Raw genomic sequence first — 72,089 nt, forward strand, 5'->3', positions numbered from 1 at the left:
ATAAGGGTGCATTACAGTACTCTGGCCTCAAGGCAAGGATCTATATGGCCACCTCAGCTGAGTCAAGGCAGGAAGCCACCTTCAGGGCTCCAAGAAACAGGTCGAATGCCCTTTTTCAGTTGCATCAACTTGCCGCTCCAGTAATAGTGCTGGAACCAGTATAACCCCTCAGATCTTATCTGAGCCAGCAAGCATCAACTGGACCCCATCAGTGATGGGGAGCACAACATCCACCAAGATCTTCCTCTTTCCCAATCAGTATTACCTCCATCTCATCAGGATGCAGCTTCAACTTGCTTACCTGGTTCAGGATCAGTACAGCATTGACCACTGGGAACTCTTCTAACACAGCAACTCTTTGTTCTTTACTGAGTGGTGGTGGTGGAGAGTGCCCTCAAGTCATAACTGACTTATGGTGACCCCCCCCTCCCCTTGGTGGGGTTTTCATGGCAAAAGACTAACAGAGGTGATTTGTCATTGCCTGCTTCTGCACCCCTGGTCTTTGTTGGAGGTCTCCCATCCAATTACTAACCAAGTCCAACCCTGTTTAGCTTCTGAGATCTGACGAGATCAGGCTCGCTGGACTATCCATGACAGGCCTCTTTACTAAGTATCCAGGGTCAAATTAGACAAGACTTTCTGTTATCCTGTTTCTTTACATTTATTTTAATACCAGCCAGATGTCTAGGTGAAGAATTGTATTTTGGTAGTGGGGTACAGAAAGCGTACAAGCCCTGCTTTATAGAAAATAACTACTAAAAATCATAACTTCAGGCAGTGTCATACTGAATGGAAGAGAGCTGCTCTCCGGATAGCACTGCAGCACCAAAATCATTTTAACTGGCTGTACTGCATTACAGCACATTCTTTTCCAGTGTGGTCTGTTATGTTTTAGCATTGGAAGACAAATGATACTGTTGCTAGTTTAAATAGGTTGCAGACAGCAGCTTACTGCATTATGTGCAAATTCCAGAAAAGCTGAAAAGCTAACCAGCTACAAAAGCACAAAAGGCACCACATATAGACCAAGGTCCTTCTCAGTTTGATCTTCCAACCTAGATATTAAAAGCCGCCTTTATGGATGTTTACATTGGTTGAACTCTCTGACATAGCCCTAGCAGGAACCATAGGATTCTCTGGAGCTTTCCCCCAAAATATAGACATATAAACAGTAATTTACCAGGCGGAATCTCAGGAAAATGTCTAGTGACCTCATTGTTTTTCACACTCCTTTGGTTTTAGACAAGCCTAGGCGGGATGCTGAAATGAACAAGCCGGTTATTTTCCCCCACCGAGTTAGCAAAACACTGTTGGCCTATCGCTTGCACTCTTTTCAGAATGAAACAGACCTTAGCCTGCTATTTAAAGGCCATGCAGAGTCCCACCCATACTCTAGAACTTCTCTTCGCTGACTGGTGCTGCAACATGTGCTTGTGCATGGCTCCATCACTTTGGAACATGTAACTAAAGCAACCAGGCGAACACTAAATATTCCAGCACAAGGACATTTATTCTACCATACTCACAAACACCCCACACATTAATGCTAAGATTTTGAAGTTGATCTTATGTACTATGCTACCAGAATATCAGATTGTAGGGGGAAGTGATTTATACCAATGATGTTCTGCATTTCTGGGCCCTGGGCCCATCTTTCACTTGAGAACATGACTGCAGAGAAATTTTTTTTTCTTAATCTCTATCTGATTCCGGGTTTATTGAGCAAGCAGGGGTATTTCAAGATGACGGCTTGGGAAAAAACTGCTGAGTCATCTGATGGCTAAAAGGAATGCAGAACAGTTGCTTTTGTGGGAATTACGCATATCATGACACCCTGGGCCAAGTTCCTTCTGAGTGCTACTGCCTTGGAGGTAACAGATAGAGATGTCAATGAACTACTGTATTTATTTAAAAAGGAAGATGATTTTGCATGTAAGATGATGACCCCCTTAAAAATGCTATACACTCACACAAATTGGACATTCCTGCAACTTGTATGCAGGAAACTAATCTTGCATTTGAGTAAATACTGTAGCTAGTTTACAGAGATAATCTCACCGCTATCTCCATTAACACAGAGCAAAACCAAATGATACATACTAAACCAGTTGGGTCACGGTTCCCAACTTACATGTGTGTACTTGCTCTCAAAGAACTAGCATTAGAGATGGCCACAAAATGGAACACGAACCAAAAAGAACCATGAACAGGCCCAGTTCGTGGTTTGCAAACCAGTAGTTCGTGGAAGCTCGTTTCTACGAACTTCCAAACTGGTCTGCTGGTTCGTTTGGTTTGTTTTAAAAAGCAATGCCCCTTTCAGTGGCATGGAAAGGGGCATTTAAACCCCATGAACTATGAACCACGAACTGGTTTGCGAACTTGCCCCAGTTCATGGAAGTTTGTGGTTCATGGTTCGTGAAAACACATGAACCATGAACCACACTGTTTGGGTTTTTTGCGGTTCGTGCCCACCTCTGTTTCTGAGCATAATTCTTAAGCAATCCCATGTCAGCAATGCCCCTCCACCCTCTACACTGGACAAACTGGCCAGTCCCTTCGGCAAAGAATTAATGGACATCAGAAATTCTGTCTGACATCAGAAACCAAAACATTCCAAAACCAGTGGGGGGACATTTTAACCTTCCAGGGCATTTAGTTGTTGACCTAAAAGTAGCAGTTATCCTGCAGAGGAATTTCAAAGAGAGATTAAAAAGAGAGATGTTGAATTGCAACTGATAACTAAGCTCAAGACAATGCATCCACCTGGACTGAATCAAGACATAGGTTTCCTGTCTCATTACCAATGCTGATTTCTTCACACCTACTACCCCTCTGCTTACCCCACCCTATTCAATCACGCCTGCCATTGTCATTCACTGGCTGTTATCATTTGGTTTCTGTCATCACTCCACTCTCCAAGATACTAGGACAGATGGAATCACATTCCAACTGTATCTGAAGGGAGCTGTGGCTCACAAAAGTTCATACCCTACCACAAATTTTGTTAATATAAATAAACTGACAGCCATAAAATTAATAAAACAAAGTTTAAAAAACAGTCCTAATGTGAACAAAGCAAGTTTAAAATACAATTTAGGACTGCCAACAAACATAAAACAAAGTTAAATGAAAAAAACAGTCCTAAATAAAACCATCTTCAGCTACCTCCAGAACATTGGCAGTAAGGGGGCTAGGTGCCACCAAAAAGGCCCTCTCTTGTATACCCACCAGAGGAGCTTCCTTAGCTTATATAAATGAAATAACTGCTACTTATGCTAGCAGTGTAATAATTTCGTCTGTTATCTCCCACCATTTGATGTGCTGATTCTTGTCTTAAACAACTTAGGTCTAAAGTACCTGTGACTGCCCAGGTGTGAAGGGACTGTGGTTCAATGGCAGACATCTGCTTTGTATGTAGAACATTCCAGGGTCAATCCCCAACATTTCTAGTTCAAAGGATCAGGCAGTAGATGATGTGAAAAGGCCTCTCTTTGAGTGTTGAAACAGAGGCAACTCAGCAGGACTTGACACTCGGGGTCGCTATTTTTCCCTTTCCTCTAGAACCAGACTGTGCATATATGAAGCCTCCCATGGTCTGAGCTTGAAGCTTCTCTCTGACTCCTCCTCTTCCTGTGTTTTTGTTCTTTCTCACTCTCTCTCCTTGTGATTTTGCAAGAAGCAAGACACTTTTGCAGAGCTGTTCTGTGCAAGCACGCCCGGAACATACATTCACACTGACATGCAGCTGGATTAGCTGGCCACTTATAACAGAGAATAGTATTATGTAGATTAACTTTTGGCTTCTTCTACTACTATAAAAATGCAAGTGAGTGTGAAGCAGCTGCAATAAAAGTACATTTTACCTGTTGCAATATACTGACTTGGACAGTGTTTCACCACACGTGATTCCACACTTTGCTGACTGTGCAATTTGCGGCATTAATTAACAAATATCACCAATACTACAACCATCAAGCCAGAGTAAACAAGACTGACCTTGATAGACGAATAATCTGACTAATTGTAAGGCAACTTGGTGTTTTTCACTCCTGCTTGCATGGCGCTTTGATCACCAATAAAGATCTACTTCTCAAGACCTGTTCTGTGTGCCATTGTAGGGATCCGAGGTCCCCCAGTGGGGCAGGGGATCCCCTCACTCCCACCCTCTGCACCCTGCAATGACTCACCTGGCCACTGGGGGGGGAAGCAAGGGAATAGGCCTCCCAGGCATGCCCCCAGAGCAGTGTGATATCACTCCCGGGAGTGATGTCATCATGCTGGGGCCAGGAGCGTCTGCATGCTGTCCCTTGATGATATACCAGGCACCTAATCTCTTTCCTTTTGGTACTAGGTAAAGACAATTTTATTCAACCAGGCTTTTGATTAAGTTTTATGCTATCTATCAATTTGTACTGATTTTTATTTATGGATTTTACCTGACATGTTGTTTTTATCTGTTGCAATTTTATTGAACTCCTTCATTTGTTACAGTGTTTTGTGCTGGGTTTTACTGCTTTGAGCTTGCATTACATGATACTATGTATGTTTTTATCATCCTATGCTTTTATTGGTTAATTGCTGTTGGTCAAATGTGTTTTTAATACTTTGTTGTTCTATTGTAGTTTAGCTGTTTTGTGATTATTATGATTATTATCCTTGTTCTGTTAATTATAATTACTCCCCACTTTTGATGGAGTTCTTCTGACCTTGCAGACTCAGTTAAGAGCCTAGGAGTTACACTGTATCCAGTGGTACTACTAGAAAAACAAGTTAAGGTAGCCATAAAAAATGCTTCTTGCAACCTCATTTTAGCCTGGAAATGGCTTCTTATCTTGACACAGCCGACCTGACCGCCTGGATCCATGCTATGGTAACATCAAGGCTTGACTATTGTAATGCACTATACATAGATCTCCTATCTAAATTAACTAGGAGACTCGAATTGGTGCAAAATGCTGCAGCTTGACTATTATAAGGAGCGAGTAGAACATCACTCCCATCCTACAGTCACTCCATTGGCTACCTATTAGTTACCGAACTCAGTTCATGGTATTGGTTATTACATACAAAGCTTTTCACGGCCTTGGTCTGGCTTACCTACAGGACCGCCTCCCTCCCTATGTTCCTTCACAGCAGCTTCGCTCATCTGATCAGTGTCTCCTGTAGGTGACACAACAGCAGCTCGTACATGGGCTTTCTCTGTGGTGGCCCCTACCCTGTGGAATGGTCTGCCTAAGGAACTCAGCAGAGCCCCCACTCTCCTGGCTTTCTGCAAATGATGCAAAACTGAATTATTCAAATAGGCTTTTTACTCAGATAGGAGTGCTGTATTGTAGGGATGAAGTCTCAGATGCTTCTCTAATGAGTTAGGGACCATAGACTTCACCATGTTGCCTTACTTATTATCTGCTGCTTTAAATGTGTTGTCTGTCAGCCCTAGAATTGCTTATGTTCTGTTTCAGCATTTCCTCTACTCTGTATTGGATCTTCGCTAATGGTATGTCTTTGTAAAGTTGTTTATATTAACCCTATGGCATTGTTTAGGGAAATGTCCTTGACACTGTATGGAAATGTAGTTGATATACTGTATGGAAATGTACTTGATACTGATTGTACTAAGCTCATACTGTGTAATCCACCTTGAGTCTCAGTGAGAAAGGCGGACTATAAATGACATAAATAAATAAATCTATTGTTTGTTTTGTGCTGTCACGAGCACAGTTTTCTGGAGAGGTGAACACAAACTGAAATACTCAAATAAGGCCCTTTTCACACTACTTACCTGCTCCAGGAACGTTACGAAACATCACGCAAAAAACGCGGAAGATAGTGTCTTCTCACGAGAGTTTTGTGCGATGTTGCACAAAACTCTTGCGAGAAGACGCTATCTTCCGCGTTTTTTGCACGATGTTTCGCAACGTTCCGGGAGCAGGTAAGTAGTGTGAAAAGGGCCCAGATGTATAAGCTTCCCATATTTCGCCCAGCATCAACTTTATTATTGCATTCTCATGATAAGAAGGGTTTATTTTAGATAGTTGAGTTCTGTTGGATATTTCACACCATTTGGGGTTAGCTAAAAGTGAAGGGGAGGAATAATGTGTGTTGCAAGAATTTGAGGAGAGGTTTGAAATGATTGTAAAGAGAACTGGTTTCTGTATGAAGCATTAAGGCAAGAACTCATGCTAGACCTAAGTGGACAAAAGACTCACATGCTTTTCCTGGTTTGTGGTCAAGGGATAATGGCAGTTACTCAACCTCGCACAAAGAGACCATGTAGGGTTATGTTTTAGTCAGTACACAAAGAGACCATGTAGGGTTATGTTTTAGTCAATACAATTTCAGTGCAGGTTGGCCTGCAAAGTGTTCCTGGTTTACTATTAATTTGCTGTATTTACCAGTCACCGTTCCAGAAAATGCTCCGAGCAACTTACCAAAAAAAGTAAATTCAACAACATAAAAGCAAAAATAAAACCACATTAAAAGCCATGGTTAAGAGTTTGCACCAATTGTAAAATGGCTCTCACATCATTTAAAAATCATTTCCCAATAAAACTGCCAACAACGGAGACTGGTGGAACTCTCTTGGATTGTGCACCACACTGGGCCTGCTCTACTTCTTATCTGATACTGGTGCAGAAGCAAGAATATCACTAAGCGTGATATTGTATCGGGGGAAGGCCTTGGCCCTTTGTCCTATTTGTTAGTCTTCTGGGGGAATTTGTTGCGTACTGAAGCTAGGCTAGGTGGACCACTGTTCCGATCCAGCAGAGCATGTTTTATGTATCTTCTTGTGGATGCTTCCGCACAGGATTTTTTCCTATGCAAATAACAGGATGCCCTTGCTGTTCTGGCTTCTGCATGACATCGTGCCCAATTCAGGCATATCTTGTGTGGCTCCCCCAGTTTCCGAAAACTTTCTTAAATCGAACTCACTGAGGAAACTGTAGAGTGTACAGTGTAGTGTGAGGGTAGAGCATTTGGGAGGGGAGGGGATCAGTGGTAGAGCATTGCTTGGCATGCAGAAGACCTGAGGTTCAATCCCAGCATCTCCAGTTAAGACCAGCTAATAGGGAATGTGAAAGAACTCTGCCTGCAATCCTGGGAAGCTGTTGCCAGTCTGATGGACCAAACATCTGATTCAGTATAAGGCAGCTTTATGTGTCCATTCCTGTGGACACTGCTTGCAGCTAAGCCAAGAAGGGAAGGGAAGGGAAGGGAAGGGAAGCTAAGATCCATCTGGCAGAGCTAAATTCTGCAGTTCCTCCTTCCTTTCTTTTTACCACTTTAATGGGCTTCCTTTCTTTAACATCTGAGCCACAGTGTGGCTTTACAATATGGATTAACATGGAATCATGATGGGAAGAAGAGGGGTAGCAATGTGACTGAGAAAGAGTGGCGGAGGGGGCAGCAGTAGGTGGCACAAGGGTGAAGCATGCAGACGTTATCCACATCACTCACTGATGCTTCTGCCACAGGGGCACCTTTACCTGCTTCTGTAGGGACGTGGTCTATGTTAAAAGTGGCGGGACTCTAATCTGGAAAACCGGGTTTGATTCCCCACTCCTCCGCTTGAAGCCAGCTGGGTGACCTCGGGTCAGTCACAGCTCTTCCAGAGCACTCTCAGCCCCATCCACCTCACAGGGTGATTGTTGTGAGGATAATAATGACATACTTTGTAAACCACTCTGAGTGGGAGTTAAGTTGTTCTGAAGGGCAGTATATAAATCTAATGTTATTATCGAATGTTATTATTATTAGACTCTTTTGAGCCAGAGATGTTTCTTCTAGGGCATTTCAACAATGCAGTGAAAAAAAGATAATAAAGAGCTTGAATTAACCACTGCACGTATGTTAGTTGCAAAACACTAAAAGAAGCAGAAGTTGCCACCTAAGAGTGAATGGATAAGGAAGCTGTGGCCAAGTTGGCCAGTGACAAATGTTGTGCTATATAAAGGACTCTGGAGAAAGATAAGAAATAGAAACTCATAATTTTTGGAATAAGCATTCAAGTTTATTATTCATTTTAAAATCACAGCATTTGAGAAAGGTAAACAGTATTGGCTGTTCTTTTCCATTTTCTTCTTTCCTTGTATTTTTTTAAATACAATATTTTTTAAAAAATGGCAGTAGCAGATATCCACTGATTCCGAGTGGCAGTAGAAGGGGCTACGCTGAATTCCTCCCTCTCTGCTAAAAAGCTGACTGATGCTTTTCTAATCTGACTGTGTAAATACAGCCCTAGCAGCTGCAGAAGCAGATCATTGGGTCATCCTTATTACAGTAAACAAATCAGAACTTAAAACAGCACCAGCAAATGCACAATTATACCATTAACTTCTGACTTCAGTCTTTAAATATGACCTTCAATGATTCAAGTTGGTTCCCCAACCAGGTTAATTAACCAAACCTTGAGCTGATTAATTGACTAAACTTCTCACAGCTTTGATGCCTAATTAACCTCCACTTATATTCAGCCTGTTGATTTGCCCTTAAAAATTTCTTGCAATTGGATATCTATACACATGGAACTAAGCAGAAAGCATTCTGACATTCAGGGCTAAGAGCAAAAGGAGATGGGATTCGGGGACAAACCGTGCAGGAAAGCGGGGAGGGGTTATGCTAAAACAACTGTGAGGGCCTGTGATTCTGACAAGAAGTCCTTTTCCTCTGCATCATTTCAAAGATGCAGTCACTCTCCAGAGATGCAATTTGTTCTCCAATGGAAAGCATACAGCGAGCATACAGGCATTTGTCCATTATTTTTCTGTGGGGCAAATAGCAACTGGATGCATATAGAATGCATTAAATACATCAAAGATGTTGATGCTCTTGAGAGACAATCATGTGTCGTGTGATATACAGAGTAGGCAAACCCTCCCTAATGTTGCATTTGTAAAATTTACCATGGCCATTTTCATATGTCTTTAAAATAGTGCAATACTCACTGCTGGCTTCCTCGCACGATTTTTGATGCCATCCATTTACAAAATGCCATGAAACCACCATTATCACTGCCTGCCTCCGTTTTATAAATGGATGGTGTCAAAAATCACATGAGGAAGCCGACAACCTTCCGTGAGTATCCTGCTATTTTAAAGACGTGAAAATGGCCAGCTATTTGGTGTTATCATGCTTAAAGCAGGTTACCATAACACTTCCAGAAATCATGGTGGTAGTGACTAGTGGCATGGAAACCCTCCCTTTAATTTTGTTTTGTTTATTCTTATTTTTTAAATTATTCCTGCACCCATAACAAAATATGATCCTAAAGGTGGTTTATAATTAAAGTCTCATACAGTTCTCTCATATTTTTATCATCCCCTGCTTCCGAGGAGCTCAGGATGATATATGTGGTTCCCCCCTTCCCCCCTCCTCACAAAAGCCCCATGAGGTAAGTTAGTCTGACAGTGACAAACCTAAGGTTACCCTGTGAGATTTATGATTGATGAAAAGAGGCCATCACTTGCTATTATGGTGCAGTGTTCAGTTTTAAAACATATTTTCTTTAGAGGGTGTTTGACAGTTTACATGAAACACCAGGCAGGTCAAAACAGAGTACTGAATCAGTATTTGATTCATTAAATCCTTAGAATACAGCAGCAAGACATCTATTAAAGTGTAGCAGCAGGACATTTACAGCACATTGTACAGGACAGCTGATAAAGTTTTGATATCACATATCTCTGGAGTCTTCAAATCCACAACATCTTGAGTGTAACTATGGGGGTTGGAAAAGCACAGAAACAGAGCACCTGTCTGTCAAAATTTGTTAAAAAGGTCTGATAAACCAAGCTCAAGTGAGGAAAATAAGCAGCAAGCTCAGATTAAAGTGCAATTATATATGTAGCCTTAGATCAGCGATCCTCAATGTGGTGCTCCTGAGCACATTGTGCATACCAAAACCTTTCCTTGGCCATCTCCACACACGTTGAATAATGCACTTTCAATGCACTTTTGCAATCCTTTTGAAGTGGATTTTTTGTTCCACACATGGAAAATCAGTTTCAAATGTTCACTAGTAAAGACTATTGAAAGTGGATTATCCAACGTGTGTGGAAGCAGCCCTGGTGTCTGCCAAGTGTTTTTAGAAAGTGAATGAGGCCAGGTGGGGCTTTTGCAAAGCATGGCTTCTGATTGGCCATTCGAGTATTGATTGAATGTGCAGATTTTTAAAAACATTGCTCTGGTAGAAAATGCTTTCACAGCACAAAGAGCTTCACTGTGTGACTGAAATTAAACTATATGAGCCATTTTCAGCTGGCTCCGCCTCCTGCAGCAACCATTTTGTGGTAGCCATTTTGTTGCTGTGCCCACCACTCTGTATCAGAATTCCAAATGTGTCCACAAGGTCAAGAAGGTTGGGGACTTCTGCCTTAGATGATGTGTAGGACCAATAATACAATATCTTGTAGAAATTCTTGGACTTAGACACAAAAATGAAGGCAAGGCTACACCGAAAAGGGACGGGTCCATACCATGGAGAGAGAAAGTCTGCATAGCAGAGCAGTTTAACAAAGATTATTCAACAAGTCTTCACCAGAAATGTTAATACTTTTCAGAGTCTTTATTGCCCTTTTTAATGGCTTGTTTTTAATATTGACAATTGGTGTTGTTTCCTGGTATCATTTTCACCCACAAGCTGCCTCAAGCAGAACTCTGGAGAGTTGACATAGACATTTTCTGAATAAAGCAATTAATGAATAATTTCCTTCAATATTTCAATATGTGTATACAATGCAGTTGTATTTAAACTGAACTGATGAATTAGTCATATACAATTCTAAATTGGTTGGCTACCCTACTACCAGCATATCAGTTTAATAAAAGGAAGATCTTTTTTTTCTGCATTCTGTGGTTTCAGAAAAGGAGACAAATGAGAAATAACGTAGGCCGCTTCCTATGCTGAACTGACATCAGGAAATACAGACATATTTCTTCATACATTGAGGAAATATAATTATTCAAAAAATGACACAAACTCACAAAAATCACAAAACCACAGCCATTGTGACAGCAAAGTTGACAGTGAGTCAGCACAGGAGCTATTGGTAGTGGTTCCTATATAAATGTGCCTTCTTTTGCTGGTAGACACTGGAGGCCAAAGACCTTCTTCTTTGATATAGACCCTTCAATAAGGACCATCATGAAGTACGTCCTTCTCTGCACTGCTCTTTTTCTGCTTTGCCGTTTTTCCTTCCCGAGCCCCATCCCTGCAGCACAAAGCACGGAGGATCTGAAGTCTATAGAGGTATGTAACATTTAAATTTTATCAGCTGTTCAATCAATGTCTGATAAATGACCTGCTGATACCCTTCAACGGGTGTCTTGCTACTAAATTCTGATGATGCATTTTCATGATGCAGTTTCTGCATGGAGGAAAATTGTTTTAAAAAATTGTGACAGATGATGACTTTCATTTCTGTATGTGATGCAATTGCCACATTAACAAAGCTTAATCAAAAACACATTGAACATGATGGCATCGTAGGCCCAACAAACGATATACTGGCACCAGCCATATGTCTGCCCCATTCATATATGAAGTGGTGGGATGAGCAGTTCATTTTAACATAAAAAGAAGCATGTAGCTGAGGGAAATTAAAACTGCCTTCTTACATGAGGTAATTCCTCAAAAGTGCTTTATTGTGGCAGGGCTAGGAGGAGTAAAAGCCGAAAGAAATGGAGAAGATGGAGTGGGGGAAGATTGAGTTATCCTTACTCATGTACTCCTTTTTGGGTTAAAATTAGGCTCCCCACCATAAATTTGCCTCACAAAGGAAGGAACCATGGCTGCCACTATCGCACCTAGTTTGGTCCTGAATGTATAGCCTCTTCCCCCAAGAAAGCATCACACAAGAAATGATGTATGTAGAGCCTCAAGCATAGTAGGCCAAATTCATCCTTACTCTTGTCAGGCGTTGAATCATTAACAGTCTATATGTCATTACTGTGACTCTTTTTGCACAAACCTTTTTTCATGTGTGACTCCAATAAGATTTCAGCAACCTTAAGGGGTAAATCTTTTCTAGTCCCTTTGTACAGATCAGAAAGCCAGCTTGTCAGGAGGATGCAAAGTGTAGAAAAGACTAGAATTGCCAGAGGAGTGCCAGGCCACTTAGCCAGCTAGCCAGATCTCAAGAGAAAGCACCTGCTGAAAGCCAGATCCATGATCAGAAGAACATGGTGCAGTTCTTGTTTGATTATGTCACTGCAATTCCATATCTTACAAATGGAGAATTAACATATCAGGGGGAAAGATTACAGACTAGCCTGTTCTTTAGCATGTTTGCTTTCTATGGGCAGGCATTTTTTAATGGGGAAAGTGGAAAAACTGATCATGATGATCTTCAGTCAGTAGACATGCAAATATGGGGTTGGTGCTTAGGAGGTACATCTTCCCTGCCTTCTCTCTTCTCCCAGCAACCCTTTAAAAAACCAGTGCTGGGAGCTGGAAGACAATCAGGGCAGAAAAGGCTATGTGACATGAGGGGCAGGGGCCACAGTGAGGAAGGGAAATCATCCCATCCCCTCTTATCTTAGCACAGAGTTGTTTTTGCCTTATTTCCTCTACTGAGCCCCGTGGCGCAGAGTGGTAAGCTGCAGTACTGCAGCCCAAGCTCTCTACTCACGACCTGAGTTCGATCCTGGCGGAAGCCAGGTTCAAGTAGCTGACTCAAGGTTTACTCAGGGCCAAGCTACACATGACGAATGACACTTGAACGGCAAGTGGATTGAGTGGAGGGCAAGTGAACAGGGAGAAATACACTTGCTGTTCAAGTGTCATTCGTCATGTGTAGCTTGGCCCTCAGCCTTCCATCCTTCCAAGGTCAGTAAAATGAGTACCCAGTTTCCTGGGGGTAAAGTGTAGATGACTGGGGAAGGCAATGGCAAACCAGCCCGTAAAAAGTCTACCAAGAAAACGTGATGCGATGTCCTCCATGGGTCAGTGATGACTTGGTGTTTGCACAGGAGACTACCTTTACCTACTTTTACCTCCCCTCCTCTTGCACTTCCTCATGCCACATGGCATTTTATTCACAAGAGTTTCCCAGCACCCACATCAGCCACATGGGGCTAATCAGAAAGGGTAGAAATGGGGAAGATTCCCCACCACAAATACCATGCATAGGCCAATTGCAGGATCCAACCCATACAAAGCCTAGAGTCAAGTATCTTTCAATAGGCATTAGCAGTTCAGTCACTGAATCCAATCACAGATGGAGAGACCTTGTCCTTGGGACCTCTGAAGGCAGTGCTATATTTCTGATCCAGCCAGGAAGCCTGTGAGCAAAATCCTACTTCCACGCTGGATCAAGACAGCTAACTACTGGACTACCGTAGCTCACCAATCTAGACTTGGCTCATAGATTCTTTCTAGTTTTGCAATTCTGTTGTTCCACAACTTACCAACTTACATTCCTGACTCACAACTCCACCACCACTCTTTCAAGGAATCGTACATTCATTAAGATTCTAAAGCAGTCATTTTTTTCTTTGGCCAGGTCTATCTCGACAAGTTCTTCCCATCCATTTACAAATCAGACAGTCGTACGCTAGAAGAACGGATCATGGAAATGCAGAAATTCTTCCATTTGACTGTAACTGGAAAGATGGATGCTGAAACAGGAAAGGTAATGAAACAACCCCGGTGTGGAGTCCCAGATGTGGCACAATATCGAGCAAGCCCACAAGTATGGACCAAGAAAGTGCTGACTTACAGGTTAGTTCTATTTCTTTTTTTTCCTTTGAAATATCAACAGTTCTATTTCCAGAATACCAATATTTTATTTTACTGTGTTCCTCAAAGAATTAATAATTATACACCGGACCTGCCTAAATCCAGAGTGGAACAAATCATAAGACAGGCACTGAATGTGTGGAGCGAAGTGACGCCATTGACATTCCAGAGAACTTACGGACCTGCCGATATTGAAATTAGTTTTGCATATGGTGGTAAGGCTGTTTATGATTATTGACAAGCAAAAAAAAAATTCCCTGTATTCTGAATCAATGAAAGTTTTATACATAGAACCCATTTCCTTTTTCTGAAGCATTATAATACCAGGTATCCAGAACCATCTCTGAACTAAGCATGCAAGGAGAATGGTAGCTGCAGAACTGCAGTGTGGCTGGTGTTAATGCTTCTATTGATCTATCTACACATATTTATCCCACCATTCCTTCAAAGACCCCATTCATAACATTTGTAACAATCATAGAATATAGATTAGGCTGAGAGAGGGTGACTTGGCCAGGGTCACCCTGTGAGCTTTATGGCCAAGTGAAGATATGAAGCCAGGTTTTCCAGGTCCTAGCCTGACACTCTAACTACTATGCCACACTGGTCAAGTTTTCAGTCTTTACATTCTCCCCCCACATACACACAAACACACATACCATGTCCTTCAGCATACCCCAATGTTGCCAAAATACGCCAAACTTTTTTTTAATGCAGTGCCCCATTTTAAGTTATGCACCTCATCCAGATGCTCATTGCCACTACCTGCTATACCACTTCTGACCAAAACCTCCCTTTTCATACACCACATAACATGAACAGTAAAATTGTCAAAGAGTATGTGAGACTATTTGAGCATGCTGAATATTTCAGAATATTGAAACTGTCCCTTACCTAACTGCAGGGATTTTTTTCAGCAGGAACGCTGTGGAACGTAGTTCCGGAACTTCTTGAAAATGGTCACATGGCTGGTGGCCGCGTCCCCTGATCTCCAGACAGAGGGGAGACAGATGCGGAGCGGAGGGCAATCTAAACTCCCCTCTGTCTGGAGATCAGGGGGTGGGGCCACCAGCCACGTGACCATTTTCTCTGAGGGCAACCCACTGAGTTCCACCACCTCTTTTCCCAGAAAAAAAGCCCTGCCTAACTGCCATTTTCTTTATTGACAGCAACTACCTTTTCTCTCAAATTTAGCTCATGGTGACTACAATCCTTTTGATGGAAGAGGGGGAACTTTGGCTCATGCTTATTTTCCTGGAAGAGACATAGGAGGAGATGCCCACTTTGATGAGAGTGAGAGGTGGTCAGAATCCAATAGAGGTAAAGTCGTCCTTTAGGAAATACATAAGTACAGCGTATCTGGTTATTAGACCAACTGTCTATCTTAGCCTGTGCAGTCTCTGGCACCAATATGCATACAATCATAAGCAGAATACATTACCCTATGAGTAATTACTGTTTCTTATTGCTCAGTTCAATTTAAAGTAGATTCTGTCAATAATAACCTTAGCCACAAAGAACAATGTTGTCAAGTATCTCAAGTTCTTTCCATGGGTTCTACATACAAAAATGTGTATGGGTATGTACATACACAGTATAAATATGTGTGCATGAGGGTGTGTCTGTATATTCATATCTTGTTCTATATATATGATTGTGTATGTGTCAAAATGTTTATGTTTGGCAGATTAGTGTTCGCGCATAGGACCAGTTAAATCCAAGTATTATATTTCATCACTATATAGAAGACACCATTTAATTAAAATACTTATGTGCCCCTCTCCCCATAGTGCAAAATGGCTTATGAATCCAAATTTAAGACATACAAAACGCAATAAAATCCCAAATAACTGCCAGCCCTATTATTGCCTATTAAGTATTTAACATGCAACTGCTCCATTTCCCCCCTTTTTCTTCTGCATTTTAGAAGTCAACCTCTTCCTTGTGGCTGCACATGAATTTGGTCATTCCTTGGGACTGGAACATTCAAACGTCCGTGGTGCCTTGATGTTCCCTACTTATTATTATGTGAACCCAAACTCCTTCCGTCTTCCCCTTGATGATAAGCAAAGAATTTGGAGATTATACGGTAACTTCAGTGCAAAGAATGTGTTTCATGTGATGACTTCAGTTTTAAATGCAGTCCTGTCTTTAAAAACGAATGGCTTGTACCTGTAGTCTAAGCTTAAGGCAAGGACCCATAGTCTTAATTTAGCAAAACATGATCCATGCTCTGGCAGTGGATTCTGTATGTAGCTCTGTCCACACACACACACACACACACACACACACACACACACACACACAGAGCTGCACATGAAATAGTATTGTTGGCCCTGGTGGTGCACTGCTGAATGGCTGGTGAAGGGGGAAGTGAATGGGATAATAATCCTGGCCCTCTATTTGTTGAGATTACCCTGACATGTAACAATGGATGCAAGAGATGCAGTAATGGGTACAAAACAAAAAGTCACAATAGTGAGAGCGAGAACCACAGCTGCCTGAACATTTCAGAACTTGGTCATAGGAATTTGATATTGATCCTAGGGCTGACAAGCCTCTGGCAGGGGCAGAGGCTCATCCAGCTCCCGTCTCTTATCGTTACTCTGAGCAGCAACTAGGGAAAAATAAACAAAGGAATGGCTGTAAACCCAACTGTGTGACATCACTTCCAGGCAAAACAGTGAAGTGATTGTAGTCCTCTCTAGGAATTGCTAGTAGTATTCAAAGAGGAAGATCATGTATAAGATGGTGGCAATTTGGATCTTGTTATCAACCAAATATTCTCCAAAAGTATTTGCATGGATATTTCATTTCTCTGAAGATTTCCATGTATCTTATTTTTTTTAAGCAACCTCTTTGTTTTTCTTCATCAGGAAAGAGAAAATAAAACCCTTGAAGAGCTCCATTATGCATCTCAAGAAATGAAGTACATTGCATTTGGTACTGGTCATTGTTGTCTTTGAAAGGTTTTTGTTCCATGAAGTAAAGTGATGTGAATTTAATTTAATTTTGAAATGGCAAAAACAGAAGCAAAAACGCAACTGTCAGATTAAACTCCCTATCATGGCTGTACTGGGCTTGCAGTGGGATAAGGGTGGGATTCTGTCACTTTGTTTGCACATACATAAACATATTATAGCCTTAGCCTGAAACTCGTCTTCACTTAAGTTTGGCCTTTCCCAGACAGTTTTCTCATTCAATTCACGTTGATATGTATGAAAGAGTATCTTTGCTGTGGGTAAGGACAGTGCTGAGCTGCCTTTTCATTGCTGAGGAACTATGAGGACAAATCTTGGCCCAAATGCTAAAGTCAGAAGGCAAAAGACGCACACCTCTTTATGTTTCACCACATATTGTCATCCACTGTTGCTGGATCTGAGAGTTTCCTCCATTTAAAGGCAATTATAATGTTAATACATTCTTTTAATACATTCAAAGTTCTATTAGGAGATCAGCACTCCACAGTTGGGTACATGTTTTAGGCTGATTTCTCCTAAAGGGGCCGGGAAGGCTGCATGGTGTTGCTCGATCTTGTTGGCTCTTGGAAGCTAAGCAGGGTTGGTCCCAATAAGTACTTAGATGGAAGACTGCCAAGAAGATTGGGGTTACTCTGCAGAGTAAGGCACTGGTAAACCACCTCTGTTCCTCATGTGCCATGAAAACCCTTTGAAAGAGTTGCCATAAGTTGGTTCCAACTTGATTGCACTCAAATACATGTTCTGCTAAGGCAATCCTTAATGTTTAACTGGACTCTACTTGATTTCTGTTTTGATGACCTCAGTTTTGAAGGTTCATCTGCTGCTCTCTAGTGTGTTATGACATTATCTTCCTTTATTATTGTATGTTTGTGTTTTCATTTTTATTGGTTATCTGTCAGTCACGTTCAACCCTAAATCAGGAAAGAGGTGGCATTCAAATTTCTCAAATAAAAATAGATACTAAATCCAATTTATAAGTGTGCTCCATCATTTCCTTTAAATATCTTGTCCAAAAAAGACCAATATCTTCTTCTTCTTCTTCTTCTTCTTCTTCTTCTTCTTCTTCTTCTTTTTTGGCATTGCCAACAAGTGATAGGACTTGCCAATGTGACATAGTAGATAAAGACTTGAAACATGGAGATCTGGTTTCAAATCTCTGCCTAGCCATTAAACCTCACTGGTTGATTGGAAATGTGTAGTAACAAAAAGGTCTGCTTGTGAATTTTATCTGCCGGTAACATTTTAAATTAGTCATGGCACAAAAAAAACCCCTACTTTCAAATTGCCTGCTGCAAGATAGTCTTATTGCACTTATTGAAGAGCTGCTCTACCAGAGTAGTTGGACTGCAAATCAGGACTCTGCTGGTTCAAATACCACCTCTGCCGTGAGATCAGCAGGCCTTGAGTAAGCTTCAGCTCCTCTCATCCAAAGCTCCCCAGCTGTATTGCAGGGATAATAATAACACTGACTTTGTTCCCTGCTCTGAATGGGGCACTAATCTGTCTAGAAACGCAGTGTATATGCACACTGATATTAAGATTATTACCATGAAAGCCTAGAACTTCCAGATTTGTCTAACCAATAGAATTTTCTGAAGGCTTGTTTCAACCACATTTTCTACAATGTGGTTAAATCCGGTACCAATTGAGGGCAATAAATGGTTAAAGTACCTTAATTGCAGATTCATTTGATGACTGGTCTTCTCTCGTGCTTCTCATGTCACAGCATGCAGCAACTGTCAGTTTAGTTTACATTATTTTTTCAATGGACTATGAGCTGTAATTCAACAGCTTTTTGCTGCATGTCAGTTCTAAAACCACCGGGGTGACTTCTACCTTTTCCCAAGAAAACACCAACATATCTGCTCAATCCTACCCATTGGCACAATAGAAAGACACTTTATATAACTGTAATGCTGCCTAATGTCAATAAGGAGACAGGCAGGTTGTCATCTGGGAGCCAAAGTCACGAACAAATGTTCTCTTTAGAGTGCTCCAGGCCAGGCACAAGATCTGTATATTGCAAAGCTTCCTGGAAAAACGTCCTTTAAAGATCACTCTGAACAGAACAATGGGTAGTATCCAAGGTCTTATGTAAAAATGTTAAATACAAAATAAGGATACGGTTTACCTTCATCTGAGGTCAAAGAAATAAGTTCATGTTTATATGTTAACATGTAGGGAACCCACAAGGATTTGTGGGGGGGGGGGATCTCGTTCCCACCAGCTGATCTTCCTCCTAGCTACTTCTGCTTATCCTCCATCATTCCCCTATGCATGCCCCACAGCTTCTCTCAGTTTCCTGCTTCTTTCCTTCCCTCCTTTTCACCTACCTGTCCCTTTCATCTACCTGTATTTATCCCTCCCCCATCTGCCACTTTCACTCTGGTCTTCTTTTCTTCCTAGCCCCTTCACAGTTTCTGTCTTTCTTCTTCCTTGACTCTGTCCAATCACCATTTTGATTCTTTTTCTTTTCTTCCTCCCATCCCAATCCTGTCTTTCCCACCATTCCTTGTTTCCCCCAACCTACTTCCAATATTAGGGTTGCAAGTTGGGATCATTGGGGGGGGGATGGGAAAATGGTGTTATGTAATGCTACAACATCATTTCTGAGAGCGATGTTTATAGCCTCATGCAATGCTCTTGAAATCCCGCCACGTAAGGTGAAAACTATAGAGATTGGGGAATGTTCTGTTTTGCTCCTGCTGTTCTATTGAGTGTTTGTAGGGGCCAGAGAAGTGTGGGTGAGCAGTTATCAGTGGACAACTTGGCAAGTCTATCTAGCATTGAAGTGAAAGCAGCAGCCATTTTGAATTATCAGAGTTGCCTAGGCTGCCCCCACCCCATAGTTTCCTGGGAAATGGCATTCACTCCCTCCCTGCCAATAAGGTTGTTGCAAGAGGAGGACCCCCCTCCCCTCCTACTGTTACCTGAATTGGTCTCCTTGCAATAAGAGAATTGTGGGGGGAATTAGTAACAAGGAAGATGGCTATGTGAGAGACAGTAACTACGGGATCTTTTCCACCAATTATTACTGGGGTCCCTTCGCAGATAGCAGATGAGACTGGTGTTTTAAATTTAAAGAGCAGACTTTTACTGAAGAGGAAAAACACACACACACAGAGGAGTAATTAATAAAATGGTTACACACACAGAGTCCTAGGAACCTAGTCAGAAGTTGGAATAGAGTGAGGGAGAGGAAAACTAAATCTACCTATCCTGAAGAGTAATCCAGTCCACAGGAGAAGAGAATAGCTTCAAATGTCCAGCATCCATGGCCAAGAGAGCAAGAGGCTTAGGATAACCTCCAGGGAGCAGCACTTCAGATCCAATAAGTGTGCACAATTTGAATGGGGCAAGAGCACTATTCTTATAGGGTAAAACATGCCTTGAGGTGGGAGAGCGCACTCAGCCATTGAGACAAAGGTCTCAATGGTCAGTTCCTGGGAATAACAAAGGTTTTATTACCTTGATTACTTGCTGCCGGGGTGTGTGAAAGAAAATGCAAAGTGTCTTCTGGAACTGCAGAAAAGGGATAGTTCGTTAATGGAGTTCACCAGAACTAAGTTGATGAATTTAGTTGGGGAATGTACCTTCCCAGGAATGAATTATAAATACTTATGAATGCCAATAGATTTGCTCCTCAATTATGGGGAGGAGATCTCATCACAGAATGAGGGAAAGGAATAAGTTAAGTGGGATGACTCTATGTGACCTTTGTTGCTCAGGATTACTTTTGGAGCTGGGGAGACTGTAAAACTAATCACTACTGGTCAGTCTACATTTACATGCAGCTTTCCATGCATGCCTGGGTCTCCCGGGTGGGACTCAGCAACTGCTAGCTGGAATTCCCATTTGCAGGCCAAACTGCCATTTTAATCCAGGGGTCTTGTGATTTTATATCACAGGTAGCTTTATTAAATAGCTATTAAAGATGGTGGAGGCCGGGCCAACAGCTTACACTACCAGCCTTGGAAATGTTTGGAAAGGAGACTTAAATCATAGGCTGCAATTTGAAAGACACTTCTCTGGAATTAAGCACTATTGAATAACATGGGACTTACATCTGAGTAGACCTGTTTAAGATTACTTCTGTAGTCTTTTGGGGCTCTCTGTTTTTCTGAGCCAAATGTCAAACGTGTACCTACTCCCTCCTTTCAAAAACAATCAGGTCTGCCTCCACAGCAAAAAGAAAACATGGGGAAAACATAGGTCAGTTTGAGCTGGAGTGGGAAAATTCAGCCAATCATTCTGCCTGCCTGCCTGCCTGCACTTGGGCAATGAAGAAGATTGGCAGCAAGAACGGCCTGCATTGCAGCTGAACACTGAGCATCAAAAGGAAGGATTTGGATTTGCCCTTCATTGTGGGAACAAAACTACAAGGCAGAAAGAAACAGCAGCAACAGGCAATGTAAGAATGCAAAGGTAATAAGCTATTGGCACTGTAGAAAAAGAAAAAAGTGAACATAAAGCAGGACTGTTTTTACTGTTGCTGCACTGCACTGGTTGGAGCACTCCTTCGGTGCACCCTGCTGCCACTGCCCCACCCATAGATACTCATCTTCTACAGGTCCATTGTTGTGTATGTGTGTGTTATTGTGCTTAAGGAAAAACTCAGTGGATCAATGGTTTAGACTAGGAGTGGGACTAATGGTTGATGCTGGTTTAGGTTAAGTGTGAAACAGTTTCCCCAGAGCCTAATTTCCCCACCTACCCTTGAAAAGAACAGCATGCATTTGTGCATGTACAGCCAACATGGATACAATGGACTGAAACTCATGGAAATGAAAAAACCAAACGGATCATTTCCATGCTGGCACCAACTGACCTGGAACAAACTAGTAATGGAATAGAATTATTCCAGAACCCTTGTTTTAAACATTTCTTCCCTTTGGATCTTGAATTACGGCTCCTCCTTACATTACCTTACACTCTTACCTCAGGTGGGCTCTGGTCACAACCAGCTTCAGGTGTTTCCCAATTTATCCAGGCTTTTATCTCAAGAACACCTTCCCTTTGGGGGTTGAATCCCACTGCTAACCCCACCTGTGGCTTTTTGCCCTGTGTGACCTATATATTGCTGCTTTTCAAAAGGTTTTGGGCTGCCATCAAAGGTTTTTGCCTTAGATCTCTTCTGTTAAACTACAAAGGAGTTGTAGGAAGGCTTTGTTATAAATGATAGTAATACAGAATGGTCAGTGCATGGAGGGAGCCTGTGAGGTAAATGAATCAGGCTTCTTGCTTAACCAAAAGTAGAATTTATTTATAAATACAGGAACATGATGGTTGCATAGTCTTATTTTTTTTAAAAAAAATTATTAAAATTTATTAAATTAAATGTATTAAAATTTATTAAAATGGTTGCAAAGTCTTGATAAGTGTATTGGTTTCAGGATATGTTCATAAGCTAGGTAGTTTCAAAACAGTTATATATTCTTAAAGGTACATTCGCCATCCCAGTCACAAAGACTAACTTTTCACACATCTTCACTAACAGAATAAACACTCCTCTCATCTGCACAGACACAGATTCATTCAAGTTTTTCCACACAGCTTGCCTGACCTAAATAGAATAACCTGTCTCTGAGACACACACAGACTGGCCCAGGCTCACACACAGTTTGCCTGACTAGACAGAATGAATACTTTTTCTCAGAACTCAGACTAAAAATTGCAATTCACACAACTCCCAGCTACCATCTAATTACAGCACACAACATCCACCCATCCAGCTCCTTCCCTTCTTACTGCAGAGGCCAGCATTTAAACTTATAGTAACCCCATATTCAAAACCCCATTCACTTGTAGCCAATTGCCGCTTTGCAAAGATTATAGATTTACTTACTTACTTCATTTACACCCTACTTTTCTCCCCAAAAGGAACTCAAAGTGGCTTACAACTACCTCCCTTTCTCCATTTCATCCTCACAACAACCACCCTTTAAGGTTTGACTGAGAGAGAGACTGATTAGCCCAAGATCACCCAGCAAGCGTCCATAACGTCCAGAGTGGGGATTCTAACCTGGGTCTCCTTGTCCAACCGCTCTATCACATGTGCAGTCACCGGGACATTTTTTCAGCAGGAACACGGAGGAACGGAGTTCCGGAACCTCTTGAAAATGGTCACATGGCTGGTGGCCCCATCCCCTGATCTCCAGACAGAGGGGGGTTTAGATTGCTCTCCGCGCCACTCAGGCAATCTAAACTCCCCTCTGTCTGGAGATCAGGGGGCGGGGCCACCAGCCATGTGGCCCTTTTCTCCGAGGGCAACCCACTGAGTTCCACCACCTCTTTTCCCAGAAAAAAAGCCCTGGCAATCACCATAGATGATAGCTTACGTGTGGCTTCTCGGAATGATTTCTATAAAGAAATGCTTCCCACGAAGACATTCGTCATGGTCAAACTGTGGCCCTGGCACACCACTCCTACGTAGAAAGGACAAAATTAATTAATCATTGTCATATCCGTTGACTTAAACCAGGGTGAGTTGTTTAACAGTGAATGAATCAATGAACAGAATCCCACCAAGATCCATAACTTACATTTTCAAGTCTAATAATTAAAAATTACCCTTCCAAAAATAGATACAGCTCAATGGTGCATTGTTATTCTTCCTGAAATAACCACCAGTACTTCCTTATGAGGGGGGATTTTCCAAGCTCTCAAATACATCTGAAGTGGCCACTGGAAGCTACAACATTCTGCTTCTTCTCACGAAATGATTCAAAGTAAACTGTGTGTGCCCCAGAAATAGACAACCAATGTTTGGTTTTGCACAATGAGCTTGTTCTGAGTCAATGTGACCTGATCTGTATCTCCGTAGCCAATGTCTTCATCCACAATAGAATCTAGAATCGACCCTCAATCCCGACATGTGGCACTGGCCTGCTTTTTGTTTTTTATTTTACTAGCCCAAGTTAGTCATGAACTTAAAATCAATGGGATAAGTCAGACATTGCTAACTCATTGCCTCATTGATCAAACAAATAACTTTAGTTGTACCAGGGCTGGTCTTGCTCCTTCCTTGTCCTACTTTCTCTTGAAATTAAAACTTTTAGAACAGAAACGGGTGGCAATGCCAGTAGTATAATCAATGTTAGTTTTACGCTCTTTTAATGGATTGTTTGTTTTTATATGGGTAATTTATTATTTTAATAGTAAGGCATCAGGACTCTGGAGAAGTGGCACAATGGGAAGGCTGTATTGTAGGAATGGGGTCTCAGATGCTTTGGTAATGAGTTAGGGGGTAGGGAATCGGACTGTAGATTTCATTGTCTTACATATTATCTTACATGTACTCCTGTGTTTAAATAGCACTGTGCTCCATGTTGTCTAATGTCAGTCCTAGAATTGGTTATGTTCTGTTTCAGTATTTTTTCTACTCTGTATCGGATTCTGCTAATACTATGTCTTTTAAACTTGTATCTATTTACCCTATGGCATTGTTTATGGAAATGTCCTTGATACTGTATTGAAATGTACTTGATAGTGATTGTACTAATCTCATACTGTGTAATCCGCCTTGAGTCTCAATGAGAAAGACGGGCTATAAATAAATAAATAAATAAATAAATAAATAAATAAATAAATAAATAAATAAATAATAGGAGCAGGGCCTGTTGTGTGTTACACCCCACCAGTTAACAATTGTATCCTGAAAATGTTAGGAAACCAGTATCGCAGAAGCTTAATTTTTTACATTGTATGTGCTATTGTTTCATACATGAATATATTATTACCCAAAATGGACAGCTGTGTCAGGATATACACATTGGACTGTTCCTGCAACTCTATGACCTGAACCTGGATCCCAGGCCAAACTCAGTATCCTTCCAGCAGATAATAAAGGGGAGATATGCAGATGCTCAAATGAACAATGTTGTTATCCTAGCTGATATACAGAGGATTAAAGAAAAGGAAAGATCAGCTTCCCTGTGCAGCAAGATGAGGCAACAATTCTAGGAAGTTCAGTAGCCAAACATAGAAGCAATGAAATTGATGCAATTCAACAGTCATATAGTTTTGCACAACCCTAGTGTCCAATTGTAATGTGTTTCTACCACACAGCTATTCCAAAGAAACAAACCTCCCAGAATGTAGAGAACGGTGTAAGCTGGAAAGGACACAGAAATGTCTAGGGTAGATGGCAGAAGGTGATCTGGACAATGCAAGAAAAGCCAACTAGTAGGGTTGCCAGGCTAAGCCTGGCAACCAGTGGGAAGGGTGGGGGCAGAGACATAGGAGGTGTGAGACTGGATGTGTTACAACATCACTTCTGGGGAAGTGATGTGGGATAGCTCTAGGAATTGTCAGAAACTCTACTGTTTTATCATAGAATTTCCAGGGATTCCTTGAGCTACTTTCCCCATCAGCAACGGAGCTGATGTTGCCTTTTTAAAAATCATTTTTCTCCAGCTGCTGCTGAGAGTGGTCAACTAGGGTTGCTGATGGGAGTCCTCCCCCATAATGGGAGGCCTACTGGCCCTACCAACCAGCCTAGAATCAGAAAAGGAACTGGGTAGGATGTAGCTAAGAAGGGGAAGGGTGGAATGAAGATTCAAAGAGGGAAAGGGAGAGACTAAGTTATATTTTGCCTGTCCTGTAGAAGAGATCCTTATTATGTGCCAGTGGCAGAAGGTCCTGGGATGGAAAACTCTTGTGTCAGTGATGGAAGAGGTCCAGGAGGCAGGATCAGCTTAAACTGGGAAGGCACAGGGAGCTATTCTTATACCCTTTTTTCTGGCCAGTGGAAATGGGTGGGTTGGGGAGGTGCTAAGACCCTTGGAGGATACGCATTGACTTGATGCTATTGGATGGGACATCACATGTGGTTTTGACAGTTAAAAATAATTTCAGGTGAGTTATACCAAGAGCTGATGAGCCAAGAGATGAGTTTACATGTTTGATTAAATGGTTGATTAGATTTCTTGGGATGTTTCCATCATGAGGGAGATTCTTAAGTGGTCACCACCAAAGTGCCTAGTTACTGTCCTGCAAACTTTGTTTTTTAAACAATGGGGGAGGGGGCGTGGAGTGGATGAGGCTGGAGCCTTGGGGGGTCACAGAAAGCAATGTTGATTGTTGTTTATCATATTTTCTTGTCATAGTACAGCCCGGGCTTGCCAATTCCTCAGAGGAGGAGGAGCTGCAACAGTCAAGGCTTGCTGACAACATTGCTTCTCCTGGGGAGGAGCAGCCTGTCACCCACCAGCCGACCACAGCTGAACTGTCAGACACAGAATCCCAGCCAGAAGCTCCCCTCCCTCACCCAGAGCCATCAGCCCAGACGCAGCCAGCTTCCTTATCCCCTCCAAGATCTCCAGACCCATGAGAGCAACGTTGAAGGCACAGAGGAGACTTACAGGTCCGACATAGGTCAGCACGCCTCCAAGCTCGGAACAGGCCAGCCTTCTCAGAGGAAGGAGGGGCTTCGGAGGAGGAGACTTGAAGCAGCTGTGCCAGCTGACGTAACACTCCCAGAGTATAAGAGCATGAGGGAGGGGCCCTTTCAGCATGGCTTCAATGAGTTCCCTGAACTGCTATCCGTGTTCCCTTTGCTTGCTCCTTGGAACTGTTTCTCTGACCTCCGACCCAGCCTGTCTTTGACTACTCTCTTGGTTTATGGACTTTGTGCATTCCTAGCCTTGCCAGCTGGTTTTCATTACCTGTCAGCAGTACTTTGCAGACTGAGCTACTGCCTGAAGCGGGACACTTCTATGGGGAAAAGAAGCTGCTTCTTTACACACTAATCTCTTAATTGCATATAGCTTGCTCTTGGTATCTCTGGTTTTATATCAAAGATGGATTCCTCTAAAGTCTGGCTGTGCAAGGAGGACTAGGGGAAGGGAGGACAGCTCCTGGAAGAGGTTAGGATAACAATATGAGACTGCCTATCATCAGTCTATCTAGCCCGGTATTATCTACTCTGATTGGCAGCAGATCACCAAAGACTCAGTCAAACATATTTCTAGCCCTGCAGTACCAGAGATCCTTTTAACTGGAAATGCTGTGGGCTGAACATGGGATTTTATGCATACAAAGCATGTGGTCTACAACTGTGATACAGTCCCTTCAAAGCCACATTCTCTAATATGGAAGGCTTTAGACTTAAAACCAAGCCACATTTTATAATATCTATAGCGTTGCAATCAAAAATCAGTATCCTGAATTTTCAATAAGAGTCCAGTAGTACCTTTAAGACTAACCAATAAGCTTTCGAGAATCACAGTTCTCTTCTTTATGCTACAATAAAATTGGTTAGTCTTAAAGGTGCTACTGGACTCTTTTTGATTTCGCTACTACAGACTAACATGGCTATCTCCTCTGGATCTTTGAATTTTCAATGTGGCCAGATATGTGGATACTTTAATCTGGAGATTGGAACCTTGAACAGACAAGAAAGAGCTTCCAACAAACCTGAAAAATGTTCCAGGTTTGCAGCAGAAATCTTTTTTAAAAAATGGGTTTTAAATCTCCCCCCAAATAAAACAAGGAGCTACTGTAACTTTAAGAAAAGGATGTCCTTAGTGACCATTGCTAGGCAACCACAACAGTTTTGCTAGAATTCAAGACTTGGTTTTGTCAGTAAAAGGCAGGGGGAGGGGGAAGAGCTCTTTCCAGAATGGTTTTGCCCTTTGAGGAAGGAGAGCAGGCCTACCAGCTAAGCTACTTGCTACCACTCAACTTACATTACTCTCCCAGGCCCGGTTACTTGCTACAGCTCAACAGCAGCCACCACATGAAATCCAGGGCAGTGTAGCAATTAGAGTTTCAGACCAGGATCTTGGGAGACCCAAGTTCTAATTACTGCTCTGCTGTGGAAACTCACTGAGTGATCTTTCAGGGAAGAGAAAAAAGAAAATGGAGGGAAGGGAAAATGAGATACTCTCTACAAGTCTTTGTGGGTCTCCCACTTATTATTTCTATGGCAAGTCTTCCCTTCACTGTTAACAGGGATAAGCAATTATTTGGTTTGAATTCCCTAAACCCCCATAATATCTACCTGTGAAGATGTGAGTGTGCCAGCAAACAAGCACTGATATACCTGTAAAGAAGAGTTGTAATTCTTGTAATCTGAAGATTTATGAAGTATTACCAAAAGTTATACTCTTCAGAAAATCCTAACAAGGATGCTACAGATAAATTTCTAGAAAATTCCAAAACTTACAAAGACAAAAGAGTAAAGATTTTTTGATAAGGATCCCTGTAGAGAGCCAATGTGGTGCAGTGATTGGATCTGGGCAACCCAGGTTTAAATCTCTACTTCACTATGGAAGCTTGCTGGCTGACCTTGGACTAGTCGCTCAATCTCTGCCTAACCCGCTTCATAAGATTGTTGAGAGGATAAAATGGAAAAGAGAAGAATAATGTAATCTGTTAGAGGAGATTTTTGTAATAGTACTCTGCTTCCAGTTTATAAGTCCCCTACTACCATTAACCCATATATTTCAAGACACCAAACTCAGTGAATACAGAAGGTAAATGGGTTTATTTCTTACATGGAATAACTTCATACACATTCTCCGTTGGGGGAGTCATTCATGTGTAAAGACCAGTAGCATTGGAGGGCCTTATATACCCTTCAGGTATTGATTGTTTACAGAATAAAAGATCAAAGGTTAGGATGAAACCCTGTAAAAATGATGCATACACCTTGTCAGACTGACGCAGAATGATGCATTTTCCAAGAGAACATGACATCTGACAAGCTTCAATTACAAATGAATTATACACACATTTGAGAAGCTGGAGCCATGTATCTTATATATTCCTTGGGAAGGAATCCATACAAGGTTGAAATACTACTTATTTAATTAGAATAACCAAAACAACAAAATGTTTTCACATTGCTCAGTGACCTGTCTCCACCAAAGGAGACATATATAACAAGCAGGATACCTCAGAAGAAGGAATGTGACACTTAGAGCCAAACTACAAGTGATGCCTTACATAGGTTGGACACTTGCCAGCTTCCCTCAAGTTTTGATGGGAAATGTAGGCTTCCTGGTTTTACAGCTTGACTCTCCATTACAGCTGCAAGACCAGGACGCCTACATTTCCCATCAAAACTTGAGGGAAGCTGACAAGTGTCCAACCTGTGTAAGGCGTCACTTGTAGCTTGGGTCTTAGAGCAAGGCTTTATTACTTGTTTACAGATTTCTGTGTGCTGGTAGCTTGAATGTATGTTCAGAATAAGATTTTATGAAATGGGTCCTAAAATTCCTTAACATAATCCATTTCAGGTCCCCATTTGGGAAATAGGCGGGGTTCAAATGAAGTAAATAATTTCACTTCAAGAAATTTAATCTACTGTTAGGAAACTATAAAAAAGAAGAATGCAGTTGGTCTGATGGACTGGTTCCTGAATTTTACCGATGCTTTTATAGTGCTGTAGGCACTTGTTATCTGCAGGTAATTACAGTTACAAGTCCTTTTTATTACCTAAGTGCTGGAAAAAAAGTGATTTAATAGTAATTCTGGAAGCAGGGAGATTTATTAAATCTAGTCATGTTGCTTTGTAAGAGTTCTGAACCAAGATTATAATATTTTGACACATATCTTATTAAATAGGCTAAAATATATTCTTTCCAAATATGCTAATCCTTCTTGACAGACAAGGTGCAGTAAATATTTGGAGACTATTTTATTTAACTGAGGTGTTTAAAAGGAATGAACACGAGCAGTCATGCTTTTCTTCAATGCAAAGGAAGTCTTTGGCAGGTTTGCAGAAAAAAATGTTTTCCTGCCTTAATACCTTCAGATTCAGCACTGGCATGAAATAATTTACTCTACTTCACAACCAAGTATTTTTATGAATGAACATTTTTCATCTTGTATGGGGCACACAGCTGGGATGCCTCTTTCAGCCCTGGAACTATTAGCTTTTAATGTCAAGCAGAAAATGTTTCATCTATAAACATCACAGGCAACCAATTTAAATTACATCTGTATGGAGATGATGTGATCAGCTTTCTAACTGACATGACCTGAGAAGATTTTAGTAAAATATGGGAGGCAGGCTATAAATTAAATACTGACAATTCTGAGATTCTTGTACATAATGTGGGATTCTAGGACTTACCCCAATATTGACTACTACAACAAGTAAAATACAAAGGAAAATAATTAAATACCTAGGAATACTAGTGACAAATGATAATCTGGATCTTTTCACTCTTATTTATATCTTATTTATAGTCTGATCTCATCAGATCTTGGAAGCTAAGCAGGGTCAGTACTTGGGCAAGAGACCAAGGAAGACTCTGCAGAGGAAGGCAATGGCAAACCACCTCTGCTTCTCACTTGCCTAGAAAGCCCCTTGCTGGGGTAACCATGGATCGGTTGCAAGTTGACAGCACATATGTACATAACAGTGCTATAAAGAAGAAATTGAAACTGTGGACATCTTTAAATGTATCCTTTTGAGTAAAACCTTTGAAGAGGATGATTCTCCCCAAACTAATCATTTTATAGATTCCCCACCCCCCCCCACCCCCTGGATTGCTTCTGGGACAAAAAAAATTGGGAATAAATTCAGACCATGTTTGAGAAGTGGTTGAAAGGTGGTTTTGCTGTTCCCAAATTATATTATTATACTACAAATCTTATCAAGGCTTTAAACTGTCTTTACCTACAAGAAGAGGACAGCTCTCACAGTGCAATCCTAAAAAACACTGGGAATATGCCCCACTGAATAGACCTAAGTAGGATTCTGAGTAGACCGGCTTAGGATTGTTCTCATAGAGATTTTCAGTAGCTACAGTTTCTTATCAAGTGGAGAGTGCTGTCAAGTCATAGCTGACTTATGGCAATTTTCAATGCAGACTAACAGAGGTGGTTTGCCATTGCCTGCCTCTGCAACATTGGCTTTTTTCGGAGGTTTCCCATCCAATTAGTAACCAAGGCCAACCCTGCTTAACTTTCATGGTCCGACCTAGGCTATCCAGTGGCGTGGTTATGAAACTATCCAAATTTGAATTATTCTTTCAACAAACTATTAAAGGATGCTTGTCAAAAATGTATTATATGTGATCAGAGTTTGAATGTAAACTTTTTTAAAAGGCTTTGTAAACAACTGGAATAGAGATTGGGGATATGATGCCAGTCAAGAGGTACTGATTTATATGTCCTCTAAAGGTTCCATGCTCACTGTTAGTTCAATGTTAAGGGCAACATCAGAAAAATGATGGTTCAATGCAACTTATCACCTTTAAGGACTGCCAACATATACAAAAAAACCGTCCTTGTGTAATAGTTGGTACTGTAATTTGTGCAAAGCCTCTTTTATGCATCTTTGCTGGGAACGCCCTGGGGCACAGCAGTATTGGAAGCTGATGGCTAAGAAAAGATCAGATTGTTTCAATATTGAATTGGATCCAGTCAGGTTTTTTTCCTGAATCTTGCCTAATTCCCCTCTCTACTGTAGCCCCCATCCCATATAGTTTCTCTATATGCAGGTCCCATAATCCCCAGGTTGGTGGTCAAAGGGACCAATCCTTTCTTTTTTCCACCTTCAGAGAAAGTTATTGGGATCCAACCCTTTTATTGCCTTTGTCTCCAGAGCAATTTTTCTTAAACTGTGAGGCTGAACACCCCAAAGCTCATTTCCAATATAAATTGCAATGACTCATGTAGTTTTTGCTAAATACTGGGGACAAGCAGGGCTTTTTTTCAGGGGGAACGCAGGGGAACGGAGTTCCGGAACCTCTTGAAAATGGTCACAGGGCTGGTGGCCCCGCCCCCTGATCTCTCAACTCCCCTCTGTCTGGAGATCAGGGGGCGGGGCCACCAGCCCTGTGACCATTTTCTCCGAGGGCAACCCACTGAGTTCCACCACCTCTTTTCCCAGAAAAAAAGCCCTGGGGACAAGTATGAGCCTCCCGCTCCCAAAAAAGAAATGGTTGAAAATCACAAGATTAGTATGTTTTCATTAGACTTTCTGAATTATAGACAGCATAAGACGTACCCAGTTCGACCACTATCAGAACAAAATATTCTGAATCTTAAAATGCCATAAAATCATCATAAATTATTGATACAAAAGCAAATCAACTGGCATAAAATAATGATTGAGAACTCTCAAAAATATCTACAAAATAGACCTCATGCCAGAACAGACCATAAAGAGGCTAAAAGATCAGTATGTGCATGAAGTACTGTCAAGTTGCAGCCAACTTATGGTGACCTCATAGGGTTTTCAAGGCAAGAGACATTCAGAGATGGTTTGCCATTGCCTGCCTTTGCATAGCACCACTGGACTTCTATGGTGGTCTCCCAGTCAAGGCTGATCCTGCCTAGCAACCAAGATCTTATAAGATTGGGCTAGCCTGGGCTATCCAGGTAAGGGCCAAAGATAAGACACGTTTAAAAAAAAACTGGGGAAAGAAAAAAAAATTGGCCTGGCATCTAGAAAAGACTAAAGCAGATACCAAGTACGCCTCAAGAGAGATTTCAATCCAAAGGGGGGCAAAGGATTAGATTTGCTGTGGCTTCCACATGCCCATGTTGTACAGGGCACGTATCCCAATGGCTCCGGGCTACCTGGTGCAGGGGGTGCAGGCACATGGTGGCAGCAGCTCCTTCCCCCTAATGGGGCTGCCAACTCAGATGTATTAGCTCCCACCCCCTTTGCATGGGGCCACATCGGGTTGAGTCAACTCTAACAGCAGGACCATCCTCCAGACCATCAGCCCACTGAGAGTTTCCCTGGTGCTTTTAATGGCCAATCAGCCCCTGGCTGTAGGCCAGGAACTTGAGCACCCTCAAGCAGGCAATTCTGGGAGAGATCCCCCTTCATTTTCACCCACCCTGGTCCCTGTGATACATAACAAGACAGCCTCCTCATCTCTACTGTGAAACAATCTGGCATTCAGTAACAACACTTTTAGGTTCACAGGGTGATCATTAAGATTAGTAGGGTTCCCACAGCTGAGAGGGCCAGAAGAAAGAGAACCAGTTTGGTGTAGTGATTAAGAGCAGGAGGACTCTGGAGAGCTGGGTTTGATTCCCCATTCCTCTGCTTGAAGCCAGCTGGGTGACCTTGGGTCTGCCATGGCTCTCTCAGAGCTCTCTCAGTCCCACCCATCTCACAGGGTGATTGTCATGAGGATAGTGATTAACACGCTTTGTAAACCGCTCTGAGTGAGCATTAAGTTGTCCTGAAGGGCAGTATATAAATCAAATTTTATTATTGTTACTGTTACTGGTACTAAGGAATGATCGAAGCCCTCTGCTTGACAGTACCTCAGTAATGGTACCTCCCCTCCAAAGTACATGTAACTAAGCACATGATAAAATGCAAGCCCACCAACAGCCGTCCACTGCTGCTGGCAAGTAAAAGGGGAGTATAACCTGTGCAGAAAACCTTTTGGCGGCTGTTTTTCAACCACCAGGTGGAAACGTTCTCTCCTGTGCAGTCTGTGCCCAGTCCTCTGAACTTCCACCAGAAATGTGATACATAGAGAGGGAGATTAGCCATGGAGAGGCTGTTTTTGGTGACACCTCTATATAAAAAAAATATGTATCTTGGAGCTCTGTGGTTATTTTCTACAGACACACTGCAGGAGTGGCTAGACATTGCTATGCATGATCCAGCTCCATAAATCCAACATTGGCTGTTTCTATATGGGGATGATTCCTTGTGGTGCAGCATTCCATCCATCCAAACCTGCTTTGACTACAATTGTAGGTTCAAAAGGGAAAAACACAGGCAGAGAAGGAAACCTGGAAAGAAGACAATTATTCAACGCTTTTGTGTAGAACCTCGGGTGGGGGGGGGGGGTAACCAGTTTGGAAGATACTTGGAGCTGAGTGGAGTGGCAGCCCACAGTGCAACTCCACCACTGTGGCTATGCTGGCCAACTGGAACACACCCCACATGACATCCCAGAAGCAGACGAGTGAAGAATCAACCACTTCCCCTTTCAGGCACACCAAGGATCTTCAGATGGCCTTCTCTTCATGCTTCCAGCAGTAGTCCACCTCCACAGTAGGCAAGGTAGAGGTAAAGTGGAACTTGGAGAAAAGTTCTGGTTGGCTTTCACGTAAACCAAGCCCCCTGTGAATAATGCACCAAAAGGAGGCGATGCAAAGGGTGAGATGAGCAATCATAAGAAGCAAATAATAATGCCAATAATGGAATTTTACTTCTACAAATTCTTTCGTGCTTCTTGCGCTAGAACTGCAGTAGGAGGTGGTGCAACCCCCTTGACCTTCCTCTCTGCTCCACCACACTGTGTTGTGCGCAGCTCCGCTAAGAAGCAGCATTTTAGCCAGCCTTTGCCAGATCTGTAACAGCCCATTGTGGAGGTAGATTTTCAGATAGAAGACTTGCAACAGAAACCATTCCACACGCCAATGTGACTCACAATGTTTAAATGGTTCATGAGTTGCCCACTTTTCACTGTGCTCCCCATACAGTTGAACTACCTGTGTAGGAGACAAGTTTTTCAATGAGTCTCAATGGCGTACATAGAGGACAAGAAGAAGGCGAGGTTGCACAGCACACCTATTTGCTGACTTCAGTCCCTGCCTTGTATGGTTTTTGCAGCTGAAAAGGTGATGGGATGGTCTGGTGGAAGGGTGGAAACAAGCTGCCTCTGACTTGGGCATTACACCAATGGAAATGTCAACAACAATAAACAGACATCTCTTAATGTTTCCTCATAAATCATTTTGGAATTGTGACACATGAAAAAATATCTCAGAAACATGCGTGGAAGGCAGGCAAGAGACAGAGAGTGAGTCACCTGGATGTTTACAGCATGCCAGTGGCCAGACCTATATAAGCTTCCCCTCTTCGGTGATGAGATTGGAGGCTGAACACGATGACCTCCACACTGAAGTACGTCCTCCTGGGTATTGCCATTTTACTGCCTTGTAATCTGGCCTTCCCGATCCTTAGAATCTCAGCGCATCGCGATGAGGACACGAACGAAATGACGGTAGGTGATCCTATGCCGTGCCATAGAACTGTACAGTAAGTGTCCTGATGCAGTCTTGCAAGAGATATTTTCCTTTTTAAATACAATGCGTCATTATGCGGTATTGGCAGTAGGCAGCGGCAGCCAGCCAGCACGAAAATACAAAGAAGGTGCTAGGAGTGTAGATCAAAACTTTTAAAAACTGCAGGCCAGCCCGAGAACTGATGTGGGATACAGCATGTCACACAGCAGGAATAAGCCTTCATGGGCTTACTCAGAAGTAAATTCCATTTTGCTCAACGGGGCTTACTTTTGGAAAGAGTTCTTTGAACTGCAGCCGTTGGTGTTATTAGCTGAGCAGGTTACAACACCCACCCCTGCCTTAACACAGCGAGTATTAGCAGCAAAGGAGGTGGCAATGCTCACCTCTCTTCTTCCCTTCACCCAGTCGGGACAAGAAATGGAGCAGGTGACGATGCCCACCCCCTTCAACCTACTGGAATAAGGCACTGAGCAGGCAGCAATGCCCAACCTATCTTCACCCTGTCAGTATCAGGCACCAAGCAGGCAGCAATCTTTACCCCACTCCCTTCAACCTGCCAGAATCAGGAGTAGAGAAGGTGGCAATACATGCACCCTCTTCACCCAGTTGAGATCAGGAACGGAGCATGTAGCAAAGCCCATTGCCTGCTTTCACCTGTTGGGATCAGGCAAGTAGCAGGAGGTAGTGCTCGCTCCTCCCTTCACCCAGCAGGGAACAGGTGGCAATGTCCACCCCTTTACCCAGCTGAGATCAGGCTTGGAGCAAGCAGCGCTGCCTGCCCCCCTTCACCCAGCCGTTATCAGGTGCAGAGCAGAAGGCAATGACCATTTTCCCTTCACCCGGCTGGGATCAGGAGCGGAGCTGGTGGTAATGCCTGCCCCCCTTTACCCGGTCTGTATCAGATGTTAAGCAGGTTTCAAAGCTCACTACCCCTTCATGTTGCTGAGATCAGTTGTAGAGCAGGTGGCAATGCCTATCCCCCTCCTTCACTGGTTGGGATCAGTGATGGAGGAGGAATGAATGCCTGCATGCCCACCCTCCCCTTTCTAGAACCCGTTGTATTTTTTCCCCACAACAGGCTTTGTTTCTAGTATAAATAATTTGTGATAGAATTTAATGTGGATATATAATGCACAGGTGTTTATAGTTTCTCTTGCAGCATCCTCAATAGTATGTGGAAGTATAATTTGTATTGCTTTGGAGTCGGACTACTTGCTTGGAATTGAGGAAGGGGAGTTTTAAAAAAGAATTCCAAGCAGTACTTAGGGCTTTTGTGGAGATTATGAGAAGGTTCAAAGTGATTTTGACCCAGGAGGATCTGTTTGTTGAGATGACTTGAGGATCACGGAAGTGAAGATACATTCTGAGTTTATTTGTTCTGTTTTTTACAATTATTGGTGATCTAAATAATTATTTCTGTGGATTTTGTTTCTTAACTTTTCTTTTTTTTATTTTTAGTATGTTGGATGAGTTATATAACAGGCAATTTACAAGATCTGGCATATATGAAAATATATAAAAATAAATTAATAAGACAATCAAATCAACAATTTAAGACACTAAATTTGAAGGTTGAGAAATTGTTGAAAGTAAAATGTTTGGAATTCCCATTTTGGGATAACTTTTGGAGATACCTTGCAAATATTTTATTTAGATTTATCACAGTAGTGAAGGGGGGGGAAATTAATTTTGAAGCTTATATACTTTGTCACTTACAACTAATTACAATTAATATGATTTATATAACTTAAGTCACAGAAATTGCCAATTTTCCTTTTTTAAAATAGTATACGTATTTTTATTATGTTCTTATTACTAGTCATTTTTATACATAAAGTAGCTACATTTAGAATATATAATTAATATCAAAATAGACTGGCAGTTAAGTTGAATAATGAAATGAGTAATTAAATACATTAAATAGTTTTTGATATAAAATTAAATACATTTAGAAGCAAAAAAAAATGACATTGGTAGAACACCGTTTGCCGCAACTCCGTTTTTTAAAATACTTCCATTTTTATCTGTCAATTGTTGGAAGATATGCAATAGGCAGAACAGAAATACAAACAGGCCTGTCTTTCTCCTCTCTCAATCGTACAGATCTACCTTGACCACTACTACCCAGATGATAAGAAACTCCACCATAGCATAAAGGAACGACTTGAAATGATGCAGAAATTCTTCCATTTGCATGTAACAGGAACCATGGATGACGAAACTAAAAGAGTCATGAAGCAGCCCAGGTGTGGAGTACCTGATGTCTCGGAATATAAAACAATGGATGGAAACCCAAAATGGGATAAGAACATTATTACTTACAGGTTGGTTGAGTTTCCACTTTTTGATAGACAACCGGGGAACAGCAAACACTTGAGGGGCTATCTCATTTCCCTCTCCCCCACTAGGTCCTCTTTCCCTTCACTAAAACTTCCCTAGTCTCCCTCCTTTTCCATCCACTTTCTCTTTCCCATGCACCAGCTAACCTACTTTTATCTCTACCTCACTACATTCAGTTTCCCCCTCCCCTTGGCAGCCTCTACCTGAGAAAACGATGGCCCAGTTTTGTACTGCCAGTCGCTGGGTGGATCCTAGTTGCACAGTGTGGACTCTGCAAGGTCCTGTGAGGGGAACCTAATTTCTCACCTTCCTTTTACTATTTCCTCTTTACTTCCTCTAGGCAACCCCCATATCCTCACATTTCCCTGCTTCTTTCTGTCCTTCCCACTCACTCACCAATATACTGTTTATCTCTCCTTCCCTTCTATGATGGACAGGGCTGAGTACCACCACCTATCTCACCTTGAGTGGGGATCAGGCAAGCCAAGCTGGGCACTGCCACTTGTCTCACATTGCATTGGAATCAAGCAGACTGACTTGGGCATCACTACCTCCCTTGCCTTGTATGGGGACTGGGCAGGCCAGGTGGCATTTCTCTCTCTTCTCCTCAGGAAGGGCTCAGACAGGCCAGGCACTGCTTCCTCCACCTCACCGCTAGGTCAGGGGTGGCCAAACTTGCTTAATGTAAGAGCCACATAGAATAAATGTCAGATGTTTGAGAGCCGCAAGACATGATGCATTGAAGAGACTTCAGATGAAGGGTGGGTTTGGGGGAGCGTCCTGAAAGTGACATCACAGGAAGGGGTGAGGTTTGGGTGCAGTATGCTGCAAGTGGCATCATCGGAAGTGGTGGAGCTTGGGAAGAGCCATCACCGGGCCTTTGACCTGGAAGTGACATCATGAAAGTGATGTCACATCCTTCCTAGGCTTTACCCCCAAAGTCCCCAGGTATTTTCTGAGTCAGACCTAGCAACCCCAACATTTTTATTGAAAACATGAAAGACATGGAAGGAAAGAAGGAAAGGGAGGGAGAAAAAGACATGGAAAGAGAGCAGGAAAGGGAGGGAAGGGAGAGAGGGAAATAAACTAAACTAAAATGTATGGTCACAGCAATACTCAGAGTCCTCCAGGAGCCACACAATATTTCTAGAAGAGCCATATGTGGCTCCTGAGCCACAGTTTGGCCACCCCTGCTCTAGGTTGTGGCTGGAGATCTCCCAGAATGACAATGGATCTCCAGGCCACAGAAATTAGTTACTTTGGAGAAAATGGCTGCTTTGGAGCCATGTCATTATACTCTGCTGAGGTCCCTCCCCTCCTCAAAACTTGCCCTCCATAAGCTCAACCACCGAAATCTCCAGGATTTTCCCAAACTGGAGATGGTAACCTTAGATGTAGGGTTCTGACAGGCCAGTCAACACTTACTTTGTCTCACTCAGGTCAGCTGACAGCTGCCTCTTCCACCTCATGTAGGGCTTGGAGAGGCCTGGCTCAGCCCTTATGTCACAGGGCAGGCCTGGGCCAGGTGAGAGGGAAAGCCATCAGTCCACCAGGAGGTGTCCTTCCTGGTGCTCTTCAAGTTCAATCCACCCCTGTCTGTGAGGTAAGTTACACGAGACTGTGTAACTGGCCCAAGGTCAGATAGTGAGTTTCCATGATAGAATGGAGATTCAAGATCCTAGTCTGAAACTGTAAGCCCTATACCCCATTGGTTTCCATGGGGTGTCTGCTGTAAAGCAGTAGGAAGCAGCCAGGCCTGGATGAACCATGCAAGTCAACTGTTAGCCCAGTGGTTGCTGTTGACTAGCCACAATGAGTTCTCCCTCAAAGGCCAAAACAGCCCTGGAAAGGGCCCTCCCCCCTCCCCCAGCCTTTTACTGGCAGAAACCAAGACTTGGACTAACAAAACTGTCATTGTTGCCTACAACAGGGCATCCTTTTCTTAAAGTTACAGTCTCTCCTTTTATCATGGGGAAGGAAAGCACTTTTTTAAAGAGTTCAAATTTTCTTTAGGGTTCCCTGGGGGAGCCCTAGGGAATTTTTCAGGTCTGTAGAAAGATTTTTCTTGTCAATTCATGGCTCCAATCACCAGATTTGAAAATGAAATCTGACCCTCAAGTCAGAGTTGACTTATGGTGACCCCTGGTGGTGTTTTCATGGCAAAAGACTAACAGAGATGGTTTGCCATTGCCTGCCTCTGCAAATGGCTCCAGTCTCCAAATCCTCAAATTTAGCTGGATTGAAAATTAGATATATTGATGATACAAAGAACCTACACTATTTGTTAAACGCTAACATATTTTTCCTCTGTTGCTTGAAGAATAAATAACTACACTCCCGATCTACCTCCAGCCACAATAGAACAAACAATAAAGAGGGCTTTTCAATTGTGGGCCGATGTTACCCCACTGACATTCATAAAAGCAGAAAAAGAGCCTGCTGATATTGAAATATGGTTTGCACGCCGTGGTAAGGATTTGTCTTGATTTGTTTTCGTTTATTGATTTATCATGTATTCCGTACTTCACATTACACTGTATTTCATGTTACTAAGGCCTGCGCTGCTATTATGGCCCACTTGGCATGTAAATGCAAGTGTGTCACATGCTGCCATATGACCAATCACAAGACCTTTCCCGCCTGATTTGCTTTCCATGTCTACACTGCCCACAACAGTAGACTTTCGAACCTGCCAAAATTCCTAGTGTCGGAATTCTACCAGTGGCAACTGTGGCAGATCACCAGATGTTGCAAATCAAATTACATATCTGCTATCTATACTAGTGTTACCTAGTAAGGTAACACTCTCATGGCAAGCAACCATTTATTTGCCTCTGCAGGTGCTACCCTTTAAACTGCCTGTATACATATATTCTCTATTGTGCCCCCCCCCACCTTATGGAATGGCCCGCCCGATGAGGTTAGGAGGGATTCCCCTCCCCTGGCTTTCCCCAAACTGAATTATTCAAAAAGGCTTTTTTATATAGGAAAAAAGGACTGTGCTGAAATGAAAATGAAAACCATCAGCAAGATGATTTGGTAAAAGGATAGGGACCACAGTCTCTGTAGTACTGTGTTTAGTATGTACTGTCTGTAGCTATAAGTAATCCTACTATACAATGTCTGCATCTTTTAATGTGTTGTGTTAGTGCTTATATTTTCTTCCAGTTTGGTTTGGGCTCAATTTCCAGATTTCTGCAATATAAATTCTATTGAAAAGCAGTTTGGTGTAGTGGTTAAGAGCAGCAGGACTCTAATCTGGAGAACTGGGTTTGATTCCCCACTCCTCTTCTTGAAGCCAGCTGGGTGACCTTGGGTTAGTCACAGCTCGCTCAGAGCTCTCTCAGCCCCACCCACCTCACAGTGTGATTGTCATGAGGATAATAATAACACCCTAGGGGTGTGCACCCCCAAAAGATTCGGGTTTCCTGTTTCTGGTTTACCCAGAGCAGGAAAAACATCAGGTAAATCCAAAACCGGAAGCAGCATGTTATGGCCCCCTCAAAGAAGCCCCCCCCCCAGACACCATCTACCTCCATTGTTTCCTATGGGAAAAATCAGGGAGAATGTTCCCAGGAGGCTGGGGGTGGCAGTTTGCTACCAAAATGCACCAAGCCTAGAGGAGACCCTCTCCCAACCTTCTTCTCACAGCCACCCAAGTTTCAGGGAGATTGAACATCGGTGATCAGGCGAAGCTTTGGCATGCCTGTCCCAGGCTGCTTCTGGTGCAGTTCGTGAGTGGATCTCACACTGCATGAGAAGTGACCCGTGAGTCTCTGACATTTCTGCAGGAGACACTGGAGCTCATGGGTTGCAGGGTCCTGGGGTTCCCTGGGGGAGCCCAAACCAAGCGCATCCTTCCAGCCCACCAGCACCACCACTGCCCTCATGTTTACGCCACCGTCCATCACCATGCATCCCATGTTAACACTGCTCTGGCCTATCCAGTTGTCCAACTCCCTCCTCAAGGTGGCTGTGATGTTCTCTGCCATGTGCACCACATCGAGAACCTCGGCATGGAGCAGAGCCTTGCAGTACCCAGCCCGGTGGTCTCTCATCCATCCCTGCCTAACACTGGGCACCCCCCCGTGCCCCTGAAGGTCCTCTGGTTGCCACCAGTGAGCAGTAAGCGAGAGATATGCATGCTGCACACTAGAGCAGGTCTAGATGTCAGACATGAAGTGCACAGTTCTCCCGGGAGCCTTCTGAACCCTCTTGCTGTCACCACCCGAAGCCAGGCTGGTGAACAGCAGTGTGGAGGTCCTCCTCCTCTGCTCAGGTGGGGGGAGACCTGCAGCATCTCCCCTCCCTCCTGCCCTCCGACCATGTTCTCCTCTCCCTCACCTTTCCCCCGTAACTCATCTCTGATCCCCTCTCACTCATGTTTCTTCCCACTATCTACTAACCTTATTAAGCAGGCCCACTGACCGAAGCACCTACCCACAAATGGAGTTTAGTCTTAAGAACTAACTACCTGACTACTCTGATAACTTGCTTTTTGTGGCGTTGTTCCTGGAGATGGACACAGAAATGTCTTTTCAAGGCTCTATTTAGTTTTGTGGCACTGCACTAGCAAACAGCTGAATTCCTCTTCAGGAATCAAGCTGGCCCTGATCCCCAAAGATCTATAGGAAAGCCTATAACACGAAGCCTTCTTCTAAAGGTGCCGGTTCTGGTTCCAAGGGAGCCAGAGATGGGCAGGAATACCCTAGTTAAATGCACAATGGGTGGCCTATTTATCAACACAGCTTGAGAACCTGAACTCTTGCTAATCCTTACACAAGCCTATTAATCAGAAAAAAGAGGCCTTAGGTCCCTAGCTAACAATTCAATTCAGAGGGCAAAAGTATGATGACACTTACAACTAAAAAAAACCCTTTAAAAACCTCTTTTTAGAACACTCTCAGAAACCTCCTCAAAAATGCAAAACAAAAAACCCTCCAGTCAATAGCAGCACCCAGCAAAGCAATTCAGTAAACAGGAAGCAGATGCACCAGTGGACTCCCAAAATCAAAACTGCACCAAAGAAGCCAAAAACTGCAAACCACCCCCCTCTCCAGTGCCACACAACAAAGGCAACACAAAAATCAGCACAAGTAGCAGAAAATGTATGTGTGAGTGTGTCCCTCCCAATTGCTCAGCAAAGCTGAATTTTTAAACATGGCAACAGAAAATCAAGACACATTCTCCCTGGATCAAAGCTCCACAGAACAAGGGCAAAATTCAGCCCCCCCCCTCCAGCCCCCACACAGCAATGTTTAAACAGAAGCAATAATTAAGAGGCTATAAGAAGCAATATGTCAGGTTCTGCCAAGGGCGCCGCCCTGTGAGATGCCGGCATCCCTGACTTCAGCCTTGAAGGACTTTCAGGGAATATGCGGAGTCCCGGTATGTGGAAGGAGGGGGGTATACCTCACCCTCACACCCTCTCGGTCCATTTGCAGTTCCCTACAACCTGAAATTGTCCTGGCTGTCTTCCATGACAGCTGTCCCCAGCCAGCTGTCAGTCTTGGGCTTACTCCTGCTCCTCTGCTTCATCTTCTTTCCTCCACCTCCTCTCTGTTGCTCTCTCATTCTCTCTCTCTCCACCACACTCCTACACAACAACCCACCCCACTCTGTAGGTGGACTTGCCTTATATCCTTTCCCTCATTCCTGGCTCCCCCTGCCAGCCACACCCCTTGTTTGACCTCTAGCCTTGGCCTTGGCTGCCTCAAGCAGCTGCACCTGGGGTAGCTAGTTTGGCTGCTTTGGGCAGCTACAACTGTGCTCTCTTGGCTGGCTGCCAAGCCTCCTCTGCTCTGAGCTTCAGGCCCCTGAACAGCTACAGCTGTGTTCCCTTGGCTGGTTGCCAAGCCTCCTCTGCTCTGAGCTTCCAGCAGCCTCAACTGGTCCATATTATTCCCTTCCTCCCTGTTTGCAGGTTGGGGCATGGCCCAGTGCTGCTTCTGCTGCCTTTCTTTCCCTGATGGTAAGGTAGCTGTCTGGCTGTCCCCATCTCTTGTGCCTTCTCCCTCTGCCCCAGTCCCCTCCTGGCTGTCCTTACTTCCCTTGTCTGGTCCCTTAGTCTCCCACTGGAGGGTAGGCTAGCTGGCTTCCACCTGCCCCATCTGACCCTCTGAGGCTTGGGTGCCTTTTCCCCCTCTCTCTGTTGCTGGCAGGTTCTGGACCTGGGTATCCATTCGGGTGGCTGACTGTCTCCTGGCTGCCTCCCACCCTCTGCTCTTGGTGAGTCCAGGGGTGGAGCCCCAGACCCCGGACACAATAATTAAACAGAAGATTTAAAACCTATGTGCAACTCACACCCACAATTTTCCCTTCCCTCAAGCCACTAAGATTAGAGAGTCAACTACCACCCTCTCCCCCAAAATAGGAAAAAACCCAGTGTGAGTCTAGTGACTCTCAAACCTGTTTCAGACAGTCCAGTCCAGGTCCACCAGGGTCGTCCAGTAAGGTCCAGTTGGATCAGCAGCAGGTCACTCACAGCAGCAGCACAGCCAGCCCAGAGAGGAAGGCAAGCACATGGCTTAGGGCAAGCTTCCCAATTTATGGCTTAAGCTGGACAAGCCCCCAATTCAAACCAGCCAGTCACTGCAACAGAACAAGAGACTCACTAGTCTCAAGGGAAGAATGATTAAATCGTGCAAAATTTAATAAAGTGCAAATGCATAATAAGTATAACAGGTGAGTAAAAATTCCATCAATAATTCATATATAAACATCATATATCTGTGAAATATTGCTTCAAAATACAATAACACACAGTTATGGACAATAAATAACAGCCTGGTCTATCTGGTGAAATACAATTGTAGGTTTCTTCTACACACAACTGCATTTCTACTACACACAATTGTATATTAACACATGCTGCAAAAAGTTCATAAGTCTGAGTGACCATTCATCTTCCACCAAGGCAATGCAAGAGTGGAGAAGGACGAATACCGATGGTAGCTGCCGTACGGGTATGATGCCAGCGTGTTTGCCAGTTTCCGTTTCATTGTAACTTGTTCACCAGCTAACCTTTAATTCACCATATAGACTGTAATGAAGTATACAATTTATACACTCCTATAGTCACATAAATGTAAACATAAACATCATTTATAGTTAACCTGAAGGGTTATTTACTAGTCATGACACAGCATGTGTAGCAAGAGTTACTTCACACCAGATCTATTCTGACGGAAACAATGCCGCGAGGAAGCTACTAAGGGTGTGTCTATTTACAGTAACCTCACAATTCAATTAAAAGGCACCGCATCCTCTTTAAGAATTAACAAATTCTTATCAACATCCTCTCCAAGAATTAACATTTTCTTGTCAAAATGCAACACTATGTTACACAAACCACCATTACAAAAAACAGGAGTAGTCTAATTCATTATTCAATCCATGTGGTGTCAAACTATTGAGTCTGAAAAAGCTGCTTGCTGCTGCAGCGACTGGCTCTTTCTCTCAGTCAATCTCCCTTCCCCGATCACCCCCTCTCCACCCTCCCTCTCCTGCCTCTCTCACATCCCTCTTCCCCCTACCATCACGTGAAAGCTGTGGGAAGAGCTCTTTGAAGCTTTTTTCCTCTTGCCATGGCAAGGGAAAAAGGCTTCACAGAGCTTCCCGAAGCAACCCAAATCACTTCGGGTTGCTCTGCTTCAGGTTTCCTGAATCAGCCCCGCTCTGCTGGGGCCAATTCAGGAATCACAGATCAACCCAAATTGGGGTTGATTTGGATGTGCTTCGAGTTTCTGAAACCCGAAGTGCACATCCCTATAACACACTTTGTAAACCACTCTGAGTGGGTGTTAAGTTGTCCTGAAGGGCAGTATATAAATCGAATGTTGTTGTTGATGATGCATCATTTCTGTTGAACTAATCATCTCATGCTATGTGATCCACCTTGAGCCTCAGTGAGAAAAGTGGACTGTAAGTATCATAAACAAAGAAACAAACAAACAAATATGACTGCCCACATTGTTCCTGGGATTACTCCTGGAAGCAGCATGGGTAAAAATCACAGGGAAACATCTGCCTTGCTGTTGCGATAACATGACATACAAGCCACAATCAGATGAAAAAGAGCCATTAGTGTCATCAGAATAGAAGGGACCTCAGTTTGCAGAAGACCTCATACACTGAAGGTTTGGAAGGAGGGCTAGCATCTTGTAGAATCCTGTAGGGGAAAACCCAAAGGGGCAATTAGAAATAAATCTAGTAGGAATTAGCTGATAATGCCCATGTTTATAATGATCCATGTTGATGACACACGCTCAGGAGTCAAGGAGTGTGTAAATGCAAACTACTTTAAAAAAATTAAAGCCTGTACCTAAATTTCTACTGAACAAACGATGCTTTTCAACACCTATAATTTCTCCTCCCAAACTGTTGAAATATGCAATTGACCAAAACATTCTGTCCAGAGAAAGATGATGGACTCAGGCAGTGCAAGTCTAAGCACGTTTGCTCAGAAATAAGACCCATTTCATATGGGTTTACTTTGAAGTAAATGGTCTTAGCATTGCAGCCTGAAAGCCCTTGCCCTGATGAATATCTTTATTTTTTTCCCCTTTCTAATTCAGCTCACGGTGATTTCAATCCTTTTGATGGGCCAGGTGGAACCCTAGCTCATGCTTTTGGCCCAGTCAAAGGATCAGACATCGGAGGAGATGCTCACTTTGATGAGGATGAAAAATGGTCCGAATACAACACAGGTATAGCTATAAACATATAAAACCATAGAGTATCTGGCACTTCCTAGAGCTGTTTCATTTTTGGTTTTTCAGCCAGAAGCAACATGATGCCACAGCTGGCTTCATAGCTCCCACATATTCCTGCACACAGCCATTTCATTAGTTGCTGATCAGTTTCTGGGTTCAGTTCAATGTGCTGGTTATTACCTATAAAGAGCTTCCTGGCCTAGGACCCACACATCTGCAGGACCCCCTCTCCTGTTATGTTCCACTGCATTGACTCTTGTTGCAAACAAATTTGATCTGTTACAGCCCATGCTCAGGCCTTTATGATTGTGACTGCTAGCGGGTGGAACAACTTACCAGATGGATGTATTGTCGAAGGCTTTCACGGCCGGAGAACGATGGTTGTTGTGGGTTTTCCGGGCTGTATTGCCGTGGTCTTGGCATTGTAGTTCCTGACATTTCGCCAGCAGCTGTGGCTGGCATCTTCAGAGGTGTAGCACCAAAAGACAGAGATCCCTCAGAGATCTCTCAGAGATCTCTGTCTTTTGGTGCTACACCTCTGAAGATGACAGCCACAGCTGCTGGCGAAACGTCAGGAACTACAATGCCAAGACCACGGCAATACAGCCCGGAAAACCCACAACAACCATTACCAGATGGAGTCAGGGCAGTCCCCATGCTCCAGTCCTTATGCAGAACTTGTCAAACAGAACATTCTAGAAAGGCTTAAAAAAAAATTGGTCCATCCATCAGCGTCCCAGGGACGAGCTTGATAGAAAGAGACCATTATTGGCATCTTTATGAGGACTATTAAGAAACGTTCACTTACCTTGGTACTTCCCCGGACCTGACTACAGACCATTTTTCTGGACCTATAGAAGAAAAAGAAAGAGTTATTAGCAAGGCCAAGGTCGTTTCCACATGACCTTAATGGGACAGCCTACTAACAGAACTTTGGTGGGTTATTTCACTCATTACATACGTCATCATATCCCATACACAAGCGGATCATGATGATCCTTTTTAATTGTTTTTTGTGAAACTTGTTTTGTTCCATTTTCATTTTTGATGCCGCTTTTTTCGTGCGATTATCTACCATATCAATGCATCTGGAGGCTTTTTCCACTTCAGAAGAGCCCCTCCCACAAATCTCCAAGCCCTCCTCTAGCCATTACCCCTCCTACCCCCAGATTCATGCAAGTGTCTGTCTTGCATATGCAATCATATAACCCCTTCCCCCCTTAAATTTTTTTTTAAACAGTCCTTGCACTATTATGATAAACAGAATCATACTGCAGTGCTTACTACATTGGGTCACTTAGCAATCAGACTGTCAATCGCAATGCCCCCCCCTGCCTCCCCCAGTGACATCAGTCAAAGGGGGGATTGAGGAAGAGATAAAGGGCTCCTCTTCCTCTAGCCTCTTGGCCGCCATTCACTTGTGCATGGCCCTCCCAAGGCCTTGCAGAGCTGGTGGGGAGCCCCACCCTAGCTGCCTTCAGGACCTTGGGAGGGGCCTCACCACTGCACTGAGCTTTTCATGTCTCTGGAAATCTGAGGAGGCAGTAGGAAGGCAAACCATTTTGGCCCCAACTCGCTTCTTTTCCCTGCATTCTAGGCCTGCATGGAGATAAGGAGCGAGTGGTCAGTTACACAGTTTCTCTTTTATATAGTAGGATATGGAATCGTGCAACTGCACTACTCTATTGTTTGCATATTTATGAAACACTTTTCCATTTAAAACTTTGAGTTGGAAATCAATGGCAGAGAATGCTGTACTACACATGCTCTGTTTCTACCGAAGCTGAGAAATGGGACAATAGTATAGCGCAATCCTGCATGCGCTCAAAAAAAAAAAAGGAAAGTTGGGTGGGAATGTACCAACGCTATTTGTGACAAGGCGCAGATAAAGAACACGTTTTCTGTTTTGGGACCTTTTTTTGCAACAAACACCCACAAAACACGCATGAGGATGATGCATATGGAAGGTGAGTTCTTGAAGTGGATTGGGAAGACGTGGCTTTGGGACAGGGAAAACCCCAAAAAATTGGAGCATGTGGAAGTGACCCAATTCAGGACTGTACTTTATGGACTTGAATTTATTGCCAATATTACTGAGGAAGAGAAGTATTTAGGATTGAACTATTTACTGTATAATTGATTATTGTATTGACTATCGACTGACTTATTTATTCCTATTTATTGTATGTATGCACTTGAGCACTTTGTCACTTTAAATAACGTTAATTGAGATTGCAGGATTGTAAATGGTTCATTATAAGCTTGGTAGGTTTATACCTTCAGTATTGTTTCGTTTCCCCAAGGGAACCTCTTTTTTGTCTGTATTTTAATATTATTTTACAGCTGTTTCATTGCTATTTGTTGATTTCAGATTTTATTATGATCCACCTTCCTGTTGAGAAAAGCAGGCTACAAATGCTGTAAAATAAATAAATAAATACATTCTCTTTACTGACTTTTAGACGTGAACCTGTTCCTGGTTGCTGCACATGAATTTGGACATTCTTTGGGGATGGATCATTCGAGTGAAGTTGGTGCCTTGATGTATCCTACTTATGATTATAGGAACCCAGACAATTACACGCTTCCAGACGATGATAAGAAAGGAATTCAGAGTCTTTATGGTAATTTCAGTTTGCTTTTAATATGAAATGTATGGAATTCAGATTATCAGAAATTCTGAGATTTCTGTAAAGTAAACAATTACTAAGGAAAACATACACTGGAAGGATACAGGCATCAAATGTTTACAAAAGCAACTAAGCAATTAATCAAAACAATTCATGAACAAACATGATATGTGATTCCAAGAAACATATTTTAACTTTTTCCCTTGCCCCATTTTTCTACTTTTCTGCTTCTATACCCACTTCATACCATACACATAGTCAGGGTGGTATAGTGGTTAGAGTATAGGACTAGGATCTGGGAGACCCAGGTTCAAAATCCCCCCCCCATGCCATGAAAGCTTCCTGAGTAACCATGGGTCAGTCATATATTCTGAGCCTAACCTACCCCACAGCCCAGTGATTTTCTGCAGGAAAAAAATAGGATGAAGGATAAAGAACACCTCCATAGCATCATCTTCGTCTTCAAATCACAGCACTTTCAGTCTCCAAAGGGGGGTTGGGGGTGGTAAAAGATTTACAAAACTTGAGATAATGTTCCACCTTCACATCGCATTCTTGGGAGATATTTCCACATGCTCAGCTAGGAACTCTACATCTGTCGTCTTGATGGAAAATGTCTCCAATTTTATTTGGAGCGGCAATTTTTCTCACTTTATAGCCTGAAATGTATGAGTGAGCTGTGAGAATCCTCTTCAATATCTGCCTTCAGCAACATCGGCATGAGTCCGGTATTTCAAGAAATTATATTAGAACATTAGAATTTGTACTCCATTTTTCTCCCCAAGGGAACCAAAGCAGCTCACAGCACTATATAAACAGCAAACACCCAACAAAGCAAAACAATAGCATCTAACGTTATTGGATGGCTTGTCTGAAGACATAGACTGTAAGACCATTGTCCATGAGACCTCTGGCTTTACTCTTTGGCTTAGTCCTCTGGCCACAGTGGCTCTCAAAAGAGTAAGCTACAATAAAATTGGTTGGTCTTAAAGGTGCTACTGGACTCTTTGCTGTTTTGCTACTGCAGACTACCACAGCTAACTCCTCTGGATCTATGACCACAATAAGAGTGCCACTGTTAAAAAGCCCTCCTTCCTTGCCCTTTGTCTGGCCTCTGACAAAGATGGGATTTTTGCCACAAATGCAAGGTAAAGGTGATCTGAGGTGAGCATTTTGTCTCTTTCTAAATTTTTATTTGTCTTTCTTCTCATGCAGGAGGAAAAGACGACGGACACAAAAACAATGAGTACGATTATGATGACCAGGCTGATTACTACTGCTGAACATTTCAAAAAGAAAAAAAGTTCATAGCGTTTACTTTACATGCATGTAAAATGTCTGTGTGTAATAAAAACTGTGACAAGAATACATTACATTTGAAATGTTATTTTTATGTATTAGTTCCTTCCTTCCTTCCTTCCTTCCTTCCTTCCTTCCTTCCTTCCTTCCTTCCTTCCTTCCTTCCTTCCTTCCTTCCTTCCTTCCTTCCTTCTGAGGAGCAATGTATATGGTAAATTTACCAATCTTATTACTATAACAACCTTGTGATTTACAACAAGGGACAGTGACTGGCCCATGATCTAACAGTGCAGTCCAAAGAACACTTTCCTAGGAGTAATTCCCGTGGAACAGACCTGAGTAGAATTCTGAGTAGACCTGTTTAGGATTGCTCTCTCAGCAACTGTGCAGGGATCACGTTTCCACAGTCTAAATGCAACACTATTAGTGCCATCCTAGCCAAAGTCAAGCCATTCTAAGCTCATTGACTTCAATGATGTTAGAGAAGTATAAACTCTCTTTAGGATTTCACTGTATAGCCACTGCACAACACTGACACCAATTCAGAATGGAAACTTTTAAAACAATCCGATTAATCTTTATAAAAATGTTAATACAAGGGAAGTGGGAAGGCTATTATAGAAAGGATGTTCTTGCTTCTGATGCTTCTATACCCACTTCATACCATACACATAGTCAGGGTGGTATAGTGGTTAGAGTATAGGACTAGGATCTGGGAGACCCAGGTTCAAATCTCATCCCCATGCCACGAAAGCTTCCTGAGTAACCATGGGCCAGTCATATATTTTGAGCCTAACCTACCCCACAGCATTTTTTGAGGATAAAACAGAAGAAAAGAGAACAACTTAAAAGACTTTTGGCTCCACACTGGGAGAAAATGCAGGGTATAATGAACTAAACAAAATAAAAGATCAGAAGCCCAAATTCACTATGGAATTGCACCTGGAGCAATAGTCAATAGCCTCTCTCAATAGGAGACAGGGAATTCTTGAACAACAAGCCTACACATTAACCACTATTACACAATAGAACTTTGAAACTTGGTATATAAAGTATTTAAACTAGAAAAACAATATGTTGAATGTTCTCCCAAGAGTTGGAAAAAGCTTGCCTCACTACAGGACTGAACATTAAAGGCAAGCAGGTAACATAGTTGAAATTACCTTGTGATGAATGTATCTGCAGCCTAGGTGCCAATCTAATTGCCAAAGCCTGGTTGCATTGAATTCCTCCTCTCCCATTCTGGAAGGAACACCGGTTGTTCACTTAAGTCCAGGGCTTTTTTTCAGCAGGAACACGGTGGAATGGAGTTCTGGAACCTCTTGAAAATGGTCACATGGCTGGTGGCCCTGCCCCCTGATCTCCAGACGGAGGGGAGTTTCGATTGCCTTCCGTGCCACATGGCGTGGACGGCAATCTAAACTCCCCTCCGTCTGGAGATCAGGGGGTGGGACACAGCCATGTGACCCAGGGGCGTAGACTTTCCAATTTTCCAGGGGGGGGGGGGCTGGGGCCGAGCCAGAGGCATTGCTATGCTAGTGACATCACAGGGAGGAGCCAATGACATCACAGGGAGGGGCTTCCATTGCCACCATCTATGGAGGCGAGGCCATGGGAGATTTAGGGAGGGGCTGCACATAAAATTAGGGGGACCCAGGCATCCATGGGGACCCTCCTAACAATGCCCCTGAGCTGAGCCAAGCCTAGGAAAATGTGGGAGTTGTTCAGTGGTTATAGTGCTATCTTAGGGCCAAGCTACACATGACGAATGACACTTGAACGGCAAGTGGATTGAGTGGAGGGCAAGTGAACAGGGAGAAATACACTTGCCGTTCAAGTGTCATTCGTCACTTGTAGCTTGGCCCTCAGCAATATCTTGCTGTGTCCTGTTTTTGAAATTCACTTTTAGGATAGTCACTTTATGATCTATAATTATACATACCATGTGTATAGGACAAACTAATGGTCACAAATTTGACACTAAGAAAGGCAACACAGAAAAGCCTGTAAGGGAACATTTTTAAGTTTTCCTGGATGTTCATTTACAGGAGTCTTGATTCTGTCTTATTCATAAGGGTGACTTAGTACTGAAATTTACTAAATAATGGCATTGCAGATGCCTTTGTTTGGTAAATGCATGATTGAAGTCTGAACCAGGGCAGAATACAAAACAGTTGCCGTGAACTTGATTTCTGAGCAGTGTACAGAGTGCAAAGTAGTAGCAAACTCCCATCTTCTCACTTCAAACTCATATCCTATAAGTGAGTACAAGCACATTTTGAGGCCATTCAGAACAGTGCTAGTCATGACCCCAAAGAAAACTCGCAGCTATACTACCTAGGATTTTATATACCTTGCTTTCTTAGCACACCAAATCACAGCCTGGACACAGGGCAAAAAGAAATTTTTAAAGGCCTCTGATCTGCACCTCCCCCTTCCAATCTTGTTCATGTAGATAGGGCTTCTCATTGCTTCAGAGAGACAGCACTCATTTTTAGGAATTGTCCTTTTCTGCAATAGATACCACCTCTCCATTTAAACATGGAATGGAAATTGAAAGAGGAGCTTAGGAGTGGCTGAAGCAGCCCCCCCCCCCACATACACTCTATGAAAAAAACTAACTGTTCCCCCACACCCAGCCAAAAAAAAAAGCCACAAACAAACAAAGCTATTTCAAAAAGGAAACATAAGGCCTACCCTTTCCCAGTGTTCCATTTCCAAAATACAATGTAATGATAAGGTTACTGGAAAGTAAAATAGATACTCACTTTTTTTCCCTGTTAAAAGGAATAGAAACTGGTCCTTAACAGAGTAGCATTGACTGCAGAGAAAATGTGATGATGGGTGGCTGGAGCGTGCTGGCTGGTTGTGAATGTATAAGTTTTAAAAGGGAAGCAGTTTTAGAAAAATTTTAGTTTAAAAAAGAAGTCAGAGTTCTTTATTTAGAACTCCATACTTTGATAGGAAAGTGAAGAGAGCTTCCTACCTACAGATCTGTTCTGAGGAGGAAGTCCTCATGAGTAGACATGGACATGGAACAAAAAAAACAACAACGAACCAGCAGGTTCGTGATTAGTGGGTTTCACGAACCACGGAACTGGACCAGTTACGAACCAGTTCATGGTTCGTGGGGTTTAAATGCTCCATTCTGGCCTTAACAGCAGCAGGAAAGGGGGCATTTAACAGTTTAAAGGGCCCTTTCCTGCCTTGCAAGTGGCAGGTCCCTTTAACTATCATCTGGCAGCCGGCAGCTGATAGTTTTAAATGGACCTGCCTAGCAGGCCCCTTTAAACTGCCCAAACCCCAGCCCCCCTACCCCCCCCCCCAGCCCCACACTTACCTTATCCTGCAATGCAGCATCCTTTCTCTCCTCCCAGGAGGGGCAGGAAGGCTGTTTTTGGCCTCTTCCACCTGCAAGCCGATGGAAGAGGCTGAAAACGGCCTTCCTGCCCCTCAAATGGCTGCCACAACAGCCATTTGAAGGGCAGGAAGGCCATTTTCAGCCTCTTGAAGGGCAGGAAGGCCACTGGGGTTTGGGCAGTTTAAAGGGCCCTGCCAGGCAGGTCCCTTTAAACTATCAGCTGGCAGACAGCGGGGGGGGGGGACCTGCTGCAGCAGGGCCCTTAATGGGGCAGTTTAAATGGTCATTTAACTGGGAAAATGGCCATTTAAAGTGCCCCTGTAAATATGACCCAACAAACCAGCATACAGTTCATGGAAGTTCCGTGGAAAGGAGCTTCCATGAACCTGGTTTGCGAACCCCAAACCAGCCTGGTTTGTGGGGGGTTTTGGGTCGTATTTAGGTTCATGCCCATCTCTACTCCTGAGTAGTAATCTACACATCAAAGGGCAGTAAAGGAATAAACAGTAAACAGATGCTCTGAACTGTCTATCTTTCTAACTCTCTGGTTTCTCCCCCTCTGAATCCTGAGGAATGGGACAGCATTAGAAGTGGAATCTTCTAACATTCCCTGAATATAAATTGTAGCCAAGCACTTATATTGCACTTATATCCAACAGAGGTCTTGCAATCTGACTGTTGCTACATTGAAAATGGGTGGAGCCAGCCAGGGTTAAGGACTAAGCTAATTAGTGTGTCATAGGCTTATTCCACACATGTTGGATAATGCACTTCCAATCCTCTTTATAGATCATTTGGAATGGATTTTTTTTGTGTGCAGAACAAAATATCCACCTCAAATGATTGATAAAGTGCATTGAAAGTGCATTATCCAACGTGTGCGGAATCAGCCATAGTCAAAGGTATTTTAAGGCAGTGTATAAATTCTTTTTTATATAAAATTTATTTTTATAAATATAAGCAGAACAGAAAAAGAAAATAAAAACAATAGCACAATTATAATTATGTCAAAAGAAAAAGAGTAAACATTAGGGGTGTGCAAGCCAAAAAATTTCGGCTAAAGCCGAAAGCCGAAAGAAGAATCTCTTTCGAATAAGCCGAAAGCCGATACGGCCAGCCGTTTCGGCTTTCGGCTTTCAGCTTTGTTTCGGCTTTCTTTCGGCTTTCGGCTTTCAGCTTTTCAATGGGAAAATGCCTTCGTCTTCCCAGACGTCTGGGGGAGGCATTGTCCCAACCGAATCAGCCCAAAATTGGTGGGAACTTCCTCTAACCCCTCTCTAAAAACCCCCCAAGTTTCAGACCGATTGGACTTTGGGGGGCCATGTTATGGCCCCCCAAAGCAGGTCCCCCTATCCTCCCATAAGAAAGCGAAGGAGCAGCATATTGTTAGCATGCTGCTGCTCATCTTCTTCATTATTTCCTATGGGGAAAAATGAAGAAGCAGGCTTCCTTTGCAAGGGGTGGAATTTTGCATGCAAAATGCCCCCCAACCCTCAGGGCCCTTCTCCCACCCTTCCTCCCACCCCCCACCAAGGCTCAGCCTGCTCCCACTTGGGGGGGCATTTCATGGCCTCCCCAAGTAGGTGCTCTACCACTGACAGCTGGGGGAGGCTTGTCTTGCCAGGGGTGGCATTTTGCATGCAAAATGCCCCCAGCCCTCAGGGGCCCTTCTCCCACCCTTCCTCCCACCCCCCACCAAGGCTCAGCCTGCTCCCACTTGGGGGGGCCATTTCATGGCCTCCCCAAGTAGGTGCTCTAATCTCTACCACTGACAGCTGGGGGAGGCTTGTCTTGCCAGGGGTGGCATTTTGCATGCAAAATGCCCCCCAACCCTCTGGGGCCCTTCTCCCACCCTTCCTTCCACCCCCCCACCATGGCTCAGACTGCTCCCACTTGGGGGGGGGCATTTCATGGCCTCCCCAAGTAGGTGCTCTTTTCTCTACCACTGACAGCTGGGGGAGGCTTGTCTTGCCAGGGGTGGCATTTTGCATGCAAAATGCCCCCCAGCCCTCAGGGGCCCTTCTCCCACTCCTCCTCCCACCCCCCACCAAGGCTCAGCCTGCTCCCACTTGGGGGGGCCATTTCATGGCCTCCCCAAGTAGGTCCTCTCAGCCCCTAAAGTCCACCCCTTACAGCCCCACACAAACCCAATTCCCCCCAGCTGCCACACACAGACCCAAATCCCCACATTAGCCCCCTCACAGACCCAAATCCACCCCCACCTGCCCCACACCCATAAACCCCTGGAACAGGCTGGCAAAGGCCAGCCCTCTCCCTTTGTTCCCTATGCTGGGAACTTCTAAACTCTCTTTCCCTGGGCAATTCTGCACAGCCCAGGGGTGCCACAATGGTGGGCACACTTCTGAGTGCCAGCTGGTCCCTGTGAAAGAGCACCTGAACCACAGACACCCTCCCTCAAATTCCCCCACCACCTACAGAGATGGCTGGCCAGCCAGCCCCATTGTTCCCTATGATGGGAACCAACTGCACAACAAAGAATAAAACACGAACAACACAAAATAAAGTTTTTTAAAAAATTATTTTCTCCCTTTCAAAGTACAAGTAGGCAAAGCATTATGACACATTACACCAGCAGTCCCCCCACACAGAAAAATTAACTCAATTCACTTAACATCAGAGAATCACAAAACACGATTCCTGTCAAAAACACTTTATTTCTTGAACAGCTTTAGGTTAAACAGCAGGGGGCGCACCAAAGGGCATGACAGCAGTATCTTACACAAAAATAACACAACTCACTTAACATCAGAGAATCACCCCAAAATATTGCTGTCAAAAGCACTTTATTTCCTTAACTGCTTTAGGTTACACAGTAGGAAGGCACAACAGGGCATGAAAGCAGTGTACTACATAAAAATAACACAACTCACTTCACATCAGAGAATCACACAAACACAACTGTTGTCAAAAACGGTGAAGTGGGTTGTATTATTTTGTGTAGTACACTTCTATCATGCCCTTTGGTGCACACCCCTGCTGTGTATCCTAAAGCTGTTCAAGAAATAAAGTGTTTTTGACAGGAATTGTGCTTTTGTGATTCTCCAATCGGTCTGAAACATGGGGCGGTTTAGAGAGGGGTTAGAGGAAGGTCCCCACCAATTTTGGGCTGATTCGGTGGGAAAATGCCTCCCCCAGACGTCCGGGAAGACGGAGGCATTTTCCCATTTGAAAAGCTGAAAGAAAGCCGAAAGAAGCCGAAACGTTTCGGCTTTTTTTCTTTCGGCTAGCCGAACGTTTCGGCTTTCTCCTAAACGTTTCGGCTAAACCCGAAAGAAGCCGAAACACTTTTGTTTCGGCTTTCTTTCGGCATTCAGAAAGCCGAAACGCACATCCCTAGTAAACATAAAATAACAACAATATAAATAACTCGGGTTTTTTATATCCAGCACATGTCAATCCTTGAATGTGTTTGGTATCTTTCAGAAAAGAAAGTATAGTTTCCAATATTCAGATTTTTTATCCTACAAGAATCTTCCAATTGTAATATTTCCATATAATTAAACATATTTTGGAGAAGATGGGGGGGAAGTGAAGAGAGGGGAGAGACTTCTGAGGTAAAAGCTCTCTGGATTTATGGCTGTCAAAATCTCACATGCTCTCTGTTCCTTTTTTTTTATTTATGTAAACCGTTTCAGTCGCCCATAGGGTTGCCAGCCTCCAGGTAATGGCTGAAGATCTCCCAGAATTACAACTGGTCTCCAGGCCACAGAGATCAGCTCACCTGGAGAAAATGGCTACTTTTGGGGTGGACTCTATGAAATTATGCCATGTCAAGGTCCTTTCCCTCCCCAAACCCCACTTTCTCCAGGTTTCACCCCCCCAGATCTCCAAGAATTTCCCAACTGGGAGCTGGCAACCCTAGTCACCCACAATGTAAAAGAGACACAAGCTTGGTTGATAGTTTGTAAGCTTTGTGTTCCCTTTGTAGGATCAAAAATCTTTTAGACATTTAACCCACTGAACCCATCATATACTATTTACTTCTTGATAGAAGGGGAGAGAGAACATTTTGGGGAAGTTTGCCTTCTTTGTTTTTTCCCCCCACCTATCTTTTTCTTAGATCCATTACCCCATTCATGTCTCTGAAGATCATTATCTTCTTGAAAATTGAAAATGGATTGGAAAACATTTTCATTAAAACTTTCTCTTGCATTGTTTGGTGCATATATTGTTGCTAGTGCGTAAATCTTGCCTTCCAGGAGCCTGATTTTCAAAATCAAATATTTTCTATCACAGTCTCTTAATTCTTCTGTAACATTTATTTGTAAATTGTTTATATAAACCACAATATCTTTTAAAAATGATAAATTCTTAATAAACACACTAATACATACAAGCAAAAAAACCAGGAACAAAGCCCCAAAGAATCATAGAAATTATAATATGATATAACAGGAAGCGGGGGGGGGGGACAATCTTGTGCTTCATCAGCTATTGTAACTGAGACCCTCATGTGAGATCTGAGGGGGCTTGAGCCCCTTAGCCCCCATGTAGTTCACTGGCTGCCCGGGGGGCTCAGCCCCCCCTGGCCAAATCCGTGGGGGCGAGCCTCTCAGCCCCCCCCCCCCCGTAGTTTACACCTATGATGTGACCATTTTCTCCGCGGCCAACCCACTGAGTTCCACCACCTCTTTTCCCAGAAAAAAAGCCCTGCTTAAGTCTATAGTGCTCTACCCATAAAGCTATCTATTCTGGCTATAATGTTGCCATGAGCATCTATAAGAAAAAGGTTGGGCAAATAATGAAGATGAAGTTGTACAGTGGTGACTGATTTAGAGAAGCCAGCTTTCTTAGTCATGCTGTCTGAGTAAATGAAGCGAGCAGATTAAAAAAGAATTGGGGGTGAGGGGTGAGAAAGAAGTAGACTCGGACTTTACTGTATCAGTAGAAATGTCAACAACAAAAGCAAATATAATATTTTATGTTTCCTCCTAAACATCTACAAAAAGGCAAACAAAAGCCATAAACTGAGTCACCAGTGGACTTTCACAACATGCCACTGATTAAGGCCTATATAAGCCCGTCCTCTTTGATTGCAAGAAATGGGGAAGCCAAATCCTTTCTTCTTTTAGTAGATAGTGACAGCACCAACAATGAGGCATATGTTGCCCTACCTTGTAATTTTGCTGCCTTGCAGCCTGGCCTTCCCGGTACTAGTTGAACCCAGAGCAACAAGCAACAGAGATCTGGAATTTATGAAGGTATGTAACCATCAAACTGCAATGCCAAATAACTGGACAGAATTTCTTGATGTTACACATTTCAAGAAACGTTCTTATTATTGTGCTTCTTTGAGGGGGATCTTTAGGCAGCATTCAGTGTACGGGTTCTTGTCTGTTATTATTGTTGAAAATACAGTCATAGGGCCAAGCTACACATGACGAATGACACTTGAATGGCAAGTGTATTCCTCCCTGTTCACTTGCCCTCCACTCAATCCACTTGCCGTTCAAGTGTCATTCGTCATGTGTAGCTTGGCCCATACAAAACCCCAGAATGGATACAGAGAGTGCAGTTTGGGTATATATCAAACATTAAAAGTATCGGGCTAGCAAGAGATCTGCAATAGTTAGTTAAGAGTATGAGCTATAAATTGAACAATGTCCAGTTCAAATGTGGTTGCAGCTGTGAATTTACTTGGTAGTCTTAGGTATTTCTGTGTATCAGTCCATCATACATGAGGATAACAATAGTCTTACAGAGTTCTTAATGAGGATCCCCAAACACAAAAATTAACTTGCTAAAAGCTGCCATAGGGCGTAGGAGGGCAATGGTGCTGGAGAAATATGCACTAATATATGAAGATGCCTTATACTGAGACACAGGGGTCATTTTGTAGAAAAAGAGCTGCAGGAACTCATTAGCATAACTCATTGGCATATGCCATGCCCCCTGGCCACCACTGGAAAGATGTCATTAGCATAACTGATTTGCATATGCCACACCCCCTGACATCACCTATCCTGGCTGTTTTGGACCCAATCCTGGCCATTCAGGGCCAAAATTGGGCCCAAAATGGCAAAAAGGGGCTGAAAATGGCTGAAAAGGGGCACAAAATGGTCAGCATTGGGCCACTGCTGAGCGGAAGAGTGATCCACCACCTGTCAGAGGTCCGATCCTGGCCGTTTGGGGACCAATCCTGGCTGTTTTGGGCCCAATCCAGGCTGAAACGGGCCCCAAAATGGCCAAAAATCAGGTGGGCGGGGCCATCTGGCATGTGACCTTGTTGGAGAACTACCGGAACTGTGTTCCTGCGCGTTCCCCCTCAAAATGAGCCCTGCTGAAACAGACAAATAGTCCTTTAAGATCGGTACTGTTTACCGGGACTGGCAGCTTCTCTATAACATCTCATGGCAAGGCCTTTCACACCACCTACAACCCGATGCCTTTAACTGGAGATGCTGAGGAACAGTTATGGATACAGCGGATTCCATTTTTTCTTGAACAAGGCTTCAAAAGATGCAGGAAAAGGAATGGCAGAGTAAACCAAGAAAGCCGCTGAAAGAAACTCCTGAGAGGCAGGCATGTTGAAATGAAGTATCTACAGTTTTGGCGAAGAGCTTCTGAAAATATTCTGGTAGAAACAACCTACCTTCAGCCTGTTTACGAACATCTTCCTCTTCAGCTTCTAATCACTTCCTTTCTAACTCCTAAAGTCTACAGACCTGGAGAAGGAAGATTACCTTGCCTTACACAAGTTTTTTTCCCCTAATTTTCTTAACAAGCAAAGCACCATGTGATGCCATTGTTACCTTTACAAGGGAGATTTGCTTCTTTCCAGTCCCTAAAAGCATGGTTGACCAGCAGGATATGAAGAAGTCACACACACAATTGGCAGCCTTTTCCCTTATCTGTTTCCACATTAGTTCATCTTATGGCCTAACTTTTTTTTGCCCTTACTACAGTAAAAGTTCTATGTATACTGTACATAGTTCTATGTGTTGGAACAAAACTGATAAAATTCAGTTAGCATATTTAAGAAAACATGTGCAGAACTGGGTTATTTGTTGTTCACCTGATATGATTTTTAAATCTTCCAAAATTTAGGAAATTTGGGCTCTACTGTTTAAATAGTGTAATGGTTATGTCTCAGGAAGGATCTATACATTTCAGCTTTGTATTTTATTATCTCCTGTTTCCTCCTTGGTAAGTTGCAAGGGCCTTTGATTAAAAGCAAGGGAGATTTTCTCATTCTACAGCTGCATATATTTATTTGGGATTAAGCACAACTGAATGAAGTAAGGTTTAGTTAATTTAGTTAGTTAATTCAGTTTAACAGCCTATAGGCCATATACTATCGAAGTAAGGTTTATAAACCTGCATTAGAGCAAGCTGGAAAACACCCTATCAGCAAAGGTATCACATCATAGGATATCATTGTCTCACTATATATCATGTTGGTCAGGCTGAAGTATTGTGTGCACTTCTCGAGGCATTCCTTCAAAAAAGATGTGGACAAACTGGAACGGGTACAGAGGAGAGCAACCAGGAAAAAGATGTGGACAAACTGGAACGGGTACAGAGGAGAGCAACCAGGACAATCAGGGGCCTGGAGACCAAGCCCGACAAGGAAAGACTGAGGGACCTGGGAATGTTCAGTTTGGAGAAGAGAAGGCTGAGGGGAGACATGATTGCTCTCTTTAAATATTTAAAAAGCAGTCACTTAGAGGAGGGAAAGGAGCTGTTCCTGTTGACAACAGAGGATAGGACTTGAAACAGTGTGTTTAAACTACAGAAGGGAAGGTACCAACTGGACATTAGGAAAAACTTCTTCACATTAAAAGTAATTCTGCAGTGGAAATCAGCTGCCTAGGAATGTGGCGTGTTCCCCTTCATTGGCAGGCTTCAAGGAACGGCTGGACAAGCACTTTTCAGGGATGCTTTAGGCAGTTCCTGCATTGGGCAGGGGGTTGGACTAGATGGTCTGTAAAACCTCTTCTAATTCTATGATTCTATGATTCCAGTGCATAATTCACCGTTTCATATCCTGTAGCTGGCAAAGTTTGCCTTATACGATTGAGTATGATAACATATAACTGGAGTGTGGAAATGAACCCTGTTTCTATATTCAGCTATGAATTGTTAACAAGATGCAATATGCATATTAGAAATAATTTTTTTCTTGTCAATCATCCAGGCTTACCTTGAAGAAGTCAAGACCCTGGAAGAACGAATCAAAGAAATGCAGGAGTTCTTCCACTTGACTGTAACAGGAAAAGCAGATGCACGGACTTTAGAGGTTATGCACCAACCTAGGTGTGGAGTGCCTGACGCAAAATATACCTTGTTTCCAGGAATGCCAAAATGGAACAAGAAATCATTAACTTACAGGTCAGTTGAGTTTCAGCCTTTTAATAAATACCAAAGGAACTATGCTATTTCCTACATATTTCCTATATAACATTATTACTATTATTAAATTCTAATTTTTATCCCACAGGATTAATAACTACACCCCTGACCTGCCAAGAACCAAAGTGGATTCAGCCATAGCAAAGGCATTCACGGTCTGGAGTGATGTAACTCCCTTGAAATTCACAAAAATAACAAGACCAGCTGATATCGAAATCCGTTTTGGATCTCGTGGTAAGGCTCTATGGATTCACTTATTTGGTTTATTGCCTGCTTCAGCAAACATGAAAATTGTTTTACAAATTAATTATGCTACTAAAATATTCCCAGTTATTTTTTTAAAAACTACTCATGTTATTTTAAGAATCTTACCATTCTTTTTGGAAAATCTTTATGGGGACCTGCAGGTGAATGGTGTTTCACAACTAACTAAACACAGCCACTTATGTTTTTAATTTGTGTTTATTTATGTACCACCTTTCAGTTAATTCACCCAAAGCAGTTCACAGTTCAATATAACTAGAAAGAAAAGTGTTCATCAGTCTCAGGTAGGCCAGTGGAGCAGGCCTCTCAGTCTCACCTCTCTCTTTGATACAGTCAGTTGGAAATGGCTGTTGAGTATACCCAGAAGCCTCAGTTGACTGTAAAGGCCTTGATTGCCAGGCAAAGCCCACCCACTTGTTTTCGTGTGTCCAACCAGCACTATGAATTGCAACAGTACAGGGCCAATCAGAGCAGGTAACGGCAAACCACTTCTATTCATCTCTAGCCTTGAAAGCCCCTTACTGAGGTCACCGTAAGTTGGCTGCAGCTTGACGGCACACACATTTGTAAATCTTACTGTAGATTCCACTAGTACATCTGAAGACCCAAGCACAGCAACAGATTCTACATCTGGCCAAATTCTCCCTGTGCCTGAATGACAAATGACAATTGGCCCCAGTCAATGGCAGTCAGGCTGAATTTCACTTGGCTCACTTATATTTACTCTCCCTTCCCCCCCGCCACCTCACTTCAGGCACAGTGTGTTACCACACCAATCCTCCCATCCCAGCAACATCCAGATGGCAAGCAACCATGTCATGCCCCAGCTACATTGTACTTCCAGCTATATTTCTAGAGGGATATAGGAAGAACCCATGGGGAAGTGGTAACCATGCTAATTCCATAAAATATGAAACAGGGGCCACAGTGAGAGGGGAAAAGGAGACTTCTTTGTAAAACATGTAGTGGGTTTTCCCCAATCTGTGCGAAAACATGTCCATGGCATGGCCTCATACAATCAACATATGGGAAGGTAAGATGGAATCTTTCGGATCCTGTAGGGAAAAAATTCAAATGAACAATTAGAAATGTATCTTCAATTGCTAGTAAGAGGTAACTATTTGCATCCATATTTAGCTGCTCAAGAAGCATGGCAAAGTGTTAACGTAGGCCAGGGATCTCCAATGAGGTGCCTGTGGGCACCATGGCACCCACTGACACCTTTCCTGGGACCCACCTAGTGTTTTTTAGAAAATGGGTGGAGTCTGATGAGGCTTTTGCCTAGCAGGGCTCCTGATTGGCCACTGGAGATACAATTGGCTATGCAGATTTTTCTTAATAAATTACTTTGGCAGCTGCTGTCCCTACTGCAAAAAGTTCTTCACTGCATGACTGAAGGTAAGTTGAGTGTAGAAAAGAAAATTTTTGAAACAATATGCTGATTTTAAAAGGCATCCAAGCTTCTGCCTGAAATGTTGAAGAGTTTGTTAGGTCTATGCATATCTTCACTCCCTGATATTTTATGTTTGGCTTTATCTTAGAGTTGCCAGGTCTCCTTCCTCTCCCAGCAGGAAAGGTAGGCCGGTAGTCACCTTGTCTTTGCTCCTCTGTATGACATCATTTCCCGGAAGTTATGTCATCACGCAGGCACAGGAGCATGTGTGCACGTTGCAGTGGGCTGATTTGGGCCTAATTCAGCCCATTTGTGGTCCAAATTGGCCCACTGCGAAACATGGGAGCTCTCTCAGGGCAGCATGATGACATCACTCCTGCGAAGTGACATCATTGTACTGCCCATGGAGCACGACCGGGAGTCCTGTTCCCTTACCTTCACTCCACCCCATTGGCCAGGTGAGTGGTTGCAGGGGTTGGAGGGTGGCAGCAGGGAATCCCCCGCCCCCACTGGGGGACCTGGGATACCTACTCCACCTCGAGAGGCAGCCATTTTGTGGTTGCACCCACCACCCTATGTCAGAATTTCAAAAATTCAAAAACGTTGAAGACCCTAATGTAGGTTATTGTTTTATTTTATCAAAGTATCTAATGGCATGTAAACTGCTTTGAGTCCTCACTGGAGAGGAGAGGTATAAACAAAGTAAATACATACCTACATATGTACAAACATACATACACATACATTCTGTAAACTTCAGTTCAACAGGCTGTTCTTTAGCCATCTATAATTCCTCAAAAATTATTGTGGAAATAGCTAGACTTTTTAAAAGTCCATTAGAGAAACATAATTCAAGAGCTGCAGCCCTGTGTATGCCATACAAACAAATGGTACCAAGTTGTTGGACGTAATACTTCGATGGATGTGTCTCCCTTGCATTGATGAATATCTTGATTTTTCCTTTTCAATTCAGCCCATGGTGACAGATATCCTTTTGATGGAAAAGGTGGAGTCCTGGCTCATGCTTTTGCCCCTGGATCAGGCATTGGGGGAGATGCCCACTTTGATGAGGATGAACAGTGGTCCGACTACAACAAAGGTAAAGCTGTCCTATAGAAATTAAAAGTACTGAATCACCTCTCTGAAACCTGATTTACAATCCTGCCAAGTCTTAATTCAGTTTATTATTTACTGTATTACATGGAAATGGAAGCCACAAAGCTATCATGCTAGTCATGTTCTAAACACCAAAATATTACGAAGGAGCTGAATTTGTATTAAGCAGGGCTTTTTTTCAGCAGGAATGTGGTGGAACAGAGTTCCGGAACCTCTTGAAAATGGTCACATGGCTGGTGGCCCCGCCCCCTGATCTCCAGACAGAGGGGAGTTTCGATTGCCCTACGCACCACTCAGCGGCACAGAGGGCAATCGAAACTCCCCTCTGTCTGGAGATCAGGGGGCGGGGCCACCAGCCATGTGTCCATTTTCTCCGAGGGCAACCCACTGAGTTCCACCACCTCTTTTCCCAGAAAAAAAGCCCTGGTATTAAGTAATATCTGCTGCTGTGAAAAGCTGTGTTTAATAAACAATGTATCAACCACAAAGAAGATGATGAAGCAAGATACACGCAATCAGAGTCCATGAATCAAGATACACACAATCAAAGTTCACTACAGGTAGCCAGTAACACCTCATTTCAAACATGAATCTTCATCAGGTACAGTACAATAACTTGTTTCCAAATAGTTGTAATGTAGTTGTACAGAAAGCAGTGCATGCAGTCAGATTCTTTCCTAGGGGATGAGCTACAATTAAATATACTTTTCTTAGAAGAACTCAAAAATAACTCTGACATTTCCCACAATAAGCAAGCACAGCAAGCAGAATCATGCCTGTAGAGTAAAGCACCTCTTTCCACTATTTCTCAAGAGCTAAGAATCACAAATTCTTATAGCTATTCATAAAATTTTAGCAACCCAAAAGAGGTGTTCCCCAACAATCACGAAAGACAAAAAGGGCTGAACCAGCAAGGGAACCAGCAAAAATCAATAGTTACTCAAATCATGTAATCTTAGTATGTAAATGTTCTGAATGTATAAATTCAAAAATTATAAAATTCAGAACGTTTACATACTAAGATTACATGATTTGAGTAACTATTGATTTTTGCTGGTTCCCTTGCTGGTTCAGCCCTTTTTGTCATTCACAAAATTTTGGCAACCGCCTGTAATCCTCACATGGGTTGCAAGCTATCATGCTAGTCATGTTCTAAAAGCAGAAAACAAGCCTTTATAAAAATCAGACTAGGTGATAAGGTTCTCAGAACCAAATGCAGCATTCTCCAGAGGCCAAGTCTCCCACTGCTGTGTTCAACAGTGGGTCAATCTGTTCTCTGGAGGCCAGGTCTACCACCACTGTTTCCAAATTATGGCAGGCCCGGCATCTGGAGGTGAGATCTACCTTTGTGGATTGCAATAGCCGGCAGGCCTGCTGTTCTGAAGCCCAAGTTGTAGATCTGTGATCATCTTCCTCATCTCTTTGTAATTTCAGCCTATCCCAGCCTTCATGACTTTTTCAGTACTAAGCCAGTAGATAGATAAAGGTAGTCGCCTGTGCAAGCACTGAGTCACTCATTACTGACCCATGAGGGGATGTCGCATCACGATGTTTTCTTGGCAGACTTTTGTTCTGGGGTGGTTTGCCATTGCCTTCCCCAGTCATCTACACTTTACCCCCAGGAAACCGGGTACTCATTTTACCGACCTTGGAAGGCTGAGTCAACTGTGAGCCGGCTACCTGAACCCAGCTTCCGCCAGGATCGAACTCAGGTCATTAACAGAGCTTGGGCTGCAGTACTGCAGCTTACCACTCTGCGCCACAGGGCTCCCTAAGCCAGAATATTTTCTCTATTATGATGAACCCTAAAAGTGTCTAACACATACACACACACACACCCCAACACTAGTCTGATCCAGTCAAACCTTTCCCAAATTGCTATCATTTACAGTTTAAAAAGAAGGGAGATGTAAACGTAGCTCTCCAATGTCTCTCATAGTTTGTCCCTTAGGACTTGCAAATGTTTTCCTAGATGGGCATCAGTTTTCTTTGAGGTGCCCAACCTACTTGTATGCAATGCTCAAAACACCTGCTACTGTATCATTCAATACGCTGCCACTATTGGAAGCACTGAACATCATTATCCAATGTGTCCCTCCAGCTACACATGGTTAAATTATGTACGTTGCCAAAGGCCTGGAGAAAAAGTAAAGTCCTGTGCCTTTAACAGAGGCTTAATGGAACGTTATTGACTGGATGATATTTACCTTCATGTCATGAAGAGACTCAGCAGCTATTTCCATATTTTATACCTTTTAAAAAGGGGAAAGGACATTTTTCTCCAGTTCTGTTGGCAACTCTATGAACAAAGTATCACCCTTCTAGTCGATGTGCTTAGAAAGGTGTCACAGCACCTAGGACTGTGCCATTTGTAAGAACAATGTTTAAATTCTCAACTCAGCTAAAAGCTATAATCTATCATATAAAATAGCATAGGGGATGAACAGGCATAGGAATGATAGCCAACATAAAAGAGCATTTTGAGATAACAAGCCAGCAACATAACAAAGGAATATTGGAAATGGCGATCACCTAGGCCGAATCCACACTACCGTTGTTCTTGCGGCAGTTTTTCACTTCTGCAGCGCCATTCCTTCATCTGTTCACATGCATCGTCTCCAAAGCCGTCATTAATTCGCCATGGCATCGCCACAGCCCATTGCACTTTCGCCGCGGGTTATCTTTTGATGAATAACTGCCCTCCGTTGAATTCCGAGCCTCTCTTGACCCGCCTCCCAATTAAGGAGTAATTCTCCGCCTTTGTCCCCACCCCTTTTTTAAAAAAATAAGAGTACCGTGTCGATATGGCGACATCTCATCATATTAATCTCATTTTAAAAAAGCGGGCAGACCTCAAATATCAGAGGAACAATTTCATATGTTAATTCAATTTTTATATGGGGGGGGGGCCATCCACATGATACTGAAATCATGGCTCATGTTACGCCCCGACACGGACTGTGCCGACAAGTTAGGCACAGATTTCAATTTTCCAAAGACAAAATGAAGCTCTGCTGTGGGATGCTGCTGTAGGTGATCGTGACTGCTCACCCATTCCCGGATGATTTCAACCAGCATGCAGGCTGTGATGTTCCGAGCGCTCATCGTAAGTGTCTCGGGTGATTTTTTAAAATATATTATCTTAATGGTGTCGTTGTACCATTGAACCAGGATGCTTACTCGTCGATATAGCGTCAATTTGTCCTTTTTTTAAAAAAAAAAAAACTGCGGAGCCGTTTGGGTTTTTCCCGCCCCTTTACCCGTCTCTTTGAAAGGGGATGTGATCAACGGATTGCGCAGGAGAAGCACTATTCAAAGGGTGATGTGGACAAACAAGCGAAGAATGCGCAATAACAGATGGAGCAATCATTGCACAAGAAAAGCGGGAGCTAAGGTAGTGTGGAATCGGCCCTAGTCTTGTCTACAATAAACTAAACCTGGATGTTTTGCACCCTGTGAACTTTTAATTTGCAATTTCTTCTCTGTTGGCTGCTGCAGGTTTCCCAGGTCTCTCAACGCCTTCTCTCTCGCAACTGTCCATGCTAACTGTCATTCATTGCCCCACTGGCTATTGAACTTTTAGAAGTCAATTTTTTAAATCATAAACTGACAAATCCCTACATCAGCCAAGCTCACTACATAACTTGGGGCCAGTCAGTCGCTCTCAGCCTGACCTATTTTACAGGAATGCAGTGAGGATAAACGAGGTGGGGTGAACATGAATTCCATCATGCATTCCTGGGGGTAACATGGAAAGAATATCCTAACAATGTGTATTCTATTCAGAATTGCAATTTAAATCCAACAGATTTCATCAAGGCAGGGAACTATCAAGGTTCCAGTTCTTTTTTTTCTTGTGTTGCAGAAATCAATCTTTTCCTTGTTGCTGCACACGAATTTGGTCATTCCTTGGGACTGGGTCATTCAAAGGCCCGAGGTGCTTTGATGTATCCTACTTACACTTATGTGAACCCAAACACCTACCGTCTTCCTGCTGATGATAGGCAAGGAATTCAGAAATTATACGGTAATTTCATTGTAAACATTATTTTTCATTTAATAAATGAGACGAGGGGGTCTATAATTCAGATTAATTTATGGGAGCTCATTAAGGCACCTGTTTAGAGCTCTGCGCCTTTAAAAACACTCCAATATTAAGGAAAGCAAAAACTACTCAACAGGAGAAAGGATCTCATCTACAACAGTTTAACATCTACATAAGCAGAGAAGAATGGCAGGACAAGGAGTTGGCTCATTCTGTTTCTACAGATGTGTCAGGGAAACACTGACATTTCAGGAAAATTTCCATCCAGAATAAAACAACTTTGCTATTTATGAATTATTCAAGGTTAGGGCAACCTAGCTGCAATCAGGGTTGGGGGTTCCCCACTCGAATTGCCCACTGCTTCAAATGTCAGCAAGAGAGGAAATTTAAAAACTCACTAGAGTCTAAAGCATGGTGAAGTCACTTTCAGGAAAAATTTAGAAACAATGGGAATCGCTTTGGGAATCGCTGGAAACTCGACAGTTTTACTCTATTGTAAAAATACAGATCACTGGAAACTCTATGATTTTACTCTATGGTTAGGGATCAGAGGTTCCCTGGTGGGGTCATGGGATCCCCTGCTCCCACTCTCTGCCCCCCACCACCACTCACATAGCCAGCAGGGAGGAAAGGTGAGGGAGCGGGCATCCCGGGTGTGTTCCTGGGGTGTCACGACAATGTCACTTCCCGGAGAGATCTCCGGTGCTTTACAGCAGGCTGATTTGGGCCCCAAATTAGGCCCAAATTGGTCCACTGCAAAGTGCCCATGCACTCCTTCACCTGCGCGAGGACATCACATCCCGTATCTCTTGCACACAAGGAGTGAAGACAAGGTGAGTGTTGGGTCCCCCCTCCCACTGGGATGGTAAGGGGACCTGCCAATCTCCAGATGGTGGCTGGAGATCTCACGAAATTTCAGCTGATCTCCAGGTAACAAAGATTAGCTCCCCTGGAGAAAATGGCTGCTTTGGAGGGTGGACTGTATGGCATTATAGCCAGCTGAGGTCTCTCCCTCCCTAAACCACGTATCTTCAAGTTCCATTCCCAAAATCTCCAGGAATTTCCCAACCTGGAGCTGGCAACCCTAATCTCACCACAACCCCAAAGGGATGGTTCTGAGATAACACAGACAGAAATAACCACAACTCTCTAGAGGCTGAATGTGGAACATACATCACATGAATAACAACAGATTTATAATGAATAGGAAGGTTGTGGGAAACGTTTTCCAATTCAATCTAAACTGAATCCAGGAATATCTGCATTTCATGGAAATACTACAAATTTGATTTTAAAGGTAGGATTTCTGACTTAACCATTAATGGACGAGGCTTGTAATTTGTGTACTGGATTTCCTTTCAACAGGTTTGGCCGGCTAAACATGGCTTCAAAGATTTTTAAAACTGTTAAGTACATTACTGTATATAAAACAATATTTAAAAGTCAAGATCCATTTAAAGCTGTATGTACGAACATAGGAATTCCCATAGGAATAACAAAGCAGCAGCCGATTAAGACAGAAAAACCTGTGCAGTTCCATTAGAAAGCATACATTTGGGCGTTTACTTGACTCTACTGGGATTGGGATGTGGCTCGGTGGTAATGCATCTGTGCTGCATGCAGAAGGTCCCAGGTTCAATCTCTGACATCTCCAATTCAAGGGGTCAGGTGATGTGAAAGGCCACCACTTGGAACTCTGCCAGTCTAAATAGCCACTGCCAGACTGAATAGGCTGCCCTGTCCTTGCTGCTGCTGCTGCTATTATTATTATTAAAATAATAATAGTAATAAACAACTGCATTAATATACTGCTCTTCTTGGCAGATTAGTGCCCCACTCAGAGTAGTAAACAAGGTCAGTGTTATTCTTATCCTCACAATACATCTGTGGAGCTGCGGATGAAAGAAGTGGCTTACAGGAGCATGAACATCACTCCCATCCCACAGTCACTCCATTTGCTACCTGTCTGTTACTATGCTCAGTTCAAAGTATTGTTACATACAAAGCTCTTCATGGCCTTGGCCCAGCATACCTACAAGATCGTCTCACTCTTTATGTCCCTCCTCGGCAGCTTCGCTGATTTGAACAGGGTCTCTTGCAGGTGCCAGCCTACACATGGGCGAAATCAACAGCAGCCCGCACACGGGCTTTCTCTGTGGTGGCCCCCACCCTATGGAACAGTCTGCCTGAGGAGGTCAGGAGCCCCCACTCTCCTGGCTTTCCGCAAACGATGAAAACCAAATTATTCAAAAAGGCTTTTTACTCAGGTCGGAGGGAAGTATTATAGAGAGGGGTCTCAAATGCTTTACAAATGAGTTAGGGACCACAGGCTTCATCAGTACATTGCCTTGCATATTATCTGTTGCTCAAATATGTACTCTTATACTACCTGCACTTCATGTTTATCTAATGTCAGTCCTAGAATTGATGATGTCTGTTTCAGCAATTCTTCAACTCTGTATTGGATCCTTACTAATGTTACGTCTTTGTAAAATCCTATGACATTGTTTTGGAAATGTCCTTAACACTGTATATAAATGTTTCTGATCCTGTATGGAAATGTTCCTGATAATGACTGTACTAATCTCACGCTATGTAATCCGCCTTGAGTCTCAGTGAGAAAGGCGGACTATAAATAACATTAATAAATAAATAAATAATACATAAGGCCACCTGCTAGTGTTGCCAGTTCCCTATACCCTCCTGGTTGGAAGGGGACCTGGCACTTACCTTGTGCCTTCTGTGTGTTTACTTTTGTGCATGCACAAAGCACATGTGAGTCCTGGCTTTTGCATGATGACATCACTTTACATGATGATGTCACTTCCGGGAAGTGACATCATCATGCCAGCCATGGCCATGATCCCATGCTACACATGGGGCTAGTTCTGGACTGTTTGGGGCCAAAATTAGCCTCAGCAAAGCACAAAAGCACACCTGCAGCTGCGACTGACGACATCAGAAAGTGATGATGTCACCAGGAGTGCACCCAGTGAGCACTTTCCTGAGTTGCCTGCCAGTGGTGGGCAATCTCTGGGGGGGCTTGCTACCTCCCACCAATTTCCAGCAACCAGCAGGCAACAGAGCAAATCCCCAGGAGATTGCCCACCAACTGGGAAGCCTACCACCTGCTGACCTTGATAGACCAACCGTCAGCTTCTGTATAAGTCAGCTTCTTGTGATTAGATAACTCAAATACTAAGATTATCTTAGTGGGTATGTTCTTATGTTTTCTGCAATTCTCTTTGTCCATATTTCTCTTCCACAGGAAGGAGGGACAACTGAGTAACCACATTGTGCTGTTTAGAAGAAACATCAGACTTTCACAAATGATCAAGAATAAAGCAATTTAGTTGCATCTCCAGGCTAATTATTTACAAAGCATGATTAATTATTACTTGTATTCATTCAAATATATCTTTTTACAAAGCAAAATAGTGTAAATAAAGTTTGAAAATGTAAAATATAAGCCGAAAAAGTCACTTCATCATCTGATGCATCTGACAAAGAGAGCTGTGGCTCACGAAAGTTTATGCAACAATAAAGTTGGTTAGTCTTAAACGTGCTACTGGACTCTTTGCTATTTTGCTACTGCAAACTAACACAGCTAACCCCTCTGGATCAAAGAAAAGAGAAAATCCACAACATGAATTTAAAGACATATGTTGCCAGGTGTTCCTCTTCAACCTCAAGAGCTTTGGGGGGCTGGGTACAGGGAAGGGAATTATTGAACAATGTCACAACCATCTAGGAATTCCCCAAAACTCTATGATAAAATGATCTGACTTTTTCCTGCCATTAATCAACCTGACTTTTCACTTCTCATTTTCCTCCTGCCGCTCACTCAAGCAGTGGCAGGAGCTGGGAGAAG

At 43.1% G+C, this 72,089-nt stretch overlaps 3 protein-coding genes across 3 annotated transcripts; all 3 read left to right on the plus strand.

Moving 5' to 3' along the window:
* The first annotated feature begins 11,091 nt into the window (after positions 1-11,091).
* Positions 11,092-17,622, plus strand: LOC129326634 (matrix metalloproteinase-18-like). Its single transcript, XM_054974899.1, has 6 exons — positions 11,092-11,248; positions 13,503-13,720; positions 13,808-13,953; positions 14,933-15,058; positions 15,666-15,827; positions 16,615-17,622. Exons 1-6 carry the CDS (start codon positions 11,144-11,146, stop codon positions 16,626-16,628), a joined length of 771 nt encoding a protein of 256 aa, XP_054830874.1. The 5' UTR covers positions 11,092-11,143; the 3' UTR covers positions 16,629-17,622.
* Positions 17,623-34,544: 16,922 nt separating this feature from the next.
* Positions 34,545-49,650, plus strand: LOC129326306 (matrilysin-like). Its single transcript, XM_054974458.1, has 6 exons — positions 34,545-34,661; positions 36,736-37,007; positions 39,344-39,492; positions 45,600-45,731; positions 48,200-48,361; positions 49,583-49,650. The coding sequence occupies exons 1-6, from the start codon at positions 34,545-34,547 to the stop codon at positions 49,648-49,650; spliced, it is 900 nt and encodes a 299-aa protein (XP_054830433.1).
* Positions 49,651-58,141: 8,491 nt separating this feature from the next.
* LOC129326307 (collagenase 3-like) lies at positions 58,142-69,597 on the plus strand. The gene is made up of 6 exons (XM_054974459.1): positions 58,142-58,249; positions 61,186-61,379; positions 61,489-61,634; positions 64,031-64,156; positions 68,039-68,200; positions 69,584-69,597. Exons 1-6 carry the CDS (start codon positions 58,142-58,144, stop codon positions 69,595-69,597), a joined length of 750 nt encoding a protein of 249 aa, XP_054830434.1.
* The last annotated feature ends 2,492 nt before the right edge of the window (positions 69,598-72,089 follow it).

Source organism: Eublepharis macularius, chromosome 3 (genome assembly GCF_028583425.1).
Source record: "Eublepharis macularius isolate TG4126 chromosome 3, MPM_Emac_v1.0, whole genome shotgun sequence".
Lineage (NCBI taxonomy): Eukaryota > Metazoa > Chordata > Lepidosauria > Squamata > Eublepharidae > Eublepharis > Eublepharis macularius.

Coding starts and splice junctions, on each gene's coding strand:
- LOC129326634 (XM_054974899.1), top strand. CDS start 11,144: ATGAAGTACGTCCTTCTCTGCACTGCTCTTTTTCTGCTTTGCCGTTTT. Junction 13,721..13,807: donor AAGAAAGTGCTGACTTACAG/GTTAGTTCTATT, acceptor TGTTCCTCAAAG/AATTAATAATTATACACCGG. Junction 15,059..15,665: donor GTGGTCAGAATCCAATAGAG/GTAAAGTCGTCC, acceptor TCTGCATTTTAG/AAGTCAACCTCTTCCTTGTG.
- LOC129326306 (XM_054974458.1), top strand. CDS start 34,545: ATGACCTCCACACTGAAGTACGTCCTCCTGGGTATTGCCATTTTACTG. Junction 37,008..39,343: donor AAGAACATTATTACTTACAG/GTTGGTTGAGTT, acceptor TGTTGCTTGAAG/AATAAATAACTACACTCCCG. Junction 39,493..45,599: donor AATATGGTTTGCACGCCGTG/GTAAGGATTTGT, acceptor TTTCTAATTCAG/CTCACGGTGATTTCAATCCT.
- LOC129326307 (XM_054974459.1), top strand. CDS start 58,142: ATGAGGCATATGTTGCCCTACCTTGTAATTTTGCTGCCTTGCAGCCTG. Junction 58,250..61,185: donor GAGATCTGGAATTTATGAAG/GTATGTAACCAT, acceptor TCAATCATCCAG/GCTTACCTTGAAGAAGTCAA. Junction 61,635..64,030: donor AATCCGTTTTGGATCTCGTG/GTAAGGCTCTAT, acceptor TTTTCAATTCAG/CCCATGGTGACAGATATCCT.